At 41.4% G+C, this 55,481-nt stretch overlaps 1 protein-coding gene and 1 non-coding gene across 2 annotated transcripts; one reads left to right on the top strand and one right to left on the bottom strand.

Moving 5' to 3' along the window:
* Nucleotides 1-20,627: 20,627 nt before the first annotated feature.
* TMEM259 (transmembrane protein 259) lies at nt 20,628-42,491 on the bottom strand. The gene is made up of 12 exons (XM_063455566.1): nt 42,280-42,491; nt 41,768-41,976; nt 34,454-34,720; nt 30,859-30,970; nt 26,713-26,823; nt 24,652-24,774; nt 24,470-24,570; nt 23,892-23,949; nt 23,601-23,684; nt 23,377-23,509; nt 22,515-22,614; nt 20,628-21,722 (listed from the first exon to the last, which is right to left on the bottom strand). The coding sequence occupies exons 2-12, from the start codon at nt 41,963-41,965 to the stop codon at nt 21,114-21,116; spliced, it is 1,896 nt and encodes a 631-aa protein (XP_063311636.1). The 5' UTR covers nt 41,966-41,976; nt 42,280-42,491; the 3' UTR covers nt 20,628-21,113.
* A 398-nt stretch (nt 42,492-42,889) lies between these two features.
* Nucleotides 42,890-42,996, top strand: LOC134613169 (U6 spliceosomal RNA). Its single transcript, XR_010091192.1, has one exon. It is a non-coding gene; the product is annotated as a U6 spliceosomal RNA (small nuclear RNA).
* The last annotated feature ends 12,485 nt before the right edge of the window (nt 42,997-55,481 follow it).

Raw genomic sequence — 55,481 nt, 5'->3', positions numbered from 1 at the left:
CAGGACAATGAGGTGTGGATTTCTACATGTAAATTTATTTTTCACACACGACAAATAAATATTTGTTAAAGATAGGGATTAGAAAACGGTATATAGTAAATGAAATATTATAAATAATGGTATGTGGCAGTGACCCTTTAATTGGGGATAGAGCTATGTATTTTATTTCGAATAGATGCATGTTTTATGTGGATAATCTGAAAATTAAATTGAGAGTTTCTAAATTATTTCCTTTTTGCCTGAATTGTGATGATAATAGAGACAATTACATAATATAATATGAATAATGACATAATATTTTCACCTTGGTTTTTCTATAGAGACCACCAACTAGTTTATTTCGGCTGTTTGATTTCAATAGCCTGCTATTTATATAGTTAAATGTAGTCCTGTGCCCAGTCTTTTTTTTTTTTTACCCAAAATTGTATGTCCTCCAGGCTGGAAATCACATCTCAAAAAAATATACAAAAATGTTAAATAAAACAGATATTACATTTTAAAATTTAATTCATGAGCAGAATCAGTAGGCACTGGCGTACATACCGCGGTTGCAGGGGTCCAAGCGGCGACCGGGCCCGGCCCTCCAGGGACCTGGCCGCCCTGCGACCCAGGTATGTACGCCAGTGCGGCCACGGCTGCATTTTGCCAGCCTCTTCTCCTGGGGGGCCCAGGAGCTGTCCACCTCAGGGGCCCCGAGGCTGGCAGTGGCTTAATTTTGCGGACGGGCGCGCAAGGGAGCATTCTCCCCTGAGCTCTCTCTGCCCAGCTCCCTCACACGCACCGCAGTGAAGCCGGAGCCGGAATATGACGTCACTCCAACTCTGGCATCATTAAGCGGCGCGAGAGGGAGCTGAATAGGAGGATCAGTGCTCCTTCACCGTCTGCAGTGGCCAGCCGCCCGGGGGATTAAAAAAAAAAAATGTGTGTATGTGTGTTATTGAGTGTGTTACTGTGTATGTGTCTGTTACTGTTTTAAATATGTTTATTAAAGTCGCAACGAAACGTAGGCAGACATTTTTTGAATTGCGAAAAAGAGCATTTGGTTGCCTGCGCAGAGGCATATAAGTCAGATGAGACATGCAATAAATAAGACAAAGGCATTTAACAGGCATAATGACGCATTATGTAGGTTATTTAGTTATCTGGGCCATTCCTATGTCCATCTATGCGTGTGATGGCGCTTTTTCCGCATAAGTAGTCTACTATGTAATTAAATAAGCATGCAGGGAAAAGAATTAAGTATGCAGTAACTTTGCGAGATTATTTTTTGCTTTGGATAAAACCGAAGGAACTATATCCATAAGACTGACAGAAAAAAAAAGCTTAATTAGGATTAAGATAATGGAGCTACCTGAGTAGCAAGTATGCAGTGGTAAGCGGCTGTACTGCAGTCTTAATCAGATAACGCTGCAATCAGCTGCAAAATATGGGCAGCATATATTTGTGTTAGCAAGACAGCTCATTTGCATTGCAATAATACTTCAGAGGCATGTATCACTAAGCAAATAGGTATTCACTTTAAAACAAACAATGCCCGGTAAGGCAGCATGTTTTAGACTGGTTAATTAACAGCAATCGTCTAACATGTATTAGTGACGCTAACAATAATCTATCTTTTCTTGGTTTGACAGCGTATAAAAAAGCAGTAAATGTAGGTTAAACTGTATTTTACTTTTAAATACAAGCATTGCTTTAAGGTCAAGTGGTCAATGTTACCTTGCAAATTTATAACGAAAATATAGTCAGCAATTACAGTGAAAAGCCAATATGTACATCTACTATATGCATACAGGTTGGCTAATTGCTCCATACCAGGTTAGCTTACTTAATCTAAAACTATCAGTGGTAACATGCATAAATATAAAGAAAACTTGTAAGGACCTATGAAATATAAACTAGTCACAAGCATAGCGTCCGTGGTTGGGGACTTTATAATGGTCTGATCCGGGCCTTCCATGGCACAGAAACAATACGGCCCCAGTGCACCGGGCTTCCACCCGTCCTCCCCAGGCCGGTCACAGTCCACCAGTTGGGCTCTCTGTGGCCCTGTGGGCACTCAGGGCCAGGGACCGTCCACAGGACCCCCACACCTAGGGTCTGAGCGCCCCCTGCACCTCCCCAACACCTTTCTAGCTTCCGTGGAGTGTCAGCCCCCGTTTCTCCTGGCACCGGTCTCACACTTGGGGGCGATGCGCATCCCTCGCGGCCACCGGTCCGCCGGAGGGCCCACGCCCTCCCAATCCACAGGACTCACAGCGCCAGGGACTAGACTCCCCGAGGACCTCCACATACTCGGTTAGTCCGGGCCGGCACTCCGTCGGTGGACAGGCAGTCGGAGAATCCACGTATCTGCCGGCAAAGGTTTGCCTAGGTAAATTACAAAGCGCCAAAACACTTTCTCTGTGTTATAACTCCCTCCTGACCGCAGGGACTAAAGAAACTCCCTCCTACATGAGAGCTTGGGAGAAAGACCTGAACATACAGGTAGACCAGGCCACTTGGAAGACAACACTGGGACAGGTAAAAAGAGCTACGCATAGCATAGGCCACAGGGAAGCGTTCTGCAAATTAGTGATGAGGTGGTATCTAGTACCCGCACGCTTAGCACATATATACCAGAGTGCCTCCCCAGTTTGTTGGAGGTGTCACAATGAAGTAGGCACACTTCTACATATGTTCTGGTCCTTCTCGATCATAGAGAAATTCTGGGCAGAGATGGAAATGCTTCTAGTACAGAGGCTGCACACAGGTGACCCAAAGTCACCGGAAAGCTATCTCCTACATATTCTCCCACACTCTCTAAGGGAAGATGAAATACACATATTCACCCATTGCCTCATAGCGGCAAAAATAGCAATAGCACATAGATGGAAAAAACCACAAAGCCCTAGCCTCTCAGAGGTCATCACTCGCATTGATACGACGAGTGGGTATGAACAGATGGCCAGCCGCCTTGAGAACAGGGAAAACACGTACACTACACGTTGGCACAGATGGGTTCAATTCAGAGCTCAACAGGAGCCATCCGAGGATATATCACTACACAACAGTCACTAGACACTCTCAAAGTAGATCTATACCCCGAGCTGTGAAGACGAATCTCTTTTAATCATTTGATGTGTTTTTACGTTTAAACTGCATGTATTGGTCTGTCCACAGGATTAAGGGTTAATGTCACAATATTTGTTTTGCAACGTATTTACATATCTTCGGGCTCGATTGGAGTCACCTGCGAAGGTGCACACACACCCACATATACTTGATCTGCGTTATCAAGAATCAAAGTTGGTTTTACCATAAGGCTGTATCCACCCCCCCCCCTCCCTTTCTTCTTTCTGTACCCTCAATATTTCCTATTATATGTTTATTGTGATAGAAAATGTCAATAAAAACTAAGACATTGAAAAAAAAAAAAATAAAAAAAAGGAAGGACAAATAATGAACTGGAGTCAGGGTCATGGGCACCCATGCCACATTAATGCACAAGGGGAGCAAAGGTTTGCCTGTCTGGTCCGATAACACAGAAGAGCTACTGTAGCTCAAATTGTTGAAAAACCTAAAGTCATGATATAAAAGCACACAATGCACTGCAGTTTACGGTGTATTGGGCGGTGTAGCCACAGACCGGTCACAGTGCCCATAATGATTCCTCTCCACCACCAAAAGCGCCTCAATGGGGACATGAGCATCAGAACTGGACCATGGAGCAATGAAAGGTTACCTTGTCTGATGAATCACATATTCTTTTAGATCGGGTGGTTGGATGAGTGCGTGTGCATTGTTTCCCTGAGATTGCAGCAAGATGCACTATGGCCAGCAGACAGGTTGTCAAAGGAAGTGTTATGCTTTGGCAATGTAATGCTGGGAGACCTTGGGTCCTGGCATTTTTATAGATATTACACTGACACATACCACCTACCTAGAGATTGTTACAGACTACGTATACCCCTTCATAGCAATGTTGTTTCCTGATGGAGTTTGCCTCTTTCAGAGGGATAATGCAACTTGCCACACTACAAAAAATGTTCAGCAATGGTTTGAGGAACATGACAAAGAGTTCATGTTGTTGCCTTGGCCTCCCAGTTCCCCAGATCTCCATCCGATTGAACATCTGTGGGATTTGCTGGAACAACAAATCCCATCCACGGAGGCCCCACCTCACAACTTGCAGAACTTAAAGGATCTGCTGCTAATGTCTTGGTGCTAGATACACTTGACCATCTTGACAAAGGGTGGAGCTTAAGGCAAGCTCCACTGCCTTTCTCAGTTAAAGGAGTTTACCTTAGGTTCACCCTTTGTCAAGAGTAGGAAAAATATATAATACAAATAAGTCCCTAAAAATATAAATATTGTAACGGATCACCTGGCATCCCGCCTGGGTACCTCCGCCAAAGGACCTCTTCCTAGCTGGAACAGGGGACAAATCGCAGCACTTGTTGCCCTCAGTCGCCGTAGCTTGACTGGGGCCCTGCAACCGCCACCTCCCTCCTGGAGTCGAAGGGGAAATTAGCTCTGACACCTGCAGGCACTGGATAACACTCAGTCATGGGAACTCTGAAACCAAATGGGGAATTAGCTCTAGTCCTTACAAGGATTTTCCCCATTGAACCTCCTGCAATCTGAAACAGCATTAATATAAAACTGTTTCAGCAAAAACACTCATGCATTAATTTTACATTTGCTTCTTTTTCTATTTTGTAACAGTTGTAAGCGTTAATAGAATAAATTTAGTTTAGTTACATAATTACATGGCTGAAAAGAGACTTGCGTCCATCAAGTTCAGTCTCTCTCACATATGTTTTTGCTGTTGATCCAAAAGAAAGAAAAAAAAAAACAGTCTGCAGCACTTCCAATTTTGCAACAAACTAGGGAAAAATGTCTTCTTGACCCCAAAATAGCAGTCAAATATCTCCTTGGATCAAGTAATATCCACTAATTAGAAATAATATCCCTGTATGTTATGTTTTTGCACGTATTTATCCAATTGCTGTTTAAACATCTGTATGGACTCTGATAAAACCACCTCTTCAGGCAGAGAATTCCATATCCTTATTGCTCTTACTGTAAAAAAAAATAATAATAAACTTATTTGCCTTAGATGAAATCTCCTTTCTTCCAGACTAAATGTGTGACCTTGTGTCCTATGTATAGCCCTGTTTATGAATAGATTTCCAGATAATGGTTTGTACCGGCCCCCAGGGCTCGAGTCCTGCAGGAACGCGTGGGAACGGCGTTCCTGCACTTTTCCCACAGCAGGAACGCCGTTCCCATTACTAGTCCTGCAGGAGCCAGGGCTGGCACAAGCGGCTGCCAGAGCAGGGGGGAGGACAAATCCGAATCCCCTGCCTCTGACTGGGGACTCGGATTTTTAACTCACCTCTCCCCCTGCAGTCAGTGGAGTCGTCCGGCCTCTCCTAATGATGTCAGTAGGAGGGGGCGTGACTTTCTCTGCTCTTCTCACAGGACCGCTGGGGAGCAGAAAAAGCCACGCCCCCTCCTCCTGACATCATCAGGAGAGGCCGGCTTACTCCACTGACTGCAGGCTGCAGGTTCCAGATCCTGTCCCACCCCTCCTGGCCCAAGGTAAGCCTCAGGGAGGGGGGAAGGCACTTTAGGTTTTTTGTTTTTTTTGTCCCTTTCCCCAGTCCCTGTCCCCCTCCTCAGGCCCTGTCCCCCTCCTCAGGCCCTGTCTCCCTCCTCAGGCCCTGTCTCCCTCCTCAGTCCCTGTCTCCCCTCCTCAGGCCCTGTCTCCCCTCCTCAGTCCCTGTCTCCCCTCCTCAGGCCCTGTCTCCCCTCCTCAGGCCCTGTCTCCCTCCTCAGGCCCTGTCTCCCTCCTCAGTCCCTGTCCCCCCTCCTCAGTCCCTGTCCCCCCTCCTCAGTCCCTGTCCCCCCTCCTCAGGCCCTGTCTCCCTCCTCAGGCCCTGTCTCCCTCCTCAGTCCCTGTCCCCCCTCCTCAGTCCCTGTCCCCCCTCCTCAGGCCCTGTCCCCCCTCCTCAGGCCCTGTCCCCCCTCCTCAGTCCCTGTCCCCCCTCCTCAGTCCCTGTCCCCCCCTCCTCAGGCCCTGCCCCCCCTCCTCAGTCCCTGTCCCCCTCCTCCAGCCCCTGCTCCCTTCCTCCAGACCCTGCTCCCTTCATCAGCCCCTGCCCCCCTCCTCAGCCTCTGTCCCCCTCCTCAGCCCCTGTCCCTTTCCTCAGCCCCTGTCCCTTTCCTCAGCCCATGGCCCCTTCCTCAGCCCATGCCCCCCCTCCCCCTCCTCCTAAGCTCCTGTCCCTCTTCCTCAGCCCATGGCCCCTTCCTCAACCCATGTCCCCCCCCCCTCCTCCTAAGCTCCTGTCCCTTTTTCCACAGCACTGTCCCCCTCCTCAGCCCTTGTCCCCCTCCTCAGCCCCTGTCCCCCTCCTCAGCCCCTGTCCCCCTCCTCAGCCCCTGTCCACCTTACTCAGCCCCTGTCCACCTTACTCAGCCCCTGTCCACCTTACTCAGCCCCTGTCCACCTTACTCAGCCCCTGTCCACCTTACTCAGCCCCGTGCTCTTACTCAGTCCCTGCATACGAGCATCAGCCCCTGTCCCCCTCCTCAGCCCCTGCCCCTCTTCCTCAGCCCCTGCCCCTCTTCCTCAGCCCCTGCCCCTCTTCCTCAGCCCCTGTCCCTCTTCCTCAGCCCCTGTCCCTCTTCCTCAGCCCCTGTCCCTCTTCCTCTTCCTCAGCCCCTGTCCCTCTTCCTCTTCCTCAGCCCCTGCCACTCTTCCTCAGCCCCTGTCCCCCTTCCTCAGCCCCTGTCCCCCTTCCTCAGCCCCTGTCCCCCTTCCTCAGCCCCTGTCCCCCTTCCTCAGCCCCCGCCCCCCTTCCTCAGCCCCTGCCCCCCTTCCTCAGCCCCTGTCCCCCTTCCTCAGCCCATGCCCCCCCCCCTCCTAAGCTCCTGTCCCTCTTCCTCAGCTCCTGTCCCCCTCTTCAGCCCCGTGCCCTTACTCAGCCCCTGCATACAAGCGTATCATTTTTTGGGGGGTGAGGGGGGGGGGGCGGGGAGTGGATCTTGGGTGAGTTCCTGCACTTTTTTACCCAGGACTTGACCCCTGCCGGCCCCGAATATATTTGTATAATGTTATCATATGCCCTCTGAGGCACCGTCTTTCCAAACTAAAGAGAGAACATTTCTTTGTAACTAAAATGCTCCATTACTTTGATCAATTTTGTAGCTTGTCTTTGCACTTTTTCTAGTGCCATGATATCCCTCTTTAGAACAGGTGCCCAAAATTGCACATCATATTCAAGGTGTGGTCTTACCAGCGATTTATAAAGAGGCAAAATTATATTTTCATCCCGAGAATTTATGCCCCTATTTATACATGACAAAACCTTACTGGCCTTAGCAACTGCCGATTGCATTTCTCTACATTAAATCTCCTCTGCCATTTTAGTGCCTAGTCCCCCAATCTATCTAAATCTCTCTGCAGAAAAGCAATATCCTGCTCACATTTTATACAAAGTTTTGTGTCATTTGCAAACACTAAAAAATGACTTTCAATGCCTATTTCAAGATCATTTATAAATATGTTAAATAGAAGTGGTCCTAAAATAGAACCCTGAGGGACACCACTTACCACTTTTGTCCAGCCTGAAAATTTACCATTAATGACAACTTGTTGTACTCTATCCTTAAGCCAATGTTCTACCCAAGAACAAGAATATTCATCTAGACCAATTTATTTTAGTTTGAAGAGTAACCTATTGTGAGGAACCAAATCAAATGCCTTTATCAAACCACTTCTTCAGGCAGAGAATTCAACATCCTTATTGTTCTTACAGAAAAAAAAAAGAAAAAAAATTTCCTTTGCCTTAGACAAAATCTTCTTTCTTCCAGTCTGACCTCGTGTCCTATGTAAAGTCCGGTTTGTGAATAGTTTTCAAAACAATGGTTTGTATTGGCCCCGAATATATTTGTATAATGTTATCATATCCCCTCTCAGGCAACGTTTTTCTTAACGAAATAGGTTTAAATGTGTTAACCTTTCTTCATAGCTGATATGTTCCATTCCTTTTATTAATTTTGTAGCCCACCTCTGCACTTTTTCTAGTGTCATAATATCCTTCTTTAGAACAGGTGGCCGAAATTGCACAGCATATTTAATATGTGATCTTACCAGTGATTTATAAAGAGGCACAATTATATTCTCGTCTCGAGAATGAATGCCCTTTTTCATGCATGACAATACCTTACTGGCCTCGGCCACTGCTGATTGACATTTTGCACATTGTTGCATAGTTTGTTGTCTATAACAATTCCCAAGTCCTTTTCGTGCCTTGTTATCCCTAATTCGCTTCCATTAAGGGTATAAGTTGCTTGTGTATTCTTTACACCGAAGTGCATAACTTTGCATTTTTCAACATTAAATTTCATCTGCAATTTGAGTGCCCAGCCCCCCAGTCTATCTAAATCCCTCTGCAGCAAAGTAATATCTTGCTCACATTGTATTATTTAACAGAGTTTTGTGTTATCTGCAAACACTGAAACATGACTTTCAATGCTTTCTTCAAGATCATTTATAAACATTAAACATTTTATAAATAAAAGGGGTCCCAGAACAGAACCCTGAGGGACACCACTTGCCACCTCTGTCCAGCTTGAAAATTTACCATTAACGACAACTCTTTGTACTCTATTTTTAAGCCAATGTTCTACCTAAAAACAAGCATTTTCAGCTAGACTGATTTCCTCGAGTTTGAACACTAATCTATTGTGTGGAACTGTATCAAATGCCTTTGCAAAATCCACATAGATCACATTCACTGCAACGCCCTGATCTATAATTCTACTTACTTCTTTGTAGAACGCAATCAAGTTAGTTTGACATGACCTGTGCTTCATAAAACCATGCTGATTACCATGTTCTTCTCAAGGAATTCTTGAATATTATCCCTTAATAAATATTTTCCAAGCCACAGAAGTTACGCTCACAGGTCTATAATTTCCAAGCAAGGATTTTGAACCCTTTTTAAATAGAGGAACGACATCTGCCTTCCTCTAATCCCGTACAATACCGGAAACAAAAGAATCTTGAAAAAAAAAAAAAATACAGAGGTTCACTTATTTCCCCACTTCGCTCCTTAAGTACTTGTGGGTGAATACCGTCAGGCCCCAGAGCTTTATTTACATAGATTTTCTTTAACTGCTGTAGCACCTTGTCTCGAGTCATCCAATAACAAGTTATTTACAAGTTTTTTGCAGCACTCATTTGCATATCTCTTGCTATAGGATCTTCATTAATATATACTGAAGAAAAATATTTATTTAAAATGTCTGCCTTTTCCTGGTCTGCATTAACTAACACGCCCATCTCTGTTTCCAATGTACCTACATTTTCATCTTCTTTTTAATTTTTTTTTTAGAATTGATGTACTTGAAAAAAATTTGGGGGTTGGTTTTGTATTCTTTGACTATAAATTTCTCATTTTCTAGTTTAGCCATTTTAATTGCCTTTTTGCAAGCATTATTGGCTTCCTTATATCTTATATAGCATGCCTCTGACTGTTTGCTTTAATTGCTCTTTTCTTATTTTTAATCTCGTTTTACTTCTCTAGTAAGCCACATTGGTTTCAATTTGTTTCTTTTAGATTTATTACCCAATGGTACATACTGAGAAATGTACCTTACTAATATTTGTTTCAATAGTTTCCATTTATCCTCAGGGTTTTTTTCACTAAGGAGTTTATGCCAGTCAATATGTTGTAGAGCTGCCCTATTCTTATAGAAATTGGCTTTTTTTTTACTATACGTTTTAGTATACCCCACGTGCTTTTGCTTTTTTTTTTATAAAAAATATTATATTATCTTCTGTGATTGGGCTGCATATTTTGAGATCGAACTGTGCCCTTCTGACAGTACATAAACAGTAATAAAACACACAAAGAATGTAGTATTAGAATGTAGAAGAAAGATTTTTTTTTTTTTTTTTTTTTTTTTTAGACCAGCCTAATGCATCCACAACGGTTTGTGGGTTCCACAACCTGCACTTCACACACATCCTGGGAAAAGGGACAAACAGAATTTGACAGGTGATAACAAATCGCTTGCCGCCTATTGCCTGACTAAAACCTGAACCCAATTCTTGCTTCAAATTTCTACTAAGTACATGCTTATTGTTCAGCTCACGTACCTATTGAAATTCCTGCACGTTCTTCTACAAGAAAGCATAAGACATCACTAATCACTCACGATCGGCAACAAGATTTTAGACACATTACAAGATAGAAGGAATGAACCTGTTGTTTAAAATCAGATTAACAAATCGCAAGAGAACAATTATTTCAAGAGCAGTACATTGCCATGAATAAATAGACAATTTACAGTTTTATAACATTTGAGCCATACTCTTATAGGTAGAAGCTTTAAGGCACTAGAATACATACTATCCAATTAGTTCATATGATCTCTATGTTCCACTTAGAAACACTATGTTGAGCTAGATTATCTGAATCAAAGTGTAAATATGACAGCTTAGTTTGTCACAATTTATATCTAACAAAATCTGTTTAAAACTGAAGGTGCCTAAGTCTGAAAGGCATCTAGTCCATTGGTACGAAAACTGAAAATCATAGAAAACATAGAAACATAGACATAGAAAACATAGAATGTGACGGCAGATAAGAACCATTCGGCCCATCTAATCTGCCCAATTTTCTAAATACTTTCATTAGTCCCTGGCCTTATCTTATAGTTAGGATAGCCTTATGCCTATCCCACGCATGCTTAAACTCCTTTACTATGTTAACATCTACCACTTCAGCTGAAAGGCTATTCCATGCATCCACTACCCACTCAGTAAAGTAATACTTCCGGATATTATTTTTAAACCTTTGTCCCTCTAATTTAAGAATATGTCCTCTTGTTGTGGTAGTTTTTCTTCTTTAAAATATAGTCTCCTCCTTTACGGTGTTGATTCCCTTTATGTATTTAAATGTTTCTATCATATCCCCTCTGTCTCGTCTTTCCTCCAAGCTATACATGTTAAGATCCTTTAACCTTTCCTGGTAAGTTTTATCCTGCAATCCATGAACCAGTTTAGTAGCCCTTCTCTGAACTCTCTCTAAGGTATCAATATCCTTCTGAAGATACGGTCTCCAGTACTGCGTACAATACTCCAAATGAGGTCTCACCAGTGTTCTGTACAATGGCATGAGCACTTCCCTCTTTCTACTGCTAATACCTCTCCCTATACAACCAAGCATTCTGCTAGCATTTTCTGCTGCTCTATTACATTGTCTGCCTACCTTTAAGTCATCAGAAATAATCACCCCTAAATCCCTTTCCTCAGATGTTGAGGTTAGGACTCTATCAAATATTCTGTACTCTGCCTTTGGGTTTTTACGTCCAAGATGCATTACCTTGCACTCATCTACATTAAAATGTCATTTGCCACAACTCTGACCATTTTTCTAGTTTAAATCATTAGTCATTTGGCTTATCCCTCCTGGAACATCAACCCTGTTACATATCTTAGTATCATCAGCAAAAAGACATACCTTACCATCAAGACCTTCTGCAATATCACTAATATAAATATTAAAGAGAATGGGTCCAAGTACAGATCCCTGAGGTACCCCACTGGTGACAAGCCCAAGCTTCGAATATACTCCATTGACTACAACCCTCTGTTGCCTGTCACTCAGCCACTGCCTTACCCATTCAACAATATTGGAATCCAAACTCAAAGATTGCAGTTTATTGATAAGCCTTCTATGTGCAACAGTGTCAAAAGCCTTACTGAAATCTAGGTAAGCAATGTCTACTGCACCACCCTGATCTATAATTTTAGTTACCCAATCAAAAAAATCAATCAGATTAGTTTGGCATGATCTCCCTGAAGTAAATCCATGTTGTCTCTGATCTTGAAATCCATGTGTTTTTAGATGTTCAACAATCCTATCCTGTAACATGGTTTCCATCACTTTCCCCACTACTGAAGTAACGCTTACTGTCCTATAGTTGCCCGACTCCTCCCTATTTATTACCTTTCTTGTGAATGGGCACAACATTTGCCAACTTCCAATCTTCTGGGACTACTCCTGTTATCGATAATTGGTTAAATAAATCTGTTAATGGTTTTGCTAGTACACCACTAAGCTCTTTTAATAGCCTTGGGTGTATTCCATCAGGTCCCATTGACTTATTTGTCTTTACTTTTGACAGTTGAAATAGAACCTCTTCCTCTGTAAACTCACATGTAATAAATGACTCATTTATCCTTTTTCTTAACTGAGGTCCCTTTCCTTCATTTTCATCTGTAAATACCGAACAAAAATATTCATTGAGGCAGTCAGCTAGACCTTTATCCTCTCCTACATACCTTCCTTCTTTTGTTTTTAATCTAACTAACCCTTGTTTTACTTTTCTTTTCTCATTTATGTATCTAAAAAAAGTTTTGTCCCCCTTTTTTTACTGACTGTGCTATTTTCTCTTCTGTGTGTGATTTGGAAGCTCTTATAACTTGCTTATCCCTATCCACATTTGTTTTCAGGGCGCTTGTCCTACTCTTACCCCCATTTTACTTCCTGAGCTCTGCAGGGTGGGGAAGGCTTATAAAGCCTTGCCACGCCCTGCAATTAGGCTAAGAACACTCTAATTGGTTAGATTCCAAGCCCACCAATCGGAGTTCTCTTTGTCATTTTACACAGCGTGGGAAAATTCCAAAGAACTTTCCCACGCTGTGTAAAATGACACAGAGTACTGTGATTGGTGGGCTTGGAATCTAACCAGAGTGCTCTGTGTCATTTTACACAGCGTGGGAAAGTTCTTTGGAATTTCCCCCCGCTGTGTAAAATGACAAATCAGAGTGTTCTTAGCCTAATTGCAGGGCGTGGCAAGGCTTTATAAGCCTTCCTCCGCCCTGCAGAGCTCAGTCTGCGCGGAGCCCTCCATGGGTGAAGATGGATTTATTTTATTTTTTTAAATTGCGTTGGTTCTTATAGCTTTTTAATTGGCCTTTTTTTGGGCTGAAAAAATAAGATTTTAGAAAAAAGAAGACGTCAAATGGTAATTTGAATTTTTCTTTACAGGTTAGTTATTTTATTCCCCCTTCACTATTTTTTAGGGTGAGGGGGGTAGCTTTTTTGGGGGTGGGTGACTAGGGGCTTGGGACCCCTAGTCACCTTTGATGGGGGGGGGGAATTTTTATTTAGGGCCCCCACCCACCACTCAGGGGTGGAGGCTGGGGGGGGGGGAGACAGTAGGTCCCCCCTTGTTTTTTTTTAGGGCCCCCACCCACCGCTCAGGGGTGGGGGCCAGGGGGGGAGGACAGTAGGTCCCCCCCCTCATTATTTTTGTGGGGCCGGGGGGGGGGGGGGAGGACAGTAGGTCCCCCCCCTCATTATTTTTGAGGGGCCGGGGAGGGGGGGGGAGGACAGTAGGTCCTCCCGCCATTGTGATTTATGGCCCCCACCCACCGCGCAGGGGTGGGGGTCGGACAGTAGGTCCCACCCACCACGCAGGGGTGGGGGGAGGACAGTAGGTCCTTCCCCCATTGTGATTTATTGCCCCCATCCACCGCGCAGAGGTGGGGGCAGGGGGGGGGAAGGACAGTAGGTTTTTAATCTATAAAGGGCCAGTGGCTGCTCACTGTAAAAACAAACAAACAAAAAAAAACTATTGCCCCCACCCCTGTGATGGGTGGGGGCCCTAAATAAGAATTTGGAGGGGGGGGACGACCTACTGTCCTCCCCCCCCGGCCCCCACCACTGCGCAGTGGTTGGGGGTCATAAATAAGAATTTGGGGGTGGGGGGGACCTAATGTTCGGCCCCCACCCCTGTGCTGTGGGTGGGGGCCCTAAATAAAAATAGGGGTGGACCCTACTGTCTTCCCATCGGTCCCCAACCCTGCGCGGTGGGTGGGGCCCCTAAATAACAATAGGGGGGAGAACTACTGTCCTCTCCCCCCGGCTCCCACCCCTGAGCGGTGGGTGGGGGCCATAAATAAAAATTGCCCCCCCAGGTGACTAGGGGTCCCCAAACCCCTAGTCACCCCCCTCCCCCCAAAGAAATTGCCCCTACGCAACCCCCTCATCCTAACAGGTCTAAATACCTGTAAAAATAAATAAATAAATGACTTACCCTTTGATGTCTTCTTTCTTCTAAAATCTTTTTTCAGCCCCCAAAAAAGGGCAAATAAAAATCCTGAATAACCGACGTACTTAAAAAAAAAAAAAAAAAAAAAATCCTTCTTCACCCATGGAGGGCTCCGCGCAGACTGAGCTCTGCATGGCGGCAGAAGGCTTATAAAGCCTTGCCCCGCCCTGCAATTAGGCTCAGAGATCTCTGATTGGTGGGTTTAAGCCATCCAATCGGAGTGCTCTGACAGGTAAATTAAGAGACTGACAGGTAAGTCTCTACTTTTACCTGTCACAGCACTCTGATTGGTTGGCTTGAAATGCACCAGAGTGCTCTGTTTCATTTTACACAGCGTGGTAAAGTTCTTTGGAATTTTCCCACGCTTTGTAATTTGACTCATAACACTATGATTGATGGGTGAATTAAGTAACCAGTGTTATGAGTCAAATTACAAAGTGTGGGAAAATTCCAAAGAACTTTCCCACGCTGTGTAAAATGACACAGCACTCTAATTGGATGGATTTCAAGCTAACCTCATATATACCGGCATGTAAATTTTGTTTATGCGGTATTGGAATGTTACAGGGTCAAATATAGAACCAATATGCTTGTAATGTCTTTTCATGGCGTCCTCAGTTGTCAAGCAATCCTCACCAATCGGGATTGCTGCGGAGGGTAAATGTCCAGGCATCTGGAAGGGCACAATTGTTAGGATATTCTATGCCACCCTAACAGAATTCATTCTAACTGCAGTGATCTAATCTAATTAAGTGCTGAACTATATGCCTCTAATTTCTACTGGGCAGAAAATATTATGGGGTATGTTTAGTTCTCACTGAATAGCAGTGAATTGCACCATTAGCTCTCAATTGCACCATTTAAAACATCTTATTATGCTGACCCGAAAGAAGGCAAAAAAAAAAAAAGATGGCCAATTAAACCACACAATCCTTTACTCTAGGGTAGATTTCAGATTTATCCAAAAAAATGTTTTTGTGTTTTTTTTTTTGTTTGTTTTTTAAAAACCTGCACACATTTATTAATTATTTACTTGTATTTTCTATTTTATTTATTTTGGGGGCAGGATGGACTTCCAGTCCGGTTTTGAAAACATCTGAAGACCAACCTTTTTGGGTAGAGAATTTCAGATCTTTCTTCTTACGGTAAAGAACACATTCCTCTCAATGGATGACCTCGCATGTTGTATATTCCAGCTAAAGTTAGTACATAGCAGTTTGCACTGACCACACATTTGTATAGTGCTATCATATCCCCACTGAGACAAAGGTTTTTCTAGCCATTCTTCATAACTAAGGTTTTCCATTCCCCTTCTTAATTTTGTAGCTCACCTATGCACGTTTTCAAGTTAAGCAATATCTCTTTAAAATCAGTGCCCACAATTGTACTTCATATCCAAGGTGGGATCTTTCTAATAATTTATGAGACAAAATTGAATTTGGATTATGTGAATCAATACCACTTTCTATGACAGCACATTACTAGCCTTTGTAATGGCAGATCAGCATTGCATAGTGGTCTAGTTAGTTATCTCTATATGTTCCCAAGTCCTTTCCATATAAAGTGATAGTCACCAAAACAATATTAGTTTAAGGAAGCAGCTTTGATGTACAGATATAAGCAGCCCCTATAGTCTCTGCCATATAAAAGAGTTAAACCACTTTGTTTATATAGCCCTAGTCACACCTCCCTGCACGTGACTTGAACAGCCTTCCTTAACACTTCCTGCGAAGAGATCTCTAATGTTTAAACTTTATTGCATACTGTTTAATTTAGAATGTATTATGCCTAGCTCTGTTAATGGCTTTCTAGACCCTGCAGGACCCTCTTGTGTGTAATTGAAGTTCAATGTACAGCGCAGAATATTACAAATGTCTAAAGCAAGTAAACATCAATTTGAAATTGAAACCTTTTTTTCCCCCAATGCAGGATGCATCAGTCACAGCCAGTGGAGTTGTGGCAAGGGCTGTATAAGCACGCACACACACAAAAAGTGAGTTAACTCCTAAATTGCACAGAATTGAGCAGGGGCAAGATCTATACACCAAAAACGCTTTTGGTGCCTATAGTGTCCCTTTAATATTATCCATAACCCCATTTAAAGGAAAACTGCCACATCTTACCTGTCCCTCTGAGATTTTCTTACGGAGGTGGGTGTTACACTTTTGTCCACCAAAGCGCCTTCTCAGGTCTTCTGTGATTTGCACTACTTTGGACACTTTCCCAAGCAGGGCAAACCTCCTCCATGGCACCAACATCCTGGCAGCGTGCCAGCATCTGAAAGGCGTGCTTCCTTGACAGCCATAATCTGAAAGGAGTGCTCCCTTGAAAACAGTAGTGTCTGCTATAGATTTGCCATAGCAACCACAGTGCATTCATTGAGTGTCTTACAACTAATTCAAAGTCAGATGGGAGGAGAAAAAAAACCCCCAAAAATATTTAAATCTGTTTTTCTCCAAATCGATGCAATTGCTATCAAAACTGCAAGTACAATGTATAAACAGAATACCTCTTTTATTAGAGCAAAAGTTGGTTTAGCAAGGACAGTGACTTTAAATACATACCGTATATACTCGAGTATAAGCAGAGTTTTTCAGCACATTTTTTGTGCTGAAAAAACCCAACTCGGCTTATACTCGAGTCAATTGTCTGTATTATGGCAATTTACATTGCCATAATACAGACAGGGGGCTGTGTGCGTTTACTTGCCTCTCCTGCCAGCTCCCTCCTCCTCCACGCCGGTCCGTTCAGCACCTCTGTCAGCTCCCAGTGTAAGTCTCGCGAGAGCCGCGGGGTCATAGTGCGGCCGCGAGACTTACAGTGTGAGCTGGCAGAGGGAGCTGACCGGACCGGCGCGGAGGAGGAGGGAGCTGACAGGAGCTGCAGGAGAGGTAAGTGCTCTCTGCCAGCCCCCTTCCCCCCCCACTGAACTGCCAATGCCACTGGACCACCAGGGAGTGAGAGCCCCCCTCCCTGCCATGTATCAAGCAGGGAGGGGGGACGAAAAAAAAAATATACATAATAATAAAATATTAATAAAAAAAAATTACAATAAAAAATAATTAAAATAATAAAATTGCCCACCCCCCACCAAGGCTCTGCAACACACACACACACACTGCATTCATTATATACACACACTGTAAATAAATATTCAATTAATGTAATTTTTTTAGGATCTAATTTTATTTAGAAATTTACCAGTAGCTGCTGCATTTCCCACCCTAGTCTTATACTCGAGTCAATAAGTTTTCCCAGTTTTTTGGGGTAAAATTAGGGGCCTCAGCTTATACTCGAGTATATACGGTAAGTTTCCTTCCCCCTCTCCCATTTTTTTTATATATAAATCCCTCTGTAGACATGTTATACATAGTGTTCAGCCTCTATTATCCCACCTTGTTTGTGTCATCTGCAAACCGTGACATTACTTTCAATGCCCACTTCAAGATAATTTATAAACAATTTAAAGGGAAATGGACCCAGGACAGAACTTTGAGGCACTCCACTTACCACTTTTGCCCATTTTGACATTTAAGTTAATGTCCTAACCAAAAAAAAAAAAAGGTACATCAAAACAATGATTTCAAGTTAATAGTAACCTTTTGAATGGAACGGTTGGCAAATGCCTTCACAAAACCCAAGCAGATCCCATTACAACACCCTGATCTATACTTCTGCTATTTCTTCATATAATGCAATATATATATATAAAAAGTTAAAGGGGAACTCCAGTTCCCAAATACAAAATAAATATTGCTATTTAGTAGATATATTCCAATAAAAACCATGCATGAATTCAAGTCACTGGGGATAGATGTCAAACATCTGGCAAAAGCTGCAGATATTTGTCTGCAGCTTTTGCAAGCCCTTACCTTCTGGGAAACTGCCTGCCTCAAGTTTATATCCATTGAGTTAATCTAGAAGGAAGTAATAGGACCAGTTGTCTAATTGACAGAAGGGGGATGTTACAAGGTTAATTTATAAAAGTGTAAATTTCCCAAATCCCTACTTTGACATATCTTTTAACTGCATTGGAATTCCAATGAAATGCCAACACAGCCTTTTTGAAATGTATTAGATTTAGTCTTTATGAAATGGTCAGTGTTTATTTTTTGTGATCGAGCCGCTTTATTACAGTTGAAACTCAACTAGCAAAAATAGGTAGTTGCTTAATGCCTGGTCAAATATGGCATTAAAAGGATTCTCTTCTCTGGTGGCACAAACATTTTTACATTTTTTAACATTTCTACATTTTTTAACATTATTTTCTCCATTTTATGTTCAGCCGCCAGACTGAGCAGAGAAGTGCAGTATGGGCTACAGAAGATTGTCTGAGAGCACCAGCTGACACACTCTGCTTACCACTGGCTGCCCACTAAAGAAAAATATGCACTATTATTTACAATAGCCAGCCAGTTATAGTACACGAGTGACAAATTATGTTCAGTCCTGTACCTGCCAACAAAGGTAAATATTCCTGTACTGTATGGCGCCAAGGGAGGAAACATGAGGTAGAGATGATGCGTAACTATGTGGAGAAATTTGGGGTTACGCCATTCAAAAAAAAACACAAACATTTAACTCCAGTTCCCATAAAAAAGTCATAGAGATAAAATTGCTAAGGGGCTGGAGTCAACCCTTAGTGTTCTTTTAAAACAAGCAGTAAGTGATTTAAAAGGTTTTATTCAATGGTGTAATTTTCAGAAAAGTAACAGGACCCTTTTAATAAATAACGTAACAGAATGAAGTGTGTGCCTGCACTGTATTATCCAGCTGATTTGTAGTTAGCATTCCAACAAGGTCTATTAAGCGTTTTTTACAGTTCGTCCATTAATGAAACATCATTAAAGTTGTAAAATATTGAGAATTTGCACAAAGCAAAACCACCCTAATCATACTCGAAAGGAATACGTTGGCAATAATTTTGTGTCAAACATGACGCAGTAATAGAGATCGTACTAATCAACAACCCACTACCGTATTATAAGCCAACATGAAGGAAGGGTACCAATGTATTGTCCACTAATAGTTCAAGGGTTCTATTTTCAACGTGTGTATCAAAGATGTGTGTAGTTCTTTTTGATCATGTACATTTACACATGTTCAATAACGTGTATTCCTGTTCCAATCCGAAAATTGTACTTTCCAACAAGTTGCGTTTTCACTAAAAATTATGATTTCCAGATGTGCATGCATGTTATTACCTTGGGGGAAAACGAAAACAAAACAAATAAAGCCATATATTTGTCTATTACATTGTGACATATAAGGTAAGGAGTAAAAACACGTATTTAGGAGTAGTGAATATAAAGCTTAAAAATATGAACAAGTATTGTATAAGCTTCTTCTGATACAGCTCTCAACACACTTAAATGCCAGATAAAATATTTATTGTCATATATACAAAACAATTTATGAATGTCATGTAGTTTGTTACAATTAAATAGAAGAATGGATGATGGGACACAATCATTCACCACATCCCAGATACTCATTGAGTTTAACTAAAAGATATTAAGCCAGTCTCTAGAACAATGCTCAGCTTTTTGGCTGTTGACGGATGAAAACCCACATCGATTTGTCAGCCGTTGGGAAGCAAAACACTAACAACCCCTTACATTAAAAACATAAACAAGCGTCCAGGATCAAAAGGCCCTAAATAGCTAATGATTTGCAGCTCAATCCTTTCAATGCAGACTCTGTAACATAAATAATGCTCTATATATATATTCTTGCTCTGAAGGGTTTAATTACACACGCAGGAATAGGGGGTAAGGGAAGTAATCCCGCATGAATAAGCAGCATCTTACATAAATTGTTGTAAGAAAAAAAATAAAAAAAAATATCAGAGCGAATCATCGGTCAATATACAGGGTAGACACATTTAATATGCACGTGCATTTATGTATCCAATAAAAAAGTGTTAATACATAACACTTGGCTAATATACACATATATCAGATACATAGATGCATTTGTGTAATATTTGTATATATATATATATATATATATATATATATATTATATAAATATATATATATATATATATATATATAGCTCAAACACACACAAAAGGTATACATTTACATGCACATAGGCTGTGTAGCCAGCTGCTTGTTGAACAGAAAGTGCAATACTAATAATGGAAGGGAAGTAAGGATTTTCCATATGCTTACTACACAGCATCATTTAGTGGCCACAGATAGAAAGGCACATATACATACTATACATATCTTCTGCCACAATCTCCAGACACGGTGCTGGTAACTTCTCCCTCAATCTACCAAACCACACAGACTCCAATGCACCTCAACAAACCACACAGACTCCAAAGCACCTCAACAACTGAAATTTAGGATCTTGGGTATAAGACATCTTACTACTATGTCAATTAAACAGTATTCACTGTGCAATACGTATGGCTAAATCTGTGTTAGGGCAGCCTAGTTAACCTTGTTGCTTAGGCTGCAATAATAATAATAATAATAATAATAAAAAAAAACTACCCAACGATATTGAAAATTCAGCATGGCTCTGAAAAGGAATGGCCTATCCAAACACAAAAAATAAAACGTTTGTGTGGTTGCCAAATTTTATGGACTGTAAATATTTGTAAAGGAACATGTATGCGGTTTACAGCCTGAAGCATTAAATACAGGGATGGGCTCAGAATTTATGGTACTGCGCAAGTGTCCATGTATAACATATACATTTTATTTAAATGCACTCCAAGGTTTCTGTACCAAGATATAACTCTTCTTTGATAGATTTCATATATTTTAGTTCCTAGGAGACATCCTGTGAGATAATCAAATGAATGAACTAAAGCAACTGCAGTCAGTGTTTGCATGTAACCCAACACACACATGCACTGGTGTCCATGTGCTGTAGGCCCCTGGTCCATTAATGCTTAGAGAATGACTCCTCACTATGGGCAGTACACTCTTTCCGGCTGTCAGGAGCAACGCCAGAATATTTTAAATGCAAAGACAAACTCAAGAGTCTCCCATAAGATTCACTGTATCTTGTGCACTTTGCACTATAGAATCTGCTGTTGTGATACGGTCCTGCTCTGACTCAAGGACAGTTGCTGGGAATATCAAAGGGCTGCAGTCTGTATGAGAAGTTGCCCCCACCTCAGGTGTTTCAGTCTTATTTTTGTGGACATTATTTAGCAAACTAGGGGGAGGATCTCCTGTTTGCGTCAGTGCAGCTATATCAGAAATTGTAGGATCACTACCAGGAGCCTCTTGATTTGGCTCCTCAAATCTAGAAGGCAATGCATCATGGATCGCAGCTTCCATAGGCTGTGCTGCAGGTGTGAGAACATTCACAATGGTATCACTCAAGACCCCAACAGAGGAACCAGAGCTGTCATCTAAGGATGTGTGATGGACATTGGCTGTGGGAGGCTGAAGGGGAACTGCCGGTGTAGGTGGGGAAGTTGCTCCTGCTGGCTCAGAGGCTGTGTTGTTGTTCAGATTATCCTGAAGGCTTGTTTGGTTCTGGCCCACCTGCTGGTTCTGAAGAAGCATTTCTTGGATGCGGATTTGTTGCAGGATAGCAGGCAGCTCATAGTGATGGAAGAAATAGATCATAGAGTGCTATTGAGAGTAAGGATAGGCATGTTATGCATATATACTGATCTGCTCTTATGACAGATCTGCTCTTATGTAGAAGAGAAAGTGACAACATAACATGGGAACATTTTATGGCCACTAGTGGACTGTAAGTGAACAGTAATTAACTAGCATTTTATGAGACAACTATATGGTCACAGAGGTAGAATATATATTTTAAAACACTGAAGTAGGTTTCATCTTTTTTTCCTGCATTATGATGAAGAAAAAAAAAATCCTTTACAGATCAAAAATCCTCATGATCTGCCAATTCAATAGTACCCAATAAAATTAATAGAGGAAATTTTTCATCAAATTCTGGTCCTCCTTTCTCCTCCAATTAACAGTCGGGTGTTTTTACATATATGGTGCTTTAATTAACATGGTGAGTAACAGTATTTATGCTTTTTTAAGAATTAAACGGATTGTGACAGAGGCTGCCACATACTCTCTTCTGTCATTTGCAGGTGTACAGGGGCAAGCACATCTAAATAAAGCAGGGGTGCCCAGAAGGTAAACTTAACAATGCATTTAAAATAGCAAGGCATCATGGAAGCTATAGTTTTAAAACAGCTGGGCATCTTTTGGGCACCCCTGACATAAAGTGTGTAAGATGTTGCAGTTGAAGCAGAGTTGGGAAAAAAAAAAACATTTATGGTGATGGCATTTAAAAAGTACCTATAATTTAAAAACAAATAAAATAAATAAATAAATAAATAAATAAATAAAGTAAAGAATAAATAGTGCAAAGAGAGTTTGGTAGGAAGGTGATGTTACCTGAATGAAGAGCCAAGATGTAACAAGTGCCAGACTGCTGTACTGCCCATTAAAACGATAATGGTACGCATAAAATGCAAAGTGATACAAATAGAAAAACCTGTGGGGAAAAGGTAAACATATGAACAGGCTGAAAGTGGTAGACGAAGGAGGAAGCGAGAAATCTGGGGGTAAATAGCTAAAGAAGTTCACAGGGCAGTTAGGACATATCTAATATGTTAAAGAAAAATAATTAAACTTGGGGGGGAGAGGGGGTCACTGACATGTCTGAGTGGTCATTGATGCATAAATCTAAACTATTCATTTGAAATAGCACAGTATTCTCTAATTTCAATGAGAGATCTTAAACTTGTATGCCATGTAGTTTCCTGCGGCAAAAGACTTATACTTTAGACATAGCAGGTAAGAAGTGTGAGAAGAAAATATACTGAGAAACAAACGTGAAAGATGAATTTTGGATAAGAACAGAGGCAGGTAGAATTCATATTCTGGGGAGTGACCAGAAAATGCAAATATAAGATTTAACTAATAGAAGAAGTCTCATTTGTTTCATTAAAATGAAAACTTTTGGAGAAATACAAGTAAAAATAAAGTTCCTTAACTTATAAATATATATGCAAACTTCTATAAATTATGCACTTTTATGTTTAATTTCTCCTGAAAAGGTAAAGTAATAAGAAAATACATGTCAAAGACATATCTGAATATATTCCATTAATGCAGGAAGGGAGGAGGAGGAATATCTGATTATTTCTAATATTATTGGAAACAGGTGAGGCAGCAGACTGAATAGTATATAAAGCAGAAAACAAAGGCACAAGGGGAAAAAGTCTATAGACATAAACTTGCGCAACTTTCTGACCTGAGCCAGTGTCTCTTGCTGGTGTTGGTATGGCAGCATATCGCATCATACTGATCAGCAAGCCACACAATTAAGATAATGTAGAAAGCAGTGGTGGTGTCGTTGAAGAATTCGGACATGATGGCTTCCATCCCTGAGAAGAAAGGTTTTCATAATAACGCAGATACACGCTTTGCAGAGATATGGAACATGACAACTCCATAGAGTAATAATACACAACTTACCTACAAGGGCCAAGATCACAGTGAGTAGTGGAGCAGCTGGAAACGCAATACTCATATTCATCTCTAACATCTGCAGTAAATCCACTGCAGACAAACGAGTGAGGAAGAAAGAAAAAAAATAAATAAAAAATATGAGTGAGGAAGAAAGAACAAGCTGGATTAAGAAACATTTAATTCAGGGAAGACATAGAAAGGAGCAGAGACAAATGTAGGTGTTAGTACGGATTTTCCTAGATGAAAACGTTTTAGTGAAGTATAATTTTTATAGAATAGAGGAAGTTTGACACTTACCAATAAAGACGAAGATCTGGTGGTGAGAATATCTTAACAGCATGGAGACTGAGAGTGTCTACAAGAAGCAGAACATACAAAAAAAAGTCAAATAAGAAAGAAATGTCATAGTAAATATAAACTTATTTAAAATAAACTAATATTAAATAGCCCCCCCCCCCCTTCCCCCATTATTCAGTGTTGAGCTGATCTCATAAAATAAAGGGATATGTAGTTCATTAATTCAATTATTAGAAAATGTGAGTGACACTACTGTTCAAGTGGACTGCAGCTTACAGAGCGGGTTCTATTTATTGTTACAGTAATGGAGCCACAGATGTGACGGTTACTAAAAATACTTTATTGAAGTAACTTGTTTGTTTCACATATGAGATGCAGTGAATTATTTTGCAAACAAATAAAGTAACCCAGAAAAATAACATAAGCAAAGGGGAGCTAATTTATTCCGGACAATGATTGAATATGCTCTCATTTTAAGAGGAGTTCTAAATGTATCTTTCAAACAAGGCCGGCCGGCTTCATGATAGATGTTTTGCTTTGTGTAGTGATAGTCTGGGATGCTTCTCTTTTGAACCTACAAATATAACCATGATGACGAAGGCAGCTAGGTATGAGGTGCGCGCCATCCACATGCTGACAAACCGATAGTGTTCTCCTGAAACCACATTCCTTAGGAATCCTGAGAAGAGAGGAGACAATTATGCGAAGTGCCAGGATGGTGAATACAAAATATTTCATATACCATACAGCAATCACATACCTTTGTTCTCCTCATTTTCAGCCAAGGCCTTAACACTTGACATGAGAATATCATCATATCCCAAAAATTCATCTAGAAGAAAACGGCTGAATCGGTCCCCAAAACACAGGTCTCGGGTGGGGTCTGTGTTTCAAGAAATAAACATAATCACAGCTACCAATAGAGTTAAAATTAAGATACAAGAAGAAACAGATGTTTGACTATATGCGGTTTACTTTACTGAAAAATTCAGTCGTTCAAATATTTTTTGAATTGATATTTATTGCTTGGTAGCTACCATTGTACACTTGCACATCTTTGGTAAATGGCCCACAATCATTATTATTGAAACGCAGAGAGTGATAATGTGCTTAACAGCCAAATGTAGATTTTCAGATATACCATGATAAGGTATAGTTACTCTGTAAATAAGTTTGTTCAACACCTGCTTGCAATGAAGGCAAGAATTGTACATAATTAATGTGTAGAGTTACATACAGTGATTTGCATTAAGTTGAGAGCTTTGTTTATAAAGTCTACTAACAGAAGAAATTTTACTAAATAAAATTTTTAAATAGCATGTCAATGGTTGATGCGCAAAGTATCCCAAAGACCGATACTTAAGATAAAATATTGAAAGAAGTCCAGGCACTCAATTTTTATAATAGGACATATCTAATGAAGCACATCACTGAACACTGTGACCAGGGTATAAACCCACCCCAAAGCATCACATCCATGTTTGGCATAACTGAGAATTTTAGAGATACTATAGTGCCAGGAATACAAAGCTCTATTCCCGGCACTATAGCTCCCTCTACCACCCCATCTTTGCGGTGGTAAATAAATGGTTAAAACCCATTTATTTACATGATCCCAGCACCAATTTCCCTCAGCACTGGAGAGGGGCAAGTGCAATGCGCGCATTAGACCCTCTCCATAGCAAAGCATTGAATCGATGCTTTCCTATGGGGAAATAGCCAACGCTGGATGTCCTCATGCAGAGCGTGAGGATATACAGTGTCAGTTAGCGGACCAAAAGTCCAGTATCATTCCAGAAGAGCCTCTAGTGGCTGTCTGGTAGACAGTCAATACAGGTTGTCTTAATGCTGCAATGTAAACATTGCAGTTTCTCTAAAACTGCAATGTTTTACATTTCAGCACTAAGTGAAATAGGGACTATGCACCCAAACCACTTCGATGAGCTGAAGTGGTCTAGATGCCTAGTGTCCCTTTAAGGATATTACCTATGTGAGGAGTGCAGTCCCCTCCCACTGGTGGTTTGTGCAGAATAAAATTCATATTAGTTAATTTCTTATATATTTTTTTATTACCACCACTGTTGTGCTGTGGTGTCCCATAAAATAAACTCTTGAAAGAGTGGCCACTTAGGTGGCCTTAGGGCGCAGCAGCTTGGGGGACACTAGCTTTGAGTGAAAAGCAGGAGGTGGGAGCACAGCGCTCCTTCCTGCAAGACACTCAACGTTGCCTGGCCAAGCAAGGCGGATCTGTTTCCTGTACCCGGCCGTACTGAAAGGGTGTGCTCAATGAGAGAGCACTTCCTGTCAGTCCGGCCGGGTACAGGAAACTGAAGCTCCAAAGAGGTAGGAGATACACCGGGGGTCATAGGGGGAAGAACACTATGGGGACAGGGGAGGGAGTGGAGGAATAACACTATGGGACGGGAGGTTGGGGGACCACTAAAAGAGAGGGAGGGGAGAGGAACACTAGGGGAGGGAGAGGGAGGAACATTAAGGGGGGGGGCACTAAGGTAGAGGGGAGGGAAGGGAAAAGGAACACTGGGGTGGGGGAGCACTAAAAGAAAGGTGAGAGAAACATTAAGGGGAATGGGGGGGCGGGCACCTGAACTCTAAGGGACAAGGGACGGAGGGGAGAGGAACACTAAGGAACACTGAGGCGAGGAGAGGGAAAAATAATCATCTTCGCCTGTGTACCCAAAAATCCTTGCACACACTGCTTGCTGCTATTTTGCGGACTGTAATGAGCATTCCAGTGCTTTCCAACTGCCCATAATTGGAACCATTAATGATTTATTGTGTCAGATGTGAATTGGGGACTCACCAAGTGTAACAACCATGACAGGAATGTTGAGTTTTTGCCGCGTGCTCTGGGACAGCCGTAGAAAGCCATATTCCAGAGAATATTCTACAATATACTCTTCTTGCGGCCACACTGCAAATAAAAATGCATGTAATAGGTCACCATGATATCAAAAAACGACAGAGTACTGTGAGGAAGCAGCAGTAAACAAAAGCCTAACAGGATTATATGCCAACACAGATTTGCAAGGTATATATGTACAGACATGTATCCCATAAATTAAATAAAAAGAACACTGAGCAACACATGCCCTCGGCTCCCTTCTGACCCAACACTCATTGTTACCATTTCCACTTAGCACCAGAAACAATTTAAAAATCAAAGGCTGCAACCCCAGTGCTTGCTGGCTATTATTGCTGCCCAAATTTTAAAAGATAGCGAGAAATAGAAATTCCTCATTATCTCAGCGGCAGCAGATTCAGTACATTTTGGGCTCCACTTAAGAACTATACTGTTGCTCAAATCCCATTCAGCTGTGCTGAACAAATCAAATGCTTGTTAATCGCTAGACAAGTTAATAGAACGGGATTTGTGCACAAGCCTATTAAAAACAGTTTCAGAAAAACTGGAGGAACTGCACCCAAAGACTACTTGTACCTTAATAAGCTGTGGTTGTAATGGTGCTTGGAAAGAATTTTTAATGTATAATTAGACTAATAATTTGGCCTATAACTATACATCTAGTGTTAGACAATCAGTGTATTTAAATGATTGCTCCAACCTCCATGACCACTTCTGCTTTTTTCCCCTCCATCATGCGAGTCCTCCCAACCTCCCTTTATGCTATATCAATTGCCTTTTTTTGGGACCTCTATTTCTCATGGGATTCCTGGCAAATGCCTCTCTACATGGTCCATAAATCATCCGCTTTTTCTTTTTTACTGCCTCCCTTAAACCATGGCCCTTGTGTAGCCCAGCCTCCCTCTCTACCTTCCCAGCTCAGAGTGCACACAAGCCTGTGAGATCAGTCCAATCAAATGCTTCGCTATAAGAAGCATTTTATTGGACCTCAGATAGCGAACAAGTGATAAGGTGTGAAAACAGATAGGGTGGGGGAGAGGGCTAAAAATGTAAGTTAAAATATGCTTTAAATTAATAGAAAATAATTAAACTGAAATTCCAGACACAGGAATAACAGTACAAATAAACACGACAAGTGATAGTTTTACAAAGAAAAAGGTTATAAGGCATGACAAATAACGCTCTGTGGTGGTTAAAGTGCCAGGAATGCCCTGGTGCCTCCCTAAATGTAACGAGTCAAATGCAAGTAGCGCTTAGCTCAGGTGGCTAGCAGGTGCTTCGGTCTCTCAGAACCCAAGAAAGCGCAGGGACTGGCACACCCCAGGTAAGTAGTCAAACACACTGGGTTATTCAAAGATTCATTTCAAAACAAGGTCAAAATACCCAAACTGTAAAAATTCTCAAAGTCTGTTATGCTTCCTCTTGCAGCAGGGGAGGTAGAGGCATGACGTGCTGGCGAGACCAGGATAAGTTGTGAAACCATTTGACTACTTATTCTGGGAATGCACAAGGGCCACTCATGGTTATGGTGCTTTAGAACTTTGTTTAACAAAGGGAACTACTTACAATGTAACCTTTAAGATGTCAGACATGAGAAGATTATATTGTATGGTTGAAAGAGCAATGGCTTCCAGTTACATCAGAACATATGTACTGGATAGGATAACTCATGCTTACTAAAAATATTACACAAGTATAACTATAACCAAAAACGAACAATCATGTACACTCATTACTTTGGGTAGTATCCCATTCTTTTAATCAACCTTCTGCAGTTTGCTTGAACACATGTGACATTCTGTAAGCCAATTGCAAAACTTCGGTGTTGCCTTTTACGTCTCTTTGCAGCAGGAGTTAAACCATAATGACAAGGTAAAGTCAACTAACCAAGTATGAGAGAACCAACATCATTAGCATTTACTTTAATTGCTAATGAACACTGAGTGCACAGATCCACTGAATGAACACAATTATGGTGAAACAGACAAGTGACAGTTCCTCCTTACTTCACCCCGGTAAACCAGTCACAGCATTTACAGGGGTGAATAAAGATACAAAGGTTTAAAAATAAATACAATTTAATTCTGAATTTCTAATCGCTTCACCACCCCAGATGCCCAGGTACAAAGATGCGCAATTAGACATCTAACAGACATTTTGTATGCATGCATGCATGCTCAGAATTCTCTCCTGGTGCTGTAGGCACAAATACTGTGTATAGCAGTGTTCAAGTTGGCAAATTCAACTTTGGCCGGCAAAGTACGCAGGTTTAAAGAATTTTTTTTTTATAAAATAAACTGAATAAACACCACTAAGCATATTCCATAGCCAACTTTGATATATCGATTTAATTGTGGGGAAGTGGCAGTTCCTCCTGGAAATATTTATGTAATATCATGGTGCATTTCTCCACCATACGCACCTGCACAAATTTGGCAAGTATTTCATGAAGACATTTGACTGGTGCATTTACTAAATAAGTAAACCACATATAAAATGAAGACCTTGATTTAATATTTGTGAAAAAACATACATATATCTTTATTATTATTGGTATTAATATATAGCGCCAGCTTATTCTGCAGCGTTTCTATCCATCTCCATACATATACCGTATATACTCGAGTATAAGCCGACCCGAATATAAGCCGAGGCCCCTAATTTTACCCCCAAAAACTGGGAAAACTTATTGACTCGAGTAGAAGACTAGGGTGGGAAATGCAGCAGCTACTGGTAAATTTCTAAATAAAATTAGATCCTAAAAAAATTATATTAATTTAATTTTTATTTGCAGTGTGTGTGTATGAGTGCAGTGTGTGTGTATGAGTGCAGTGTGTGTATGAGTGCAGTGAGTGCAGTGCGTGTGTGTGAATGCAGTGTGTATATGAGTGCAGTGTGTGTGTGAATGCAGTGTGTATATGAGTGTGTATATGAATGCAGTGTGAGTGCAGTGTGTGTGTGTGAATGCAGTGTGTATATGAGTGCAGTGTGTGTGAATGCAGTGTGTGTGTATGAGTGCAGTGTATGTGTGTATAAATGCAGTGTGTATATCAATGCAGTGTGAGTGCAGTGTGTATATGAGTGCAGTGTGTGTGTGAATGCAGTGTGTATATGAGTGCAGTGTGTGTGTGTGTGTGTGTGTGTGTGTGATGCAGAGCCTTGGTGGGGGGTGGGCATTTTAATATATTTTGTATTATTATTTTTAATTTTTTTTGTTATATTATTTTTTTTTTATGACTATTTTTATTATTTTTATTTTTTTTGGTATATTATTTATTTATTTATTACTACATTTTTTTGTCCCCCCTCCCTGCTTGCTAGCGTGCCAGGGAGGGGGGCTCCTTCCCTGGTGGTCCAGTGGGATTGGTAGTTCAGTGGGGGGGAGAGGGGGCCTGTGAGAGATGTTACTTACCTCTCCTGCAGCTCCTGTCAGCTCTCTCCTCCTCCGCGCCGTCCGGTCAGCTCACAATTTAAATCTCGCGAGAGCCGCGGCTCTCGCGAGATTTACACTGGGAGCTGACCGAGGTGCTGAACGGACGGCGCGGAGGAGGAGAGAGCTGACAGGAGCTGCAGGAGAGGTAAGTAACATCTCTCACAGCCCCTGTCTGTATTATGGCAATGCAAATTGCCATAATACAGACTATTGACTCGAGTATAAGCCGAGTTGGGGTTTTTCAGCACAAAAAATGTGCTGAAAAACTCTGCTTATACTCGAGTATATACGGTATTTCTTTATTATTACTGGTATTTATATGGCGCCAACTTATTCTGCAGCGCTTTCTATCTCCAAAATGGCACACAGGACTACCAGTCACAAGAAGCAAACACATACCAAAATAAATTATATGTATACATAAAAATAAAAAATTTACACTACCCCATTCTAAATTACCTAGAGGTCATCATATAACTGGACTCAGCCAAGCATACAGATGTAGAATGCACATGAATAGCAAGTAAAATGTGAAGGGTTTTGTTTCAAGTGTACGGCTGTTTGACTGTTCTAAGATGGCATGAATCTAAACAACACTGTCAAATTGGCAAATGATGAGAGGGGGGCAATTCTGATGGGTAGTGGACACTCACCTTTGCTGGCAGCATCACTGAAAGACAGAGCCTGACTTTGGTTGTCTGAAGCCCTTGTTACACTCTCTAGAGATGGCTTCAAGAACACTTTGGGTTCTATATCCAATTCAAACTGCAAAAGAAATGCAGAGAGACCCAATGTCACAACAGAATAGTAAAAAAAAAAAAATATATATATATATATATATAATAATAAACAGGAAAAATGTTAAAACACATGGGTGTTTAAGTATACCCAAGAATTACGGTAATAGGCTTTCCAAATGATTTTTCTACAAAGATTACCATAGACTTTATAGTTAACTTGTGTAGATAAATCACCTGGAAATGTTTCTAACCGTATTGAATCATTTGGAAAGCTTATAATATTGTTTTTTTATTTTTTTCCCCCACCTTTTGGAATCTGGTTTTCTATTTAGTACAATTCGTGTTTGGTAAATAAACTAAAGAGTCTAGATATAAACATTTTTACTTTCATGTGCATTGAAGAATGAAATGCAGAATGAAATTTAGTCTGTATAGCCAATTTGTACTCTGTAGTAATTATAAGCCTGTAGAAGAACACATTTCTATGCCAGAAGACGCTAGTTAATGATGTAATGGCTGCAGGTATGCTAAACTGCTTCCAAAAAGGTAACGTAAGTTTTAATGGCTTATATATAATTCCAGTCAGGGAGAAGTGAATGAACTACCATTTGATTTGAGCATCATGACCACATACAGTAAATACAATTAGAGATATACAAAAGATATATACTATACTATACATATACATATACACACAAACACACACAGTATCTCACAAAAGTAAGTACACCCCTCACAGTTTTGTAAATATTTTATTATATCTTTTCATGTGACAATACTGAAGAAATTACACTCTTCTACAATGTAAAGTAGTACAGCCTATATACAGTGTAAATTTGCTGTCCCCTTAAAATAATTAAGCACACAGCCATTAATGTCTAAACCATTGGCAACAAAAGTGAGCTCACCCAAACAGCCATCATGGAGGAGTGGAAGAGGACTCCAGTGTCAACCTGTGAAGTTCTGGTGAACCCCATGCCCATGAGGGTTAAGGCAGTGCTGGAAAGGAATTGTGGCCACACAAAATATTGACAATTTTGGGCCCAATTTGGACATTTCCACTTAGGGGTGTACTCACTTTTGTTGCCAATGGTTTAGACATTAATGGCTGTGTGCTTAATTATTTTGAGGGGACAGCAAATTTACACTGTATATAGGCTGTACACTTACTACTTTACATTGTAGAAGAGTGTCATTTCTTCAGTGTTGTCACATGAAAAGATGTAATAAAATATTTACAAAACTGTGAGGGGTGTACTCACTTTTATTACTGTGTGTGATATATATATATATATATATATAATATCTTATTGTATTTACTTTATGTAGACATTATGCTTAAATACTTTTTGTTTCCACTTTTAGTACACTGTACTGCTAGTAATGGCATGAAGATCCCTATAGTCACCCAGACCACTACAGCTCAATGAAGTGGCCTGGGTGCCAGGTCCCCCAGGTTTTAACCCTGCAGCTGTAAACATAGCAGTTTCAGAGAAACTGCTATGTTTACATTGCAGGGTTAATCCAGCCTCTAGTGGCAGTCTTCCTGACAGCCGCTTCCGCGACGCTCAATACGAAAATCGCATTGAGCACGTAGAATATCTATAGGAAAGCATTGAGTAATGCTTTCCTATGGGCGGTTTGGATCAGCACGCGGCTCTGCCCGCGCATGCGTATTCAGCTCCACTCGAGAGCTGACATTGGAGGTGGAGCAGAGGTCACCAGAACAGAGGGAGCCTGGCGCTGGATAAAGGTAAGTGGCTGAAGGGGTTTTAACCCCTTCAGCCCAGCGAGTGGGGGGCCCTAAGGACTATATAGTGCCAGGAAAACAAGTTAGTGGTCCTTTAATAAACAAAGTATTTTATAATTTGTCTGTTTTTGTTACACCTAAAGTATATTAGGAAAATCTTATTTTGGCTTTTATAACAACATTTTAGACCCTGTGTGCAAGATAAGGAAACTGTATACAGCCTAAAGACCCTAGAGTCACAAGAACAACTACAGCTTTTTGCATTTGTTCTGGTGAGTAGAATCATTCCATTCAGTCTTTTTGCTGTAAACACTGTCTTTTTCAGAGAAAATGCAGTGTTTACATTACAGCCTAGTGATAACTCCACTGGCCAATCATCAGATGGCTGCTAGAGCAGCTTCCTTGGGAAGTGCTGCAGAGTAAGCAACACTGCCATTCTGTGTCTCTACGCTCTGCATGCAGATACTGAACTTACCTCACAGAGATGCATTGATTCAAGTCATCTCTATGACGAGATGCTGATTGGCTGTGTTTGACTTGTGCTGGATCTGCCTCCTTGACAGTCTCAACCAATCCTAGGTGAAAGCATTGTGATTGGCTCAGACCACCACTTCTGATGAGATCAGCAGACAGAGGCAGTTCACAGACAGCAGCTTCAGACTTGAATACAAGTAAGATTTTACTATATTTAGGAAGGCAAGAGGAGGCCAGGGGGCTAGATGGTGGTGTTAAACACTATAGGGTCAGGAATACAGGTTTGTGTTCCTGACCCTATAGTGCTCCTTTAATTTTTAGTTTGCATATAAAGCAATCTACACGCAATATTGCGTTTTCAGTATATGTTTATGTCTATGCATTCCTTGTTCAACTAAATGTTGTGCTAATATTTTTTCAATCAAAACTTGCTTGCTAGTGGAGGGAAACTTACTGTGAACATGTCTTTCTATGCAATTTAGTGCAAGCACACCTAAGCTATGAAATTAAAAGGGACACTATAGTCACCAAAGCAACTTTAGCTTAAGGATTCAGTTTTGATGTATAGATCATGCCTCTGAAGTTTCACTGCTCAATTCACAGACACTTTGGAGTTAAATCACTTTTGTATCTGTTTATGCAGCCCAAGGCACACCTCCCTTGGCTGAGTCTCAAAAAAAAAAAAATGGTTTCACTGTCAATCAGATGTAACTTATTTTAAAACTAAAACTTTATCTCCTGCTCTGTAAATTGAACTTTAAATACCACACAGGAGGATCCTGCACGGTCTAGCAGGCTATTAACAGAGCAGGAGATGAGATAGTCGGAATGTGTAAAAAAGGAAGTATAAACATTATATGACTCTTTACATTTAGGAAAGCTGTGCAAATCACATGCTGGAAGATGTGACTAGGGCTGCATACACAAAGTGATTTAACTTCTAAGTGACTGAGCAGGGAGACTTCTGGAGCATGATCTATACAGCAAAACTGATTCATTAAACTAAAAGTTTGATGACTAATGTGCCCCTTTAACTTTTTTTAGAAGTTTGTATCTCCTGCTCTGTAAATTTAACTTTATTCATACACGGGAGGATCCTGCAATGTCTAGAAAACTATTAGCAGTGCAGGAGATAAAAAAATTCAAAAATAAACTGACTGTGCAATAAAGGAAGTATAAACACTAGATCTCACTTTACAGGAAATGTTTACGAAGGCAGTACACGGTTACATGCAAAATTGACAGAAGCAATAAAACAATTTTAAAAATAAGTCTTTGAATTACCTTTATGGAACTGTTCTGGTACATATCCATTGTCATCTCTTCTTCCTCCTCTTCTTCATCCTCCCCAAGAGACTCCTTGACCAGCCCCGGAAAAGTGTCACTATCATAAAATTGCAGAAAAATCGGTGCACGACTTGAGTTCAATTGAATTTCAACCCGAAGGATGCCATCTCGGGGCCACTTATCTCGCACATGCTCAAGGCAGTTGATGGGAGAGCGTGAGAAGGCAATGTGAATGTAAGCCAGGATGAACAGCACCAAAAGGGCCTGTGTATGAGAAACAAAAATAGATTTGAGGACAATTTTTGACTGATTTATACTACACACCAAAATGCTAATTATGTGCTTACAAATTCACCAGAACACACAAAGCACAATCATCCCTACAGTGTGCTGTAGTGGTTGCGGTGACGGGAGTGCCCTGGAACCCCCTCAGTGTAAAGTAGTTAATCCATTTGGAGACAGTTTCACTCCTCTCTAGCCAGAAGCTCTCAACTCTGAGCTATGCCCATTTAAAAAAATCTTACGGAAGCTCCTAGCTGAGAGGATGATGAGAGGGGTGACTGACGTACTCACTTAAGAAGTTAGTTACTAAGCTGTCAGAATATTTCTATGGGGCAAGGTGCCCAGGCAGTTCTGGAAACATAACCATAACAGTGAGCTTTGGTCATTATGGTGCTTGGAGTGGTCCTTTAAGTGACTAACAGTTTGTTTGTAAAGGCAAAATTGTAGCTCAATCAATAACTAGTTATACAGTCTTCCAAATACATAAAAAGGTTGACTGAGAATAATCACATGGAAAGGAAAAACAGACATGTGTACAACCCTTTAATAGCACACATGAAAAGAAAAGCATACGGCCTTTGCAGGGACAGCAAAACACAAATGTTATTTCTTTCTAGATCGTGTACTGTGGGATATAGGATACAAAGTCCATTTGAAAAGGTCAATTGCTCATAAGCAAACTATTACTGGCAGATCTCCCAGTATATTAATAAAACTAGTCCTCGTTGCTACATATACAGTTTGGTCTAACCAGGTTATGTAATACAATAAAAATCGTGTTAGTGGCTACTTCCCACAGGTTATGGCCTATCCAACAGGAACATTCAGTTCCACACTAACAAATTATCAATACAGATTAGCAGCAGTGACACTCTTAGATGAATGACTTTGCATGAAAACATTGCCCAACAGTATATCAAAGAATATGTTCAGGTGTTAGAAAGGAAAGTTAGCCATGAAATATTTAGAGTACAAAAGGATTGGTTTACCTGGAATCAGGGGTCAACAACCTATGGCACTCGAGGCCTATCCGGAGTCCTTGTGTTACTACAGATATCTGCTAGTTCAAACTAAACAGAGATTGCAAGTGATGAGGGACAATCCTCAATATACACATTGCAGGACCCGTGAACAGGAATCTGCACTGGAGTATAGCAGCCCACGGCAGCTCCTGTCCTTGACCTGTACGGTCCCCACACTAATACATATTCACAGAACTGCAGAAGCCTCCCTGTCATACAAATAATACAAACAGATACACAGTCTCCACAAAAACAAAAACACTGACAATTCCCCTAGCAGCCCCCATACACAATACCACAAACTACTTGTGAACATATACAACAGCCTACATATGCACAGATACAATAATACAAAGCAAATGCAGCACCCATAAATAACAGAAAATGGCAGCAAACATCTCAAATGGAAAAAAAAAAAAAAATTGGACTGGGACGCAAAGGGGCTTCAAGAGCTTGTTTTGGCACAAGACTACTAAAAAAGGTTGTTTACCCACAGGGTAGCTAATATATCTTAAAGGGACACATGTCATGATAAACATTTCACCGGCTATAGTGCCCGGAAGTCCAATGGCTGCATTCAATGTTTTTCCAAACAATTTAACATTGAATGAGGGTCCAAAGCTGCCACAGTATGGTCCCCAGTGGAAGTATGACTGGAGGCAGAGATTACACTCTGTGTTAGCCATAGCAACCACTGCAATGAAATGAAGTTGCCACAGTGCCTACAGTGTCCCTTTGAAATAGTTAAGTTACAGAATCACTTATAATAAAATTGACAGTCAATGGCTTTCTAAAACAGTACCCCTTGTCCGAATTGAAAAGAGGCATTACTGCTAGCCATTATGTTTCTATAAAATAAAATGTCATACCAACAAATGCATAAGTAAGTGCTAGAAGGAAGTAATGTGCAATTCAAGAGACTCCTATAAATGCACACATTTGTCTCTAAGACAAAAGAAACGATGCACCAGCAGTTTAGAGTCAGGTTCGCCAAATGTCCCTAGAGTTTACAAGCCAAGCAAAAATTTAGTTGGCGACAAATGCAAAATTAGCCACACTCTCACACACCTCATCTGCACACACAGATTTATAAAAAAAAAAAAAACATACACATGCACACAGGTCCAGGAGGATAGAATGAGGTAACAATTCATCTGAATGATTGGAGTCTAAGATAGCATCAAGGGCGTGCAAAGAGAACACATTCCCACGCAGATCATTATGGCTATGCATTATCAAGTACGCAGGAGATTATATATATATACACACATATATATATATATATATATATATACACACATACACACACACACACATACAGCAGGTGTTAGAAAAGAAAAGTTAGCCATGAAATATTTAGAGTATTAAGGGATTGGTTTATCTGGAATCAGGGGGTCTGCAACCTATGGCACTCGAGGCCTATCAGGAGTCCCTGTGCGACTACAGATATCTGCTAGTTCAAACTGAGCAGAGATTGCAAGTGGCGAGGGACAATCCTCAATATACACATTGCAGGACCCATGAACAGGAATCTGCACTGAAGTATAGCAGCCCACGGCTGCTTCAGTCCTTGACTTGCACAGACCCAACTGGAAGGAAGCAACCCACACTTCTAGATATACATTATATTATATATCTCCAACATATTTTGCAAAGTACAACCGGTAAAGAAGACAAACACTAAATTCTAATAAAACATGATTAACATACTGGGTGAAGAGAGCTTACGATCCAGTATAGATCTTAAAGGGACACTCCAGGCACCCAGACCACTTCTGCTCATTGGAGTGGTCTGGGTGCCAACTCCCACTACCCTTAACCCTGCAAGTGTAATTATTATTACCTTGCAGGGTTCGTCCTCCCCTAGTGGCTGTCTACTAGACAGCCACTAGAGGGAACTTCCTGGTCCCTAGCACAGATTATCTGTGCTAGAGCGTCGCTGGACGTCCTCACGCTGTGTGAGGACCTCCAGCGTCGCTCTATTCCCCATAGGGAAGCATTCAAATTAATTTTCAATGCTTTACTATGGGGTGCGCCAATGCGCATGCGCGGCATTGCTGCGCATGCGCATTAGGTCTCCTCGGCCGGTGGGCGGGATCAGTCTCGCCCACCGGCCGATGGAGGAAGAAGGTGGAGCGGCGGGGGAGGAGCAGGCAGCGACGTGGGACATGTCGCTGCCTGAGGTAAGTGACTGAAGGGGTTTTCACCCATTCAGTAACCGGGTATTGGGGGGTGGGAGGGAGAGGGACCCTCCAGTGCCAGGAAAACGGATTGTTTTTGTAGTTTTGCTGTATAGATCATTCTGCTGCAGTCTGACTGTTCAATTCCCTGCCATTTAGGAGTTAAATCATTTTGTTTATGCAACCCTTGTCATGCCTCCCTGCAAGTAACATGCACAGCTTTCAAAAAAAAAAAAAAAAATTAAAAAAAAATCCTGTAAAGAGAGGTCTAATGTTTACATTTCCTTTATTACACATTCATTTTAATTTAGAATTAAATTTACAAAGCAGAGAATAAAAATATTCCAAGTTTACATCAGATTGGAAATAAACCATTTTTTCATGCAGGCTCTGTCAGTTACAGCCATGGGAGGTGTGACTAGGGCTGTATAAACAAAGTGATTTAAAGGGAAACTCCAGTGCCAGAAAAACGATCCTTTTTTTCTGGCACTGGAGGGTCCCTTTCCCTCCCACCCCCCAATCCCCGGTTACTGAAGGGGTGAAAACCCCTTCAGTCACTTACCTGGGACAGCGGCGATGTCCCTCGCCGCTGTCTCCGCCTCCGCGACGCTCCTTGTGATTACGTCGGCCGGTGGGCGAGACTAATCTCGCCCACCGGCCGAGGAGACCTAATGCGCATGCGCGGAAATGCCGCGCATGCGCATTACGCCTCCCCATAGGAAAGCATTTAAAAATCATTTCAATGCTTTCCTATGGGGTTTTGAGCGACGCTGGAGGTCCTCACACAGCGTGAGGACGTCCAGCGACGCTCTAGCACAGGAAACCTGTGCTAGAAACTAGGAAGTGACCTCTAGTGGCTGTCTAGTAGACAGCCACTAGAGGTGGAGTTAACCCTGCAAGGTAATTATTGCAGTTTATGAAAAACTGCAATAATTACACTTGCAGGGTTAAGGGTAGTGGGAGTTGGCACCCAGACCACTCCAATGAGCAGAAGTGGTCTGGGTGCCTGGAGTGTCCCTTTAACTCCTAAATGGCTAAGGATTGAGCAATGACACTGCAGGGGCATGACAAATACACGTAAAATATTTAATTAAGCTAAAGTTGTATTGGTGTCTATAGTGTCCCTTTAATATCAAAACAGCTAAAAAAAATCCACTTTCCCAATAGCCAAAGGAGAAAGAATATTAAACCTTAGGACTTTGTCATTAACTCCTCAAAGCATTCCCTGGTGCTAGAAATCAGCAGCTTTTTGCACCCATGGCCACCCATAAAAGATCTGAAGCCATCAAGTGTGAGGTTAAACCAGGAAATCAAGCTGCACAATCCATTCAGAACAGGCAAGCAGCTCAAACCACTAGAGCCCCCGCCCTTTATATTACATATTCAACTGTGAAAGTGCCTCGTGACAAGCTTGTTTCCCCACTTTTTTTTCTCTCTCAGGAGTGCATGCAGGTGCTACAAAATAAACAAGTAATATCGAGCAAGGGGACCAAAATGTTGAACTTTCAGGACTTTAGTTTTATTATAAAAATTTTGTCACCAGCAGTTTTAAGCTCTGCCAAGATTTTTGAAGGCTGGCGGTCCATCACCAGGCCTCACATGCAAAGAAGAGCCAGCAGAGCTCCCAGATAGGCTGCAGATATAGGTGAGAGAGATCATCAAGTTTTTCTATCCTCGTGCATACATAGGTGCAGGAACATTTTAAGACAAGTGAAATAATAACAAAATCATATAATGGCCCTCTATACATAATTAAATTATGTAATACATAATTATAATAACTGTACATTGTACAAGCCAAAATACATGCACATGTATAGCTAAAGTTCCGTCAATTTAGGTTTTCCCGATTCCTAGCATTTGCTGCCATGCAATTAGCATACTGATAAACACTATACATATGGAGTCCAAAGCAAGCTGCACAAACCACTCTGCAATGAGCATGTCATATGGACAGTGTTGCTGCTGTCCATTGGTAGCAGTAGGTTGACTAACTTTTAGGCCGGGCCACTGGTAAATGACCTGAAATTCTGATCCCAGATACATACCATAATTATAAGGAATTTAAAAAGCAAATGAAAAACATAAAGAGGATCAAAAATCTATAACTGGCGCTGAAGTATTTAGAAGCAGGTTGGATGGCCCCAAACAATTACAGTTAAGTGATACACAAAAAAATAGGTGGAGCTGTGAAATACTTCCCTCTCTTCAAGATACAGCTGACAAAGCTAAAACAGAAACAGAAGGAAACACAATAGTGCAGTTAAATCTTTTAAAATATAGAGTAAATCCAATATCGGTAGATAGCACACTCACAAAAATAGAGCCATAAAGTAATCTGGCTCTGGTCTGGATATCAATAGGATCCTTTAAGGGAGATCCAAACCCCACTCCAGATGATGGAAAAGATATTTAGGTTTTCAGGTAGAGTAGTAAGGAATAATAAATACTTAAAAATTCTATAAAAGTATATAGTTTATTCCAAAAGACGTTAAGATAAAAAACAAAAGCATATATTAAAGTCCAATAGTCACCAAAACGCGTTTCGCCTAATAGGCTTCCTCAGTTGGTGTGTGTTGTATATCAAAGTTCTTGTGTTTCTTTTATATCCGTCCATTTGTTGTGGTTTCGCGGTATTTTCCCCTGTGGAACGCATCCTGCGTTCCACCCAGTGTAGAAGAATGGCTTCCGGTTCCGCTTGGTGAATTTCGCCGTCCTGTTCCTGTTTGGCCGATCATATGATCGGATATATTGTTCGTGGAACGCACATGCGTTCCATTGAGCGCCCACATCCGCCTCCCATATCTGATACAAGCGGATATGCCGGCTGTGGAACACAAATGCGTTCCACCAACATAAATTTAAAGACACATACCAAGCTGGAAAAGAAACTGGATATATACAAATAAAGTGTATTAAAAAAGCAAGATAATAGAATAATAATGGAAGTGAATAATAATAATAATAATAAGGATGGAAGTGAGATGTATTTATAATTTTAATACACTTATCCCGAATGGTTTGAACCAGGATTTTGAATTATGTCACTTTTTATGTTAATTTACATGTTTTTTAGTTATGTGTATATTCCATCGGTAAAAAAAGATTTTTATCCCTAATATTTCTTCCCATGTATCTTTTATTGATTATATATTATTTTTCCCAAATTATCTCAATAAGACTGGCAATATATATGTTTCTGCCCATCACTTCCATCCTTATTATTCTATTGTCTTGCTTTTTTAATACACTTTATTTGTATATATTCAGTTTCTTTTCCAGCTTGGTATGTGTCTTTAAATTTATGTTGGTGGAACGCATTTGCGTTCCACAGCCGGCATATCCGCTTGTATCAGATATGGGAGGCGGATGTGGGCGTTAATGGAGTATATAGTATTATAGAATTTTTAAGTATTTATTATTCCTTACTACTCTACCTGAAAACCTAAATATCTTTTCCATCATCTGGAGTGGGGTTTGGATCTCCCTTAAAGGATCCTATTGATATCCAGACCAGAGCCAGGTTACTTTATGGCTCTATTTTTGTGAGTGTGCTATCTACAGATATTGGATTTACTATATTTTAAAAGATGTATCTGCACTATTGTGTTTCCCTCTGTTTCTGCTTTGTCAGCTGTATCTTGAAGAGAGGGAAGTATTTCACAGCTCCACCTATTTTTTTGTGTATTATTATATGTATGTGTGTAGGTGAAGGGGATACCTCACTAGGTGTTTGAGCTGTTTACACTACTTTGGGACATACTTTCCCTTATTGTTTGTTTAATTACAGTTAAATGAATTTGAAATCTCCGCAATATCACTGTTACCTTGAGCAGCACAAAGAACTCAAAAATTCTACGGAAGGACGGTGGGAAGAGTCTTGCATATGTGACCGCCATCTTGAAGAACAATGCATGGAAGAGACGATCACGTACATTGATTAGCGGGTTCTGGTTTAAGTTGGGGGTCCGTACTCGGTTTCCATTTGTGTTATTTAGAGGGACGTTCCCCTGGTTTTCAGACATCCTGAGGGATCCTTAGGAGACAACAACAACAAAGGATAGGTCCAAACAAGAAAAATAAAAAATTAAGCCACCCCTCACATATGTTGCAAATGTCATGCAAACATATCTGATAACATATTCACAGACATTTCCTTAACACAGAAGCAAGCATACAACCATAGACTATTAGGAGTGCATTCTCATTATTTAAATACAAGAAATCAGGAAAAAAACACATGATGCAAGGATTGCATTTAATTGATTTACGCCTGTGTTATGCTTTGCCCCTATCTAATGGCACAGCCAACTTGTCATGATCTCACTGGGCTATATACCTGGGTTTAAGTCATGTGATGACCTTGTATGAGCCTGGGCTTAAGCCGGGTGGCTCCAAGTGTAAAACGTCTGCCTGCCTAATGTGACAGCCAAGGCTTGCTATCGCCCTGTCAGTATTGAGAAGGTACTTCTGAATCCTCCGGGGTTCACAGAGTCCTCTCAAAAGGCAACTTCCGGTGTCTCTTCCGCTTCCGGCTGTCCCCTGCTGTCGTTGTTGACCGTTAGAGCACTGAGTTCTAAACACGAGGCAAAATGCAGCTGCAAGAGCATGTTGCAACCATAGATCAGTTTGCTCTTGTGTTTAGCGCTCTATGCGAGAGCTTGAGACCGCAGTGCAGCATGGGAGTCAATGAACGCCTCGCTCGCTCGCTCCTTTATTTGCATATTATTTTTCCCAGCATGCATCGCTGGAGAAATATTACGTTTGGCGATTGTTTAAAACAAATCGATATCCATGTTGCGGACATTTTTGGAGATGAGTACATTATTTTATATAGTAGCATCAATCTACAACAACACATATTCTGAAAAAACTAGTAATGCTTCACAGCATTGTTAAAGATTCTACGAATGATAACTATATATATCACTTGATTTAGCTAAGAGTTTGTGCTCGCTTCGGCAGCACATATACTAAAATTGGAACGATACAGAGAAGATTAGCATGGCCCCTGCGCAAGGATGACACGCAAATTCGTGAAGCGTTCCATATTTTGCTCAAAATAATTACTTTTTCTTTTTGGGATAAATAGATTTATACACACTAAGGAACACATGAAAACAATTCCTCAATCTCAGTTTTATGTACAACTGTAAAAAAAACATAATCTAATGTGTTTGCATTTTTATTGTTTCATTTCTCTTTGTGTAAAATGGTGCTAAATATAATACATGGCTTAGCTTGCTCCCTGATGTTATTTGGGTACATTTAGGAAAAGCAAAAATGTCATATACTTTAACCCCTTCAGGACGGAGTCAATAGTACACGTTCTGATCAAAACAAAACGTAAACAAAAACTGGAATTTGCGCTATATGTCTGTTCAACCGTAATTCACCTCTTTCATATTAAATGCACCCACACTTATTATATATCATTTTGTTCAGGAGAAACAGGGCTTTCATTTCATATAAAATATTTGTATATGAAACAATTTATTATGAATAAAATAAAATAAAAACTGAGATTTTTATTTTTTTTTTTTTTAAATTTGTCGTTCCGCCTCACATTTTAGCTGTAAATGTCATAATACTGTTAGGTTTTACTGCAACACAATGCACATATTTGTAATCAGCTATGTCTCACAAGTACAACAGTACCCCCTATTAACAGGTTTTATGGTGTTTTGGAAAGTTACATGGTCAAATATAGAACGTTCCATTTTCAAATTGAAATTTGCCAGATTAGTAATGTTACCTTTGAGACGGTGTGGTAGCCCAGGGATGAGAATTACCCCCATAATGGCATACCATTTGAAAATGTAGACAACCCAAGGTATTGAACGTGGGGTATGTCCAGTCATTTTTAGTAGCCACTTAGTCACAAACACTGGCCAAAGTTAGCGTTCATATTTGTTTTTGTGTGAAAAAAGCAAAAACCTAATATTTGGCCAGTGTTTGTGACTAAGTGGCTACTAAAAATGACTGGACATACCCCGTTTGCAATACCTTGGGTTGTCTACTTTTGCAAATGGTATGCCATCATGGGGGTAATTCTTATTCCTGGGCTACCATACGGTCTCAAAGGCAACATAACTAATCTGGCAAATTTCAATGTGAAAAAAATGAAATGCAAGCCTTATATGTGACTCTCTAACTTTCCAAAACACCATAAAACCTGTACATGGGGGTTACTGTTATTCTCGGGAGATTTCACTAAACACAAATATTAGTGTTTTAAAACAGTAAAACATATTACAACAATAATATAGTCCAAAAAAATGCCGTTTGTTTGTAAAAAATGCAAAAAACTTCACTTTTACTTAAAATATCATCGTTGTAATACAATTTACCAGTTTTAAACACTAATATTTGAGTTCAGCGAAGTCTCCCGAGTAAAACAGTACCCCCTATATACAGGTTTTATGGTGTCTTGGAGAGTTACAGGGTCAAATATAGTGCTTGCGAATTAAATTCTCTGCACTTTCTCCCTGTGTTGTCAGGCATGTCAATCAAATTTTAATTAATCAAATGACATAATTATGTTAAAAAATTACTTAAATATACACGTAGAATTTTAATATATATGCATTTATAGGTATATAAATTCTACGTGTATACTAATGTAATCTTTTATGTAATTATATGTATTTATCTATATATATAAATATTTGCGGTTATTTGTATTTTATATATAGATAGATATATATAGAATGTCATTCTAAGTGTATTCTGTTTCCAATATATATATATATTAATAACAAAATACAGTTAGAATGAAATTACATATGAATATATAATTTATTTTAAATTTTGTTTCAATATTTTATTTATTTATTTAATTATTTTATTTATTTATTATTGTAATTATACGTATATATATATAATATATATATGTAGATCTATTATATATATAATATATATACATATTATATATATGTAACATCATTCTAAGTGTATTTTAATACTAATATATATACTAATATTAATATTAAAATACATTACGTATGACGTTACATATATATAATATGTATATATATTATATATATAATATATATACATATTATATATATATAAAAATGCATTTAATTTATTTTATAATATGTTTAATATTTTTTTTTTTACACTACCTACCAGCAGGGGGACTGTCTAATATTTTAGACAGTCCCCCTGCTGGCAGATCCATAGCCAGCTATAGGGGGCCATGTGATCGCTCTTTGAGAGCGATCACATGGCCCCCGGGGGCCTCATTTGCCGGAGGGGGGCTGCCTGGGCTCTCAGACAGCCCCCCAGAAGAGGATCGCGGCGGAGGTGAGTACCTCCTAGCTCCTGGGGCTGCAAGCCGTTACGGCGTTCTATGCCGCCGCAACGGCTTTAAAGCCCTTTAAAGCCGCGACGGCATAGAACGCCGTAACGGCGTTAAGGGGTTAAAGGCACACTATAGGCACCCAGACCACTTCAGCTCATTGAAGTTATCTGGGTGCAGAGTCTTTTGTCAGTTTAACACTGCAATGGTATTATTGCATTTATTAAAGCTGCTACCAGACAACCTCTAGACTAGAGGATATCATTTTTAATCAGTGCGGTAACACGTTCTTGATCCAAGGAGATATCGATTTAAAGTAACACTATAATAACACTGTACTTTTAATGTTATAGTGCCCCCATCCCTAATTAAATACAGGTGCCCCCCAGTTACAGGAAAATTAATAAAATAAAGTTTTATACTCACGATTTTTCAAGTCTCGAGACTCCCTCGGCACTGCTCACCTCTCCACCTCCTGCGACATCATCGAGTAGGCATGGCCACCTCTATGTAGGTCTTATATGAGGAGCAATGGGGAACAGACGCACATGTGCAGCAAATGCCGCTCGCACATTCGTGCTTCCCTCATAGGAAAGGATTGTATTAAATGTATTCAATGCTTTCCTAAGGGCTTCTGCGTCGCGTGAGCAGTTTTACTCGGTCAGTGCTGCGGAAGTGCCTCTAGTGGCTGTCAGTATGACAGTATAAAGTTGATTTAACCCTGCAATGTAAACATTCCACTTTCCAAAAAACAGCATTGTTTCGCATTGCAGGGTTAAAAGTACAGGGATATCATTTTTAATATGTGGGGTAACAGCTTCTTAATCTAAGGAGGTATCTGACTGCCATTCTGGAGTCAAGAAATAATTCTTTCCTTTTCTGTTGCAAAATTGGAAAGCACTTCAAACTGGGTTTTGTTCTGTGTTTTTTTTTTTTTGGATTATCAGCAAAAACAGATGTGGGAAAGGCTGAACTTGATGAATGCATGTCATTTTTCAGCTATGTAACTATGTAACTACACTCAGTCCACTTCATTTAGATGAAGTTGTCTGGCTAAATATAATGTCTCTTTAAGCATATTGTAACTCCAGCGTTGTAACTCCACCTCTGCCAGACCAGCAGTGTCCTGGTTTGGTCAACATACCTCCCAACAAAACGGTAGGAAATAGGTCGCGCTACAAAGGAAATAATGGATAAAAGTAATATACTCACATAAAATGAGAAGACAAAAGAATATATAGATAATAGTCCTAATACTTAGTAGACTTCTTTTGGAGTCCAGTAGGCTTGTAGAGACTTTAGTATGTGATAAGTCCAATAGGGAACTTGATCCTCTAGTGCTGGAGAAGTCTTGACTCAGTTGTGGATATATAGATGTAAAAAGACAAAATACTCCAATAGTGCAGATTGCAAGCTGACAGATAAGAATTAAATATAACAACAGGGAGGAAATCCCCTCACCTATTCAAGAGCATAGACTAGCTCAAGTATATCTGGCATTCAGTTGCGTCTATCCCCCACTGGTAGGATGTAGGCTTTGGTAGTCTGAAGAGCTCCTCGGTATGTAGAAAGATAAGAGCCAAAATAGTGCTCACTGTATATATGTTAAAACAAATCAAAAGTGAAGGAATAAAAATACTCACATTTATGTGAGCAGGATATACTGCTCAATATAATCGCGTGGGTGGTACTATCCCCACCTAGGATTCTTAGGCAGGTGTACGCTCCAAAGTTGTGAATGACCAGGTGCAAATAAGAATAAGTAAAATAAAATAAAAGGTATATGGCATATTTTACCTGGAACCCATATAATGTCTGACGGGTAGGCAGCATACCGGAACATTGATCAACTCGACAATGGAATTTATATGCATTCTGTAGTGGTCCATGAACGTAACTTCGTCGATCCACAGGACCCACAAGTGCATACACAGAAGATTGAGAACTTATGGATGCGCACAAAGCGCAAACTAAAGCGTCAATTCAGAACGAGTCATATGTTGTTTTCTTCGTATTTACATGAATTTGAGTTTGGCTCGCCTATAGTGAAAAAATGGGAAAATGTTTTCATTGCTGAGAATTATCCGGTTTAATGCTTGACGGGATGGTTGTGTACCATAGAATGGACCCAGTTGCTGTTGTTAAGAGTTCTTATTACAGTTTTTCTAAGATATCACTTACTTTTAATGACAATTTTATATTTTTACTTTAATAATGACTGTTAATAATAAAATACGCTTTTTGCTTTTAGTAAAATTGAAAAATAATAAAATATCCTAACGTACACTTTTACCCTTTATCCTATAGGTGTCAATTCAAAATACTAACCCTTACCTATAAAGCTTTAAACAACTCTAGCCCCTGTTCAATTTCTTCACTGATTCATAGATATGCCCCTTCTCTGTCTCTCAGCTCTGTCGGTGATCTCCTCCTATCCGCTGCTCATGCTCTTACTGCTAACTCGCGCATGCAGGACTTCTCGCAGGTGGCTCCCTTCCTTTGGAACAGCCTGCCTTCCCCCATCGGACTCTCCCCTAGTTTTTAATTGTTTAAGAAGTCCCTCAAAATACACCTGTTCAGAAATTCTTATGTACTCCCAGAGTAACTTATCTATACTTGTCCAAATCTGTCTCGTGCTCTCCTAAAGAGCCACACTCCACTTCTGCTACTTTTCCACCTTGTTTAGTGGCTGTCACCCTTGTTGCCCTATTCTGTTTTTGTACCCACCTCCTCTAGACTGTAAGCTCATTTGAGCAGGGTCCTCATCTACCTATTCTTCCTGTGTCATTGTGTAATTGTCCCATTTATTTTAAATCCCCCCCCCCCCCCATTCATAATATTGTAAAGTGCTGCGGAATTAGTTGGCGCTATATAAAAAAACAATAATATTAATAATAATGATATTGTGCAATATGTGCATATTTCTACTATGTCATTTATTGTGTTTGAATCTGTGGGTATAGTGAGTGCATGCATGGGACTACTACTGCCTACACTTTCCACATCCCTTCGGCTCATCTAGTCTGGCCAATTTTCTGAATACTTAATTTACTTAATTATTCCCTGGCCTTATCTTATAGCTAGGATCAGTGGCGGACAAAGGGGGGGCCGCGGGGGGTGGTCCGCCCCGGGTGCCACCTGGTAGGGGAGTGACATGACCCTGGTTTGAGGGCTAATGGGGGTTGTGTGAGCTGTGCCCCATGGCAGCTGGGGTGTCACACAGCTCACACGGAGAGATCAGCAAGCTGAACTGGTCGCACGGAAGGAAGAAGGGGGCGGAGCTACTGACATTTGGGGCTAGCCAATCCGCAAGCGGGGGCGGGGCTTAACACGGCTGTTACTTCTGCACATGGAGGTGCAGCAAGAAGAAATCCCTGAAGCCCACGGAGCAACGCAGGGGGGAGTGAGCCTTGACAGGGCCAGGAGTAGGCAGGTGAAGTTTAGGTCAAGGGGTTGGCCTAGGCTAATGTATGGGGAGGGGGGTAAGGGAGGTTTAATAGCGGCCATTTTAGTAAGTGGCAATTTTAACTTGAGCCTTACTTACCTGTGGATTGATTTCTTTTAGAATGGTTTGAGCGGGTGCCACTCCTTGCCTCCAATATTAGACTAAATCGGCTGCTTGCTAATCTGGGACGTTTTTTTTGCCAGATAAATGTGTCTATTGCCTTCTGCGTTCCCGCTAGATCTCCCTTGGTGACCCATACCGGTAAGGTATGGAACAAGAAGAGTAGCCTTGGGAGTACATTCATCTTAATGGTAGGAATGCGTCCCAGCCACGAGATTGGTTTGTCCGTCCACTGCTCCAGTTTCCCGGCAAGGGCCCGGAAGGGGGGAGGGTAGTTGCGGTGATAAAGGAGCTTTGGGTCCGATGTTAGGTGGATACCCGGTTAAGTGAATTCACTCTGGGAGACCTTTAAGTGGTGTTCCGTGCGAATAAGTGCCACGCCCTGTGCCGAGAGGTGAAAGGGCATGGCCGTGGATTTGATGAAGTTAACTTTGTATCCAGATAGTTCCCCATATTGTTGTAGGAGTGTTGTCAGTTATAAAAAACAGAAAAATGGGTCACTAATGGAGCTGTATAGGTTGGGTAGGAGCTTATGTGGCGAACCTCACAACACCACTAAAACAAGATAAAACAAACTCTTATATGAAGTATAAGAAAGAGGCAAGCTCAACACATGGAGAAAGTAAATACCACCTGATAGTACAATATCTAGAAAAAACAAAAACTACAAATAGCATTATACAGTACAGAAAAGGGGGGGGGGGGAGGAGAAGTGAGAAAACTCAAAAGACGTCAGGAAATTCAGGGTTGTCTCCCCAAAAAAGGGGTAAAAATATGTCTGTTGGTACTTCAACTTACAGCTGTAGATATAAATGGAGAGCCAATAGCGTAATAGGTTAAAACAAACATTTTTAATGCTTACAAGAAGGCAATATGTTCAGTCATATCTCTACCCAAGGTGGACCCAGAACAGCACACTGCAAAAGGTTAGATGGAGCAGGAACAATAGCCAATAAAAGAAAATTACTAAAACAAATAAAAGTCCCCAAAATAACATCCAGCGCGTTTCATCCAATCCGTGGACTTTCTCAGGGATCTGGGACACTGTAACCGCTTCTTCGTTTATATATTTCTCCTGATTTCAGATCTTCGATCAGCTGGCACTCAGGTGCATTCCACCGTGGAGTGCAGTTCACTTCCTGTAGGCTGCTGTCATTTCCTGATTTCGTCTGTATCCGTCGGACACACTGAATGGAACTTGTGCATGCGTACATGCGGATGAAGTCTATAGACAAAAATTAGACAAAAGAGAAACAAATTAAATTAATCCAGCCAAATCTATATCCATATTAAGACCTAACTTGAGGGTTTTTAAATTGAAAAGCCATTGAGCTTCTTTTTTGGCCAGCCCTGAAGATCTATTACCTCCTCTTCAGTTTATTGGCATCTGGTCTATTCCTATGGCTATGAATTATGCCACTGAAAAAAATGGACATGTATTATAGTCTAGTAACACTGTGGTCAATTTTTATTTTTCGTATATTGTTAAAATGTTCCCGTATTCTAACGTGTTGTTCTGCCCACATATTGGGCTCCACACCCACATTGTAGCATGTAAACTACGTAAGAAGAGGAACATTGTACAAACTTCTTAATTTTATATTCCATCTGAGTATAAGTACAGATAAAAGTTTTTGTAACACTTTTTGGTACATGCATGTCGAACAATTGCCACAACTATAAAATCCTCTTTTGCTTTTAGTACCTAATAATATCATAATTTGTTTTTTATTTTTTCTATCTGGAAGAAAACTTGGAGCCAATTTATTTTTGAGATTATCTGCCTTTTTAAAAATCATAACCGGACGATCAGGAGGCTAGTATTAAGTTGATTAAGGAGGCTAGTATTAAGTTTCCAGGACCAGGTAGCATTAAAGTGGAGTTTGCCGAGGGTGACCGCAACGTCTGCGTGATCAGACCAGGTTATGCTGCCTATGTCAGAGTGTTGTACTTTGGTCATTCCCATACCATTTAAGAGGATGTTGTCTGTAGGGGACCTGGGCAACCCGGCTGGTTATTCCCTTTCTTATTAATAGGTCATTTCCCCCAGTAACTGGACGGCACACAATTCCAGGGTACAACCTTTGACAATCTTTAGTTGGGTACACAGGTTTTTTTGTTTTTTTTTATTCTTTATTTTTGTTGTGCAAAGGATTGACAAACACGTATAGAATGCCACGACAGCATGCATACACATATCAACAGAAGTAATAGCATGGCAATTGTTAAAGCTGCACATTTTTCATTATGGTTTAATATTAGAACTCAAGCTAGATTGAAGTGTCTATTCAATAAACAAACATATATTTTAGGTGAAATTAAGAAAAATACAGTAATTTCCAGTCCTGCAGAGGCTAGACTAAGTAGGAGGTCATACCGCTCTGGTTTTGCTGCAAATATTTAGCAAGCGTGTAAGAGTAGTAACCACTTATGAGTGTGAGCCCTTGAGTTTATGTTATAAAGAATACTATCGATTCCTCATTATTTTTATAGCCCCCACCCACCGCGCAGGGGTGGGGGCCGGGGGGAGGACAGTAGGCCCCCCCCCCTCATTTTTACGGCCCCCACCCACCGCGCAGGGGTGGGGGCGGGGGGAGGACAGTAGGTCCTCCCCCCATTGTGATTTATGGCCCCCACCCACCGTGCAGGGGTGGGGGCCGGGGGAGGACAGTAGGTCCCCCCCTAATTATTTTTATGGCTCCCACCCACCATGCAGGTCCCCCCCAGTGTGTATCAGGGTCCCTGAGGACAGGTGTCAATCCATATCTGCCAAGTGACCCTATGTGGGGGGAACAGTCCCTATTCTGCTCTGTGTCAGTGTGTATCAGGGATCCTTAGGGTAGGTGTCAATCCATATCTGCCAAGTGATCCTATGTAGGGGGAACAGTCCCTATTCTGCTCTGTGTCAGTGTGTATCAGGGATCCTTAGGATAGGTGTCAATCCATATCTGCCAAGTGACCCTATGTAGGGGGAACAGTCCCTATTCTGCTCTGTTTCAGTGTGTACCAGGGATCCTTAGGATAGGTGTCAATCCATATCTGCCAAGTGATCCTATGTAGGGGGAACAGTCCCTATTCTGCTCTGTGTCAGTGTGTATCAGGGATCCTTAGGATAGGTGTCAATCCATATCTGCCAAGTGACCCTATGTAGGGGGAATAGTCCCTATTCTGCTCTGTGTCAGTGTGTATCAGGGTCTCTGAGGACAGGTTTCAATCCATATGTCAACGTGGCAATATGTCATGTCAGGTGTCAATCCATATCCATTGTGATTTAGGAATGTTAGGTGATTTCTGCCCTTTATGGATTAAAACCAGACTCTGCATCAACTGTGTAATTTTCCATGGGAGTTTTGCCATGGATCCCCCTCTGGCATGCCACAGTCCAGGTGTTAGTCCCCTTGAAACAACTTTTCCATCACTTTTGTGGCCAGAAAGAGTCCCTGTGGGTTTTAAAATTCGCCTGCCCAATGAAGTCAATGGCGGTTCGCCCGGTTCGCGAACGTTTGCGGAAGTTCCCGCTCGCCGTTCGCGAACCGAAAATTTCGTGTTCGCGACATTACTATTAGGAACATATGGATACTATCAGCAGCTCACTAGTTAATATTTACATGTACAGTTGTAAGTAAGCACGTTATCGGGGTGGTAGACCTCTGGGCGCAGTATTAGTAGCGATTCGCACTGCTGTGTTATTAGGCAGCATAAGGGGAGACAGCAGAGATGGAAATCAGAGTATAAAAGAACGTAGGACATATTTGTTATAGAGGCAAATTAATACAACAAAGACATTTGAAAACAAATCAGTTTGATTGCAAACCCGCTTGAAGACAGCTTTGCTTGATATGACATCCTATGCTAAGCTATGAGTAGTTGATACCCCTGGGTGATGTGTGGAGAGACATTGTGTTGCCATTAGTAGGACAGCTGCAGCAGAAATAAACATAAACTCCCTAACTTGAGAGCTAGTTTCAGAGGAGTAACAGGAGTGTGTGTTCATTGCTAGCTAATGAAGCCTAACAATTCCCCCTGCCTCAACCCCCCCACCATTCGCGTTCACCCTATCCCTCGTTTCACCAAAGCATAGTCCTTGTTTGCACTGGAGCGAGTCGGGTTTTAAATCCCAGGTGAAAGGTCGTGCTTTTCGGTGGTCTGGAACAGGGTTCTCCATGGCTTGTCAAGTTTGGTGCAGGGCTGTGGTTTGCTTTTAGTCAGTTCCTGTCTCTGTCTTGCGGATAGTTTCGTCGGGCTCTGCTGCTTGGGCGCCGGCCATGTTTTTCCTGGGCTTGTGGGAGGCATTATGTAGGTTGCGCCCCCTTGAGGAGACTGCTCCCTCTGATGCCGTTGCTGATTTTGGAGGGTGTCTCCAAAGTGAGCTTTTACCCTCTGGTAGTTCTCGGGTGGGTGTATGCACCTTTAGGCATGGTGCGTTTCCCGCCTCGCCGCCATGGTAGGGCTCGGCAGGGCCTCGCAACTGTGGCCTTCTGCTGTGTGACCGGGGTTGGTTTGTGCTGCGAGTAGTCACCTGGCTGGCTCCGGCCATGCTGGTGCTGCTTACTTTCCAGTTTGTGCCAAAAGTTGTTGAAAATCCTGTCCAGCCTAGCCAGGATATCAGGGCTGTTCTCCATGTTGTCGGGAGCCCGCTCTGCGTCCGCCATGTTGGCTGTGTCGCTGCAGGTTGTAGTAGCCGCTTTGGCCTGGTCTCTATCTCCCGCTAGGTCTGAGAGGCCTCCCAGGGTTGGACCGGGATAACCCCCTCCGAGGGGGGGGGGGGTTAACGGGGTTCTCGTGTGCTGTTCCATACCATCAGACAGCTCTAGGCCAGAGGACTGGCCGCCTCCTCCGTCCGGTGTGCCTCAGGCCGCATGGTTGGAGCAGTGCAGCAGATGAGCTCTTTGTAGATTTTTAAACCCCACAGTGGGTTCCAGGAGGGTCAGAAGTTGTATACCTCTATAAAGTCATTCCCTCTGAGGCTGGATGTGGGTGAGAACTGTGGTTCAAGCTTGCCTAGGAGAGGAACTCCTGCAAAACACTTCTCTCCTCCATGACTGTCAGGCCCCGCCCCCGGTACACAGCTTTGTATGCACAAACCCCCACAGGGGGTCTCCATCCAACACAACACAATCCCAGGCAGGAGGGGGCTGGGTTACAGATAACCATCTCCCGCTCTGGGAGATACAAACAGGACACAGGGACACACATTACATACAGGGGGGGTGAATTTTGGGACAGGAAGGGGTTACAGGCTTGAAACTTATATTGATAAATAGCCCCGGGTCCCACCTGGGATCCCTGCTAAAAGCGGGGCGATCTGATGTACAGAGCCCAACATATCAGCATCCAAAGTTTGGGGCTCAAGGCTCTGTACATCCCCGAAATTAGTTCCAGGGAGTTGCTTGGTTTAGTCCGGTGAATTCAAACTTTGCAACTTAACCAAGCAACAGCCAGTCGGCTGAAAGGGCGCGAACCAAATCTTGACAATCAGTGCTTGGGAGAGGAAGGAGTTTCGCCGCCCAATCCGAAGAAAGGGCGCGAAACTCGATTGCACCAATCAGCGTTCGAGGATTAGAGGGATTTTGCGGACCAATCAGAAGAAAGGGCGCGAAACCTGATTGCACCAGTCTGCTGAAAGGCTGCGAAACTAATTAGCGCCAATCAGCATCCAGGGCAAGAGGAGCTTCGCCGCATAATCAGATGAAAGGGCGCAAAACTCAGTTTGAAAGGGCGCTCCTGTTCCAATCAGCATCTACTCGTGCAGACCAACCAGGAGAATGGTGCAAATGCAGTATAAAGGGGCGCTCCTTCTCCCATTGGTCAGCACAGACTTCCACGCGGCCAGCAGGAGCCTGCACCCGTGAGAGCGACTCACAGCTCCAGAGATGCCAGGTAAAGGGGGGGGGGGGTAACAGTGATTATAGCTCCTTTGGGGAGCAGGTAGGACGATCCCCGACATGGGACGTGCGCCCTTGTATGTGAACTCATGATCCCGGCCATATTGTAGAATAGCCTCTTTAGTGGCGAAATAATGAAAACGGATGATAATGTCCTGGGGCACCTTGCTGTCAGCTCTATGGGCTCACAGTGCTCTGTGTGCTCGATCTATCATCCACTGTTCATCAAGGATACCTGGGACAATGTTGTATAAAGTATTCCATTTTCAGTTTCAGCTGGCTTTCGCTGGGATCCTCCGGTGTGAGTTATTTCTCCATGAGCGGTTGGAGAGATCTTCCACTGCCATCTCCATATTCATTAGTTGCCTCTCCAACTTTGCGAAGTGTGCCACCACTGTATTACGGGCTTGACCATGGCCTCCAAGACCGCAGTGCGTGTGCCCAAGGCCTGGATTTCTGCTGTGAAATGTGAAAATTCACATTTCTTTGGTGCTAAAAAGTAAATTTGTGGTGTGCACTTCATATCTGAGTCAAATAGAACCGTCAAATACTGTGGTTACATCGCAGTTTGAAAAATTCTCATTTTTTTGGTGCTAAATAGTACATTTGTGGCCTGCGGTGCATTTCTTGCAGTCCAATAAAACCCTTAAATACTACTGTTACATTGTTGGTTTTAAAAAAAAAAAAAAAAAATCACACTTTTTTTGTGCTACATAGAACATTTGCGGCCTGCGGTGCGATCCCTGGCCCTTGTATGTACGTAGTGGGGAATCGCGATGCAGCCTAGA

Source organism: Pelobates fuscus, chromosome 5 (genome assembly GCF_036172605.1).
Source record: "Pelobates fuscus isolate aPelFus1 chromosome 5, aPelFus1.pri, whole genome shotgun sequence".
Taxonomy (NCBI): Eukaryota; Metazoa; Chordata; class Amphibia; order Anura; family Pelobatidae; genus Pelobates; species Pelobates fuscus.
Note: the sequence above shows the minus strand (reverse complement) of the source record. Positions and strands in the feature narration are given on the sequence as shown.

What these genes read in the sequence shown, in the direction of transcription:
- TMEM259 (XM_063455566.1), bottom strand. Translation starts at nt 41,965, where the DNA reads ATGTCTGAAAACCAGGGGAACGTCCCTCTAAATAACACAAATGGAAAC. An exon ending in TGAAAATGAGGAGAACAAAG is followed by an intron (nt 24,571 to 24,651) that starts GTATGTGATTGC and finishes CTCTCTTCTCAG; the next exon opens with GATTCCTAAGGAATGTGGTT. An exon ending in AGCAAGAGACACTGGCTCAG is followed by an intron (nt 22,615 to 23,376) that starts GTCAGAAAGTTG and finishes TTTTCCCCACAG; the next exon opens with GTTTTTCTATTTGTATCACT.